We start from the raw sequence: 72,089 nt of genomic DNA, 5'->3' as shown, positions 1-72,089 counted from the left end.
CAAGTTTTCAGAACAGAGAACAGCAGGCTCATTGGTTTTAGGCCACCAAATCATTGTTGCATGCCAGTGCCAGTATTAAATTTGGTCTAGTATTTTAGATGTTCTCCAAAGCAATGTAGGTTTCCATCTCTTAAGAATTTTGCAGGCAGTTCAAACCTGTACTTATTTTTTTTTTACCCAAAGTTAATGGTTCAAAAAGTCATTTTGCACTGCTAATTGAATTTCATTTTGGCACAGTAAATTTAGAAATACACATACTTAACCAGCTATAATGCTACCAGAAACCACTTAATCAGCAGATGAATTTACCTTGAAACATAACCTGTGAGTACGTTTATCCACCTAGGTAAAAACATTGTCATAGTGACTCTAATAGAGGGTGGGAAAATGGGGCAGTAAGGCATAGAAATCACACAAAGAAACCAGTCCCATAAATGAAGGGAAAAAAATACAACAAACATGATATTTACTTCAAACTCATAATGTTCTATTGTAGATGTTAACTGACAGGTTTGCAGCAAAAGCAGGTGTCTCTTCTTTGAACTTGGGGAAAAATCTGTGCAGGCATACTGGGGTACACTGAGGCTATGCTTTCAGTTGGAGGGAGGCCTGGCTTTCAACACAGTATAATTCTATTTCCCTCCAGCTCAGATTAAGACCTGATCTGTCTCCACTACTACCACCGGTTTTCCATGCTACAGGAGGTTGATTTATTGCCGATACATCAATACATTTCAGTTTTGCTTAAGGGGAGGAAGACTGCATGCATGCTAACCATGGAATTGCTTCACAAACCCTTCCCAGTAGGTGACCTACTGGCCCCTGAGGTGGAAGATGCAGTAGGGAGAGGTCAGCCCAAACAAGGCTTGCTATGTTTCAACCCTAACACCACTACATCAACCAAAGTGCTGATGTTCCTGCGAAGGCAAGCTGTCAGGTGAAAAAGGGTACCTTTTTGTAAGAGTTTTCATGGCCTGTGCCAGGTCATAGAGGTTTTCCAATTTGCTCTCTGTTAAACCAATTCAGTAATACAAAAGACTGACAAAAAGGACTCGCAATGCAAAAAGTGAAGTAAAAAGCAAGAAGAAAAGGCAAAATAAAAGGAGGTCTATTCTCAATGGTAGTATCTTTACTTTTAAGGTTACTTTCTACTTCTTTAGGCTTGCATAAAACAAAACCTGAGAAACACAAATACTTCCAGCATGCTTCCTTGAAGGGAAAGTACTTTGGCTATCCAGGACTGTCCTAGCTCCTGGATCTCACCCTTCTGGCACATGAGACTTCCCGTCTTAGTCAGGAGTAAGAGCTGGGCAGCTCCAGGAGAAATTGCTTTGGGAAAAAGGAAAAAACAGCCTCTTGTTAGAAAGATTGACCTGTTTGTGTCCCCAGATTTGATGCAAGATATACAAACTCATGAATATGTACATATATGTATATATACATATACATATACATATGTATGTACATGCATATGCATATGCATATGTATGCATATGCAGAGCATATATTCATCTCCAGAAGATAGATAAGAGCTTAATACTACAGGGTACAAGCCTTCCTTGTTTCCTCTGCTCTGTGATCCTGACCCAGGAGCCTCAGTCCAGAGAATTCTCCTCTCTGTCTCCTTTCTTCAACAATCCCTCCAGATTTTGCTCATCAGCCTTCCACTGCATGGTTCTCTTCTTCTCTTTCTGCAGATGCTTGTTCTTGCTACCAAGACTCTGAATTAGGATGATTTTCTTGCTTGATTTTTATTGCCCTCAAGCCATGCAGCAGCATGGGGAAGGACTAGCCTGCTGTATTAGTCTCTGCTTTCCCTGAGGAGCACTATTCAAAGGAGTACTGAAGGATGGCAACAAGATGCCCAGCTGCTGTCTGAAAACTTGACAATTTCTGACATTTATCCTTCCTCAAGACATCAGGGAAGTCCTTTCTACATCCTCAGTTTTCATGTTCTGTAAACATAATCTCAAACCACAAGCCTTCAGAGTCCTGAAATTCATCATAACTTTTTCATCAAAGTCAAGAAGGGCAGCACATATGTGCAACAGCTGTGCAAAAGTGTACAAAAATGACAGAGAAAAAAAAATCTATTTTCCCTGATTTTCTAATGTGAGTAACTTTCTTCTTCATGTTCCCAGTGACTGATTCAAAAGCTAGTCTACATTTTTGTTTTGTTTTGTTTTCCTGGTGCACCACAGAGATTCCCATGATGCAACTTCTCCTTACTGTCATGGGAGTGGTTTGTGTTTCATAGATTTATACTCAACAGGGAGATGAGGAGACACTGAGCAAACAAAAATTATACTTAGCGTTACTCATTTCCCCCTCTCAAGCTGACAAATAAAAATCATGAATTTTCTAGAAATTGGAGACACGCTGAAATAGTCATATTTTCTTGTATGAAGGAAATCCACCTTCAAGTCACTTGTAAGTAAGATAGTATAGCATAATTCCCCCAGATTTGTTAAACTTGAGGACACACAAAACTGTGAAAAGGTAGTAATTTTCAGCAAGTGACAAGTTTTCTGGACCCACAGTCACACATCTTCTTGAATGTTGTTTCCAGCCACTCTGTGTACCAACAACCTGTTTACTACAGGTATGACTGTTATTTCTATATAATAGTAAGTTTGTCCAATACTTTCTATGCCACTGTCTGCCTCAAGTAGAGTGCAGAATATAAATATAACATCATGCTCACACAGATTTGCACAAATTAGAAGTTGTAATGAAAAAAGAGAAAAAGTGATGCCTTGCAAAAATTCCAGTTATGTGTCATGCTTTGATGAGGAGATCTGAAATATAACAGGATGTAATGTTCATGTTAAACGCTGTTGTTGCAAAAATCTGTACCAACTTGACCATCTTAAAAGCTTTTGTACTTTTTTTTTTTTTTTTTTTTTTTTACCCCCATCCTCTGTGCTTGCTCTTAGGAAAAGCTGCTTACAATTTTGCTCCTCAAGGCCCAGCAATGGGCTACTGTGACTTGGAGGGTTGGATCTCATCTATTGCTCTGCTTAGATTTTGGCTGGACTAGGGCAATGGAGAGGAGGACAACAGGGAGATTGTCAGCAGTAACAAAACAGATGGGTGGGGCTGATATAGAGGACATGGGAATCAGTTTGGGAAATGAAGCCTGAGGTTGACAGCTGGGAAGAGAAAGAAACAAGGAGAGTGAAGGAGAAGGGGTGAGACGAGTTATTAAGTGACCACCAAGGAGACAGAGACTGGGAAAGAGATAGAAAACAGGAATAAACAAGATTGCTGGAAGCAAATTAGTGGTATTGTTTCCATAAACAGAAATGAAGGAAAGAGGGAGCCCAGGAGAGAGCAGAGAGAGCTCATTTCAGTAGGACTCTGAAAAAAAGGCACTTGTGCTCTTGCAGCAAGTCTTGCTTGGGTCTCCACAGCACAAAGATTCACTAATGAGCAGCATGCAAGTTATGAATTGGTAGACAACAAACTAGAAAAGAAATAGAACCAAATTCTGTCTTGAAATTATACTACAGCTGCTAGTTACACAGATAAGGTGGCAGAAGCAGCAGGCTGGAGTTTCTGTGCAATGCACAGAGCTCCATGGTGTTGGCTGCTTCCTGATCCCAGTGTCTGGGCTGGAAGGCAGAAACTTACTTCTCCCTCCTAACTCTCCCCACATCTTCCCTCTCTGGCCAGCTGCTTTTGTTGGATGGTTTCTTATGGAAGTCACTTGCATTATGGAAACTTCAGTGTTGCTCAAATACTGGAGGTGGATCACAAAGAAGGAAGGACTGGTGAGAATGTTTTGAGGTGTGGGAAGAAGAAAGTTGCTAAGAGAAGAGACTAATCTGAGCTCCTAAATGTCTCAGTACTTGCTCATGCATATTCCTAAAACAGGGATGCGACAGAAATCACTGCATATCCAGCCCTGACAGCAGCTTAAAACCTGGATGCTGTGTTATTTTTCCTTCTCCGTGACGAGGCAGAAGAACATACAAGATTTTTAGGTTGGGACTCTACTACTTCAGTTAGGATTGAGCTATGCATGCCTGCACTGAGAAGGATGCTCCTTCATGTGCTCACATTTTTGGTTATGGATACATAGGAATAAGCAGGTTCTTAAGTTCTATATAATCTCAGAACAAATGAGCACAGCTGAAACTGTCAGAGCCTTGAGCACAATCATTTATTAGCTAGACAACATAGAATCACAGAATCACTTATGTTGGAAAAGACCTCCAAGATCATTGCGTCCAACTGTTAACCTACCATTGCCAAGTATACCACTGAACCACGTCCCTAAGCACCACATCTACACATCTTTTGAATACCTCCAGGGCTGGTGATTCGGCTACTTCCCTGGGCAGCCTGGTCCAATGCATCACAACCATTCGGTGAAGAATTTTTTCCTAATATCCAACCTAAACCTCACCAGCACAATTTGAGGACATTTCCTCTGGTCCTACCACTTGTTCCTTGGGAGAAGAGACTGACGCCACCCTGCTACAACCTCTTTTGAGGTAGCTGTACAGTGTGATAAGGCCTCCCCTGAGCTTCCTTTTCTCTAGACTAAACAACCCCAGTTCCCTCAGCTGCTCCTCATAAAACTTGTTCTCTAGATCCTCCACCAGCTTCATTACTTTTCTTTGGACATGCTCTAGTCTGCCTGTAGTAAACATATCTGAGAAAACATGGTAAACAAGGAAAGAGAAGACACAACTTGCTCCAACAAAATAATATTCTTTACCTCCCCCATCTACTCCTCAGCCATCCACTTCACGAAGCAACTGAATAAAAAAGTCATGATCCAGAGGGTAATGACTGACTAAGAGCATCTCCTAGGTCCACTGCATGCATGCTATGGTTCAAACCATAGCTTTTGCTCAGTGCTGACAGCCAAAACCTCATCTTTGTAATCTATGTTTTGGGTGTAGAGTTCTTTGCTCTAATTATCCTGCAAGTGTCTCTCCTCACAGCCTGGAACAGACTTTCTAAGGGCTGAGACCACTGGCATAGGGAAGATTTATGGAGACAGTCAACCCTAGTTTCTTCTAACAGAACCTTGATTAAGAACCAAAAGACTCTTCCAAATCTTAGGAGGGAAGTTTCCTTCTGCTTTGAGGATTACTCATTCTTCCTGGTGCACTGAAGTTGAAGGATTAAGTAACTTTTCCCAAATATAGAATATATCACCCCTAGTCACACACACATACTCTGCTGCCTTCTTAAGTGAAGCATCTGAGGAGGAAAATGAGATTAAAAATTTAGGAGTATAATGAGATCAAGTTAAATTCACGCTATTTCCCTGCCTATGCACAATCTATGTCATTAGAAAGGATTATTTTTTTTTGTTGCAATTTCTAATCTCATTATACCTTTTGTCACAAGAGTGATTTATCAGAATTTCAATACTTAATGCTACACTTTCTATGAAATATTGTATTATGTTCTAACATAGTACCTTCACTTCATTTTTCCAGTATTCTGTATTTTCATTAGCTGGTATCCACTCACTCATGCCACCCCACTCAGCATGGCCATAAATAGAAAGACCAGCCAACCAAATCACACAATATTGAAAAGGTCAAAGTAGTATACTACATTACTGTAATTTAGAGAACACAGTTCACAAAGTATTAAAATTTTGACACCTTATTTATGTGACAACTAAAGTAATGAAAATAGAAGGCATTGCAAAATGATCACATTACTACCAGCAATCATTGGGTGATTGAGGGACTACAAACCCCTCAATGTTATTATCTTTATAGCCTAATATAAATTCAAGTTATTCTTTAGGTATGGTACCTTTTACGCTGAAAACAATAGTCTGTTCACTACTACTTCTGATGTTTTATTTATTTTTTTAATATAAATGTATAAGAAGCTCTTATGGAATACGCATAAGTATTTTTGAATCACAGCCCTTCCTTTTCAGCTAACCTCTGAGAAACATATACAGAGGGGAAAAAATAAAATAAAAAGGAAAGTCAAGTCAAGCTAAAGAATGTTATTACTGACTCCCTCTCACCAAGAGAATAGGAGAACTGTGGTCTTGCTCTCAAAGACTATGAAGGAACCTTTGAAGAAAGTTGCTGTACCCCCACACCTGACAATGCAGAAGTACTTTTAGATAGGCTGTGAGCACAGACTGTTCTGCTACACATCCATCATCCTGCTGCCCGTATACAGACTTAATAGTTCAGTTGGAAGGGATATTAACAGACTATCTAGACTAACTGCCTCATCACTTTGGGGCTAACTGAAAGTTAAAGAATATGGGATATAGTGTAGGGTGCTGAAGGAGCTGGCAGAAGTGCTAACCAAGCCACTTTCAATAATTTACCAGTAGTCTTGGCTAGCTGCAAAGGTCCTAGTTGACCAGAGGTTGGTGAATATGACACCCATCTACAAGAAGGGCAGGAAGGAGGATGTGGAGAATTACAGGCCTATCAGTCTGACCTTGGGGTCAGGAAAGGTCCTGGAACAGATCATCTTGAGTGCCATCACACAGCATGTACAGAAGAACCAGGTGATCAGACCCAGGCAACATGGCTTTGTGAAAAGCATAGTCCTGCCTGACTAACTTGATCCCTTTCTATGATAAGATGATCTGCTTTGTGGATGAGGGAAAGGCTACAGATGTTATTTAGTTGTATTTTAGCAAGGCATTCAATACTGTTTCCCACAGCCTCCTGGAGAAACTGGTTGTTCGTGGCTTGGATAGATGTACTGTTCTCTGGATAAAAAAATGACCCAAAGGGTCATTGTGAATGCAGTTAAATCCAGCTGGTGGCCAGCCACAAGTGGCATTCCCCAGGGCTCAGTACTGGGGCCATTTCTCTTTAATATCTTTATCAACAATCTGGATGAAGGGATTTAGCGTACCCTCAGTAAGTTTATAGCCAACATCACATTGGGTGGGAGTGTTGATCTGCTTGATGGTAGGAAGGCTTTGCAGACCCATCTGGCTAGTCTAGCACATGCAATCATGACATAGAACAAGGCTAAATGCTGGGTACTGCACTTAGGTCACAACAACCCCATGCAATGACACAAGCTTGGGAAAGAGCGGCTGGAAAGTTGTCTGGCAGAAAAGGCCCCAGAGGTATTGGTCGGCTGGCTCAACATGATAAAGCAGTATGCTCAGGTGGCCAAGAAGGCCTTCTCCATGGCTGTCGTTGCTAATTACTCAGATACAGAAACCCACTCCTAATATAAGAAATTAGCCACCTGTAATTGCTTACACACTACTATTTTCACAAATGCTAAAGGCGTATGGTAGACCTCAGGGACTCCTCCTGTCACCCCAGCACAGCAACCTGAAGGATGCTGGGTCCTCTCTTGTGCTCTTCCTTGAGGCTCTGTGCAGAAGGACTGCCACCTCTCACACAAGGGCTGGGGGACAGGAAAGAAGCACTCACACAACCCCTGAGAAACAGCAGAGTTCTTTATTGCTGGGACATCCCGCAGGCAAGGGAGATGTCCATGGCATTTGGCGGCTCCAACCTAATGCTTGGGATGGAGCCTGCACGATGAGTAGGGAGCTCACCAGGCACTGCTGCGATGCTGTTTGCGTGCTCTGATGGCAGATAGCAAAGACATGATGGAGTAATTGCAGTTCTCATCTGGCCAAGGTAGATGCATTTCCATTGGTTCCTCCACGTCTGGTGGATCCAGCTCCATGGGCTCTATAGTGTTTGGCAGGAGAATAAGCCACTCCTTTCCGGGACTGCCCACATGGGATGCCTTCCATCCAGAATCTTTTCAGGCCAGGGTGCAGAACCAGGGGGTCATCCACTTCCACCTCTAGGTCCCATGCCACTGTCCAATTGATTTCCATGCATGGGTTTGACTTTGTCATCTGTTTTATGGCCTGGGTCCCACACTGTGTTCTGGACTACAGGCATACCTTTGCTCCACATGGCTGTCTACCTAACCCTTCTGCCTTTGCCTCACGTCACCACTGTGCCAATAGAAAGGCCCAGACCCCCTGTTGCTGTATGGCCGGCCTGTTCCCTGTGTTGTCGCAGTGCCAATGATATTGCTTATATGTGTCTGTGGGCTGTGCACCAGAGGTCCCTCAAGCACTGGTGTCTCTTGTGCTGCAGGCACTTTCCCTCTGCACATGACACTTCTGCTCATCAGGTGCATTCCTTCTCTGGAATGCATCACTGTCCTCACACTGAGGAGGCCTGCCACTCGCCTTGCTGCTTCTGCTCTTCTTCCTGCCACACAAGGTGGCTGTCAGAGGGCCTCAAAGCTTGGCGAAAGGTGAGCCACCTGCATGGGTCCTGTTTTATAGGGTGCAGAGCGAAGGTGGGGCAGTGGTGACCACTGTGACCTCAGCAAGCCTTTGTGATGGAGTGGCTTATGCGTGGCTAAAGACAGCTGTTTTGGGAGTGTCAAGGAAGATGCTCTCACATGGAGGAAGGAGGAGGGTTGGGAAGGCTGAAGGCCCCTTTTCTGGGGCTGGCTCTGCTGGGCCATTTGGCTTGTCAGAAAGAAAGGCTGCCCCCCAGCCACAGAGACTGCCCTCCACCTCCCCTCCTGTGCCCTAGGCTTATTTTTAACACTGTTTTTTAGGTAATTTCATTCTATTCTTTATGGAAAACAGAAGCAATGTGCATCTTCAGCTCTAATTCCCATGTGCACTGTTGCCTTCAGGGGGCAGTGGCGACCTGGTTCAGGAACGGCATGGCGACCAACCCCAGGCTGCTCGGTCCATCGGCTCACAGACACCAATGTGGTGGATGGCAAATGGCATTTATTGTCGAGTCACATGGCATTATATACCCGAGGCCCATAGCGTCACTTCCGCTTGCTTACATCACAGACCACACGCTGCTGTCCATCAAGGGACGGGCTCCACCTTTCCATACAGCGCGACATCTTCCGGCCACCAGACCCTAACTACCCACAGTGCACTTTGAGTGAATTTCTTCCTCACATCACATCTAATCTAAATCTCCCCTCCATTTGTTTAAAGCCATTATTCTTTGTTCCATTACTACACTCCCTGACAGAGTCTCTCTCCAGCTTTTTTTTTAGGCTGCTTTTATCAGTTAGGTGGCAAAACTGCAAGATCATGCAAACTGCAGCCTTATCTACCCCATTCCACGTGACCTTTTACAGCTCAGGCTCTGGCCTCTGATCAGTGTAACATAGAATCTTAGAGCCATTAAGGTCAGAAAAGACCTCCAGGATCATCTGGTCCAACCATCACCCTACTACCAATGTCACCCACAAAACCATGTCCCTATGCACCAGGTCCAACCTTTCCTTGGCTACTAAGATGGTGAAGGGCCTAGAGGGGAAGATATATGAGGAGCAGCTGAGGTCACTTGGCCTGTTCTGCCTGGAAAAGAGAAGGCTGGGGGAGACCTCATTGTGCTCTACAGCTTCCTCATGAGGGGGAGTGGAGGGACAGGCACCAACCTATTCTCTTCAGTGACCAGTGATAGGACCAGAGGGAATGGTGTCAAGCTATGATGGGGGAGGTTCAGGCTGGGTATCAGGAAGAAGTTCTTCACTGAGAGGATTGTCACACACTGGAACAGGCTCCCTAGGGATGTAGTCATGGCACCAAGCCTATCAGAGTTTAAGAAGTATTTGGACTGTGCTCTCAGTCATATGGTCTGAATTTTTGTATAGACCTGTGTGGAGCCAGGAGTTGGACTCAATGATCCTTATGGGTCCCTTCCAACTCAGCATATTCTATGGTTCTGTGATCCTCTCAGTGGTTGCCAAGGGGAAAAACCTGGCACATCTCTTTCACTTCCTCTCCTTAGGAAGCTGTAGGGAGCAATGATGTCACCTCTTAGCCTCCTCTTCTCCAGACTAGACAATCCAAATGTCCTCAGCCTCTCCTCATAGGAGATCCCTTCCAGCCCTTTTACCAGCTTTATTGACCTAACTCCTGTTGAGCCTGCTGTTGACCAGCACCCCCAGATCCCTTTCTGTGGAGCTGCTCTCTAGCCAATTGTCTCCCTGTTTGTACTTGTGTCCAGCATCATTCCTTCCCAGGTGCAGAACTTGGCATTTACCTTTGAGGAACTTCATGCCATTACTGGTGTCACTGCTGGTTGTCCAATGCCCCAGTCTATCTAGATACCTCTGTAAGGGCTCTCAACCCTCCAGGGAGTCAACAGCAATCCCAAGTTTAGTGTCAGCAGGAAACTTGCTGAGGATGCATTCTACTCCTTTATCATTGATAAAAAAACATTGAACAGGACTTCCATGTACCCATGGAAAAGGTTACATGTCCTGATGACTGTATGGTCCCCCACGTCTTTTATCACACCCCAGGGATACAGCAGGGATGTAAGATCCCTAAGACACCAGGGATACACCGCAGAAACACCTGCAAAGCAACATTTACTTCCCCAGGCTTGGACACCCTGTATCATTGATTCTGGTACCCAGTGCTCCAAAAGACTCCAAACAATGTCACAAAAGCCTCCAAATGATGCTCCAAAAGTCTCTGGCTAATCTGTGCCAAGTCATCTCCAGACATGTAATTTTACCCAAGGAGCCTGAAAGTACAGCTGTGACTCTGGAGACTAGAAGAGTCTTCTCACAGAAAGCACATCAGTTAATAATCATAATTTTACAGGTTCACAGAGCAGAAGTGGATGTTTTTATGGTTGTCTGCAGGAATAAAAAAAAAAAAAAGGAACAACATACAAGATGTTCCAGGCAAAGTGAGAAAGTGTCAGCTAAGCTTTTTGAGATAGCTGAAGAACTGGGCTTAGTGCACACTCCAGTGTACTTGAAACCCTGCTGAATGCCTGGGCAAGTTCAGGCATTCACAACCCAACAAGATGGGGAAGATGTCATGCTGAGAGCTGCCCTACTTGCTCATAGTAGGAATAGTAGGCTAATCTAAGGCAATCTGTACCTAGTCAACATGTTTGATTAGATCCTGGCATAACAGTGTTCTGAGGGTTTGGGCAGTCAATTAAGTTTCAGATAACTTAATTTAAGGAATTAATTAGTCTAATAGATAACTGAGAAGTAAGTTCAGCTATATTAAAAAAAAAAAAAAAAAAAGAAATCAGTGACCTAGTTTATATCTTATCGCTTTCATTGTCTTCTATGGTGGGATACCCATTTGCTAGGGAGCAAGGCAGGAAGACCAGAATTAGACATTTATTCTGGGGACTATTAATTAACCTCAGTTTAAAAAAAATCCTGTTGCAATAACACATTGCAAAATTTCCTAGCACAGGGCTAAGAAACGGATCTGTCATCTCTCTACCACTGAGTCCCTGTTAAGAGAATAGCTGCAGTGTCTGCAGGCATTATAGCTAATAGCCACATGGAACCCACTAATTCTACTAAAATGCGTATATGGAAGAGACTGTAGCTTCCATTTTTCATAAATGAGACTTGGAAGTTTTTATTTGTTGTTTTGGGGTTGGGGGAGGAGGGGTGAGGACTGCCAGACAATACCCTATTTAAGGTCTTTTCTACATTAAAAAAAGTGTCCTACTAGAAGCAATGAAGCCTCCTCCCCAAATGGTTACATTTCCAATATAAGTGTTATTCCAAAACTGTGGTTGTGCACACTGCTAACTGGTTTAACTGAGAAAGTGTTCGTACCCTACCTATGTTAGGTTAGGTTATATTATCAGCCTACCTAGGAAACCAAGACTGTATGCTTGCAATTGACTAAAAGTCAATAGGCAAGACAAAAAAGTATTTTTTTTTTCGGGAAGATGACTTTAAAAAATAAATAAATAAAAATGGGGCTTTAACTTTGTCAGCAAAGGTTACCCAGGAGCAAGGGAAAAGTTAAGTAGTGCATATCCCAGTTGATCCATGCCTCCTGCAGACTCCCACCCTGAGCCAGTGCCTTGGCACCATGCTGGCAAGGCTCTGGGCCCTCTGGCAGAGCAGGTGGCTGTGGGCGGCATGCTCCACTGTCCTCCTACACTGAACAGATTTACTGGCGCTGGGGGTGTAGAAAGCGAGCTCCACCTGAACAAACTGAACCCCTTCACTTTTGGGATGATGGCTGGAGGGATGGGGAGAGTGCCTTATGGAATTTTGATTTGAATTTTGTAACATATGGAAATTTGTCTGCAAGAAGTGTGAGAAATATTTAGAAACAGTTGGAAAGGCTGTCATTGAAATTTATCCTGGCTATGTCTAAACATGGAAAAGGACAACAGAAACCAATGTTAACTTAAGAAAAATGTAAAGAGAACTGACTATGCAACAAGCAGAAGGCTTATTTCTTTTTAAGTATAAACAATCTGGTGAGGAGGAAGAAAGGCAGAACTATAAAAATAAGCCAAGGCAAGTAAAAAATAATGAGGGTAAAAAAACATATCATAATACTGTGCATCAGCTCGCAGAGATCTTTTTTTCCTGTTCAGCAGTCTCCAAATATAACTTTCTTAAGGGAGAAACCAGACAAAATATTTCTGTTCCAAAATGTCATAGTGGAGAAAAGTATAAAAGGAAGGTGTGCTGGGGGAAGGGGATAACCTTTAGCTTTGGACAATCTTTTTAGACTCCTTCCTTGGGAGGGTAATCTTTCTAGCTGTCTTACAGTCAATGGAGAGAGACACTAGCCTCCACAGAGCAATTCAGAACCTGTGTGTGCAGGTGTCTTACTTGCAGCAATGATAAAAACTATGACAAATCATAAAACATGGGCCATTTTCTTGTTTTAACTGAAAACATTTAATTGTCTGGAGGGTGTGAGGACACAGCACCCTTGTTTGATCTCATTTTTTTCCTGTTCATTAAGGGCACTACTAAAAATTAAAACACCTTCTCATGAATTTGTTTTTTTTTTCCCCTTCTCCTCAGTTCTGCAATATTTGTCATCTCACCAATGGCATGAGCAGTAACAGGCAGTGAGAACTAGCAAGCTCCTAGCTTTGCCTATGGGTGTCCTTCCCCATTGCTGCTGTCTTCTACTGGTGGAGAGGTCCTAACAACCAGGAGCAACCCTTTATCCAGAAAAAGATCTCATTTACATTTGCAACTAGAGTGTCCTTTGCTCAGCAAGGCAGAATTTGTTCTATGTAACTTGTGAAAAGGCCATATTACAGAGACAGTGGAAACAGTGTGGAGGCAGCCTAACAAAATATTTGAAATCCCAAGACTGGCAATGACTATAATCAAGGGTAAGGACAGAAATAGAGAATGTAATTGCTTCTAATTTGAACGTAGCATTTACTCACTTCTCATAGATGCCAAACAGACAAGATTATCCATATTTCTTTTGAAATAAGTTTATCTTTGAACAACTGGCTTAGTGGATTGACAGAACAAGTAATATAAGTAATAGACAGAACAAGCAATATAATGCTTGGATGTGTAGCATACAACTGAAATACAATTACAGGGAAAGTTGTTATTCCTGCATAAAATTTCTGAATCTAACACAGCATAAATCCAGTGCAAAGCCTAAGTTACTTTCCACAATAGTACTTTGGAGAGGCAGAACAACCCAAATTGCCCTATATTCCCTTTTAAAACAAGTTCTATTAAAAAAGTGTGAGTACACATATATTCCAGAAAAATCATATGATTCTTCCATTTTCCTTTGTTTCCACTTTATGTCTGAGAAAACCGATTTCTCCTCCTTTTGCTTCATTTACCTGTAGGACTCTGATGAAGATGTGGTTTAGCTTAGTAGACCAACTCATTGCACTTACTCATGTTCATCTTATTACTTAAACTTTCATTGTGCAATTGCTTAGAAAAAAACACTTTGAAGAACCATTATGTTAAAACTCATATTATCAAACATAAGTAATCCTTTACCTAACTTATACCTATGAATTTCAGATTATAACTTTAATTTACAAATCTAAACTTTCAAATTTGCTGGCTACTCATAATCCATTCTGAGAGAAGATGAGAACCATATCACATGTTGTGTTTTGCCACCTGCTGCAATACAAACTTTCAGTAAATGATCACAAGCAGTGTGCATACCACAGTTTATTTCTGGTTGAAATTTCCTCAATAAAGTTTCAGTGTTGCTTAGAAATTTCTGCAAATATAAGTTGAAGAAATTGAATCAATAACATTGATTCACTGATAATTTTGGACAGATTTTATGGATCTCTGAAAAAGCACAAACATGAAAAGCAGAAATATTGGCTGAATAATACATGCTGTGTAGTATATTACCTCAATTTCTCAAATATCCATGATTTCTAATAAAATAAGTATATTCAATATTGAAGAAGTGTGGTATTCCCTGGATGTCATTGCACATATGCTGAAGGGCCATCCTGAGTTGGGCAACCATGATGAACAAGCAAAACGTACCTGACAGGGGTCCTAGTAGGAAGGCACCAAATTTGGACTGATAACTTTGTACATTTGGATAGCAGAGTATATACCATGAGTAAAACTATGCCAGACTAAAGCTGGAAGGAGAAAGGGAAAAAAGGAAAGTGATAGTAAACCAGGTTAGATGAGGCTCTGAGCAACCTGATCTAGCGGGTGCCATCCCTGTGTCTGGCAGGGGGGTTGGAATCAGATGTCTCTGAGGTCTCTTCTAATACAAGCCATTCTTTGCTTCTATGATATGGAACAGAGTTAAAATATGAGTGCAGCCCCTCATGGCTGAAGCAAATGCATGCTGTGATCACTACGGTCACATTTCATTTTTTTCATACAAGAGATATTTGAACAGTCTCATGCCGTTTCTCTCTCATCCTTCCTATATCCTCTTTCTATCTCTCTCTCTCCCTCATTGTACCTCTTTGCCTTTTTTTTTTTTTTTTTTTTTTTTGGTAAGGTCAGTTGTGAGACATCTTCCCACATGCATGAATATGGCCACAGTGCATAATGCACAGTAAAACATGAAACAATCTCTTTCCTATAAAGAAGTGAGCCATCTGGCACAGGATAGAGAAGGGCAACAGTTCTACTTTGCAAGTAAGGGTTCCTTGTGAGGTGACTTTTTTTTTTTTGCCCATTTCCTTAGGTCATATATACTTTTTATTTACATGAAATCAACCACCTACAACATCCAACATGCTCAATAGCACCACACAGCTGAAACACATTAAAACCACATTAATGTATCTTTCCATACTGTGACATGATAATAGTGCAAAAAGCTATTAGGACTGGGCTGTCAGGCACACACAATAGATGAATAGCTGGGTCAGCATGAACATACATTGCAGCATAATTCATAAGAGAATACCATTAATATATGGCAATGCAAGTAGACAAAAGTGAGATCGACGTTTAACCCTAATTTTCAGCCCTTTCTCCAACTTTTTTTTGCCCTTTCAACTACTACATTCATCATAACTAGCAATAGCAAGCTAGGCTGAAAACATGGCTGTGAATTAGTGGCCCATTTTTCAAGTGCCTGGAAGGGGGAGAGATCTACTTGTAAGAGCAGACACATGTAATGCACAACTAAAAATGGTTTTGCCTATAAAAATTAGGCAGTTGTCTAATTAGCAAGAACATCTATTTGAGCACATGCATGTAAAGTTTGAGTGCAAGACTGGTATGCACTCTCAGGGAGATACATATTATTATATTGATATTACACATTATGATGATACATTATATTGAATCCCTGTTACTTCATGTTTAACTGCACTTCTATCCATTATCACTTACACACTCTCCAAATTACAGGATGGTGCAGGATATCAGGCTTGCTGACATACTTTTCGCAAAAGAAAATCCTTACAATCAGCTGCCCAATGTGTGACATTACATTTGACCAAAGGGCATAAAATGAGGGAGCTGTTGAGATCTCTTTTGTCATAAGAACATGTCCTCAACTCAGCTCCTTGGAGAGAGGGGGACAAAAAAAAGAAAAACAAAACAAAGAAGGCCCCTAAGAAAATCCACATCACTATTGAAACTTAACAGAAAGAAAAACAAATATTTCCTAAAGACCTGTGATTAAAAGCTGCTGAGTTGAAATGTCACAGAGGTCAATGGAAGCTGAAGGCCTTTACAACCCAACAGGACCAGTTCTATCACTTCAATACACTAATAAAAAACATCACTCTTACTATTTTCAGCATATACTTTTTTAAACCCAGAGGAAATCAATGCAGTTAACAGCAATAATAGTATTTGTGAATGGCAGTAATAACTTCTATTAATTGCTGAACTCAGTTCAGAGACAACCTCTAGAGTCCATTCAATGCATTCTTTCCATGTGCAGCATGATAAAGATGGGAAAGAAACCATGCTGTTGCAACTTAACACCAGAAGAAGTACAGAAGTGAATCAGACAATAACAGATAAACAGATGATCTAGGAAACGCTCTACTTGTAACATGTAATATTGAGGTCAATGTTCAGACCCTCTCTGTTCAGTTTTCTCAGTTCAGGATCTGGCACTGTAAACTACCAGGCTTTGTCTTCCACTGTGAAAGGTGAACATCTCTAAAGTCAATAGAGATATCATCTAAAACTGCTAAGATCCTTATCCAAAGAAAAAGTCAGAGTTACAAACCCACATTCCAAAATATTTGTGTATTTCAGAGCTATGTTGGGGTCCTTTTACATATATATATGTATATACACACACACACGTAAAATAGAGCTAAAACATTTGCCTCCTCTACAGAAAGGATCAACAATACTTGCTACAGAAATGGCGGTGATTCACAAATAAATTGTGTGTATATTGTAATCAAGTATTACCAACAGAAAAGAATATATCTGATGTTAAAAGTATATTAGCACCTATTAAAAAAAAAAAAACATCCTTTCAGAAAACAGAAGTGATCTACTAGCACAGGCTCAGATTATGGTTTTCTGAAGCAGCCCATTCAGACCATACCCAACCACCTCTTTCCAAAACACTCTGCTATGTACCCTACCCTTAAGCTTTGTGGAAACATGTCCAGAACTCTCCAGGCTTTTCTTAGGCACCACCTTACTCTTCAACGGGTAGGATTGATACATCTTCTCATAACAATATCCCACCATCTTTTGTAGTACGTCCATTCTGAAGACCATTTCCTGAAGGTCCCTGTCTGTTATACTATCAATAGTTTTCTTACACGTTTCTCAAAGAGAATAGTAATGAATGAATTTAATGAACAAGACTGTGCACCTATTTCTCATTATATAACATTTTTACCAATGTATCCTCAGTACTGTAATGAAGAGGCTGAGGACTAAAGTCATGAATGTTGGGCAGCGGAAAGACTAATCTGGGATCTTCAGAGGGGGAGGAAGAACCTTCCACACCACACATGGTGGCTCTGTGTGCAGTCATATGGAATGAGTTCTGGGAGAAAAGAAGAGGCTATTTTTTTTCCATGGTCTTTCCACCTAAGCTAGAGAAAAAGCATGTTAAAATAGATAGACACTTCAGTCCTAAGATCAGGGAACATGGTGCTATGAAGTCCCCAAACTGCTATCTGGGGCAAGTTGTGGCTACAGCTGGAGACAGAAACAGGGAAGGAGATTTGTTATTGTTATGTACAGCCATAATAATGCAAAAGGTGTTAAATCTCTGTGCAAACCTATCCTATCCATTACTGCAAGCATGTTTTTACATATAGTTCAGCAAAATAAAACCAGACACCCACTTCTGAGCACAGTCAATAAAAATCAAGAAGCTGGACCACTGCACTGGTACACCACCACAGAGCATAGTTAAGAAATGAAAAGATACTGTGTTGCTCCAGGAAAAAAGAGTACATCTCTCCTACTCTTTACAGAAGAATTGTAGCTCACAAAGAAACCAGCTTATGTGGAAGAAGCATCTCCCATTGACTGAGCCATTTCTGGTTTGAGCAGGCAACCAGACAGTGGCTATAGGGCCTGAAAAAATCCAGGATGCTTCTATTCCAAGCATTACTACTAGTGCAAGGATTTAAACCCTTCCCTACTTATGCACTTTGTGCTTTTAACTGACACTTTAAACTGAGCTATGACACTGCTGAAGAGTTCCCCTGACATCCCAGCCCCACTCGTGCTTGCCATGGCAGCTCTTATCTCGTTATTGCTGACTACAGAATTGTTCTCCGAGCACTGCCACTCCTCACAGATGTCTTTGTTTAACTTGAATATTCCTTCACATCTGCCAGCATTTTCTCCCAGCTAAATTCCCACTAAATACAGTTCACTTCTCTAAGCCTCATCAGCTATTGCTCTAAATGTATCCCTTTGGAAGAAAAAAGAAAAAAAAAAAAGAAGTCTCTACCTGCTTTTAATAAAATGTATATCAATAAAAGGAGGATTAGAAAACAGTACTCCTATACTGCCAAACAAATTTATTTCTGCCTCAGTTTATTCAACCATAAAATGGCAGTAATATTTACTACAAAATCTCAAAGAACAGTTAAGAGGCTTAATGTTATTAATTCAATAGTAACCAATTCTGACTCACTACAGGGAATATATAATCATTCCAAGTCGATATATATTTCTAAGATTTATAGTTCATGTTTTTTAGTCATTAGAATAACATTATTTGCTGGGTTGATATCTCAGTCCCACAGAGCAGAAAGCATTACCTGTGTTTTAGTCAAGATTACATTTTTCATAAGAAAAAGTTTCCTTGCATATCTGTAGCCTTTATTTTTCCTATAGGGCTGTATTATTAATAAATTCTTGCTGCCAGTAGGCTTACATAAAGGTATTTAGAAACACATCATTTTACAGAATTTATTTGGAGCAAAATTAAAACATACTAACAAAAATACCATTAAAAAAAGGAGGATTAAATATACACATAGGGCAGAATCTTCCTTCTTCAGCCAGGTTTTTCCCCTAAGTCTATAAAGTACAAAAATATTTTCAAAAGAGTAAAAATACAAGGGAAAGGCTCCAGAAATAAGTAACCTCTGTTAGAACAAAGTGTCATTGTAATTTAAAGCAGAGATACTATTTCTAAAATTACAAACCTGAAGTTTTTCTTTTAGAAAATTGTAACTAACTCCAAGGTTTGATTCTGTAGGCTTTATTTACTCAAACATTAAGAAGCAAGCATTTTTTTCTGTCTCTCTAAAGAAAAGAGGGCTGCATTCAGCCGTACATTAAAGCCTCTGTAAGAATTATTCTGATCTGTACAAAGGATGCTTGTCAGCCATTTCCAGGGCTAATTGGACTAAAGTATGGTATGACCTAATTTTTCAGCACATGCCACAGTTTTCACATTCCTAAATGCTTCAGTCTTGAGAGTTTTGTTGTTTTCCACTAGTTACAACTTCATTGTATCCAGTTGCCAGCAGAGGGAGAAAACGTGATGTGAAGTCTAGAAATGTAATACAAAACACCATCTCTCATCTGCACTACTGAAATAAATATGATGCGGCTTCAACCATTTCTTTTCTAGGACAGGGTACACTCAATGTCAGTTCCCCAGCCCACGTGTAATCATATTAATTCTCTTCTCCCCCCAGTGTTTCCTCCACCCTCCTCTTTTGTCTTTTGTTCCATGTATGCTGAATCTTTATGAGATGTATAAATAGTGGAAGAATTATGCAAAGGGATTTATTACGAAACTGGAAATCATTTCATTGACATTAATGGGAAAGTCTGTCTTTTGGAGAGTTCCACATTTCTAGATGCCATTTCCTCTTCTCAAGGTCCCCTAATGCAATGAACCAGGGCAAGATGGGAATTGCTTTACCTCTCTTATGCTTCAGAGACACGTGTATGAGATGGGCTGCCTAAGGGCTACGCTTTTTTTTTTTTTTTTAGTACAAGCAGTGAGTGTTCTACACAGACTTGCTTCTATTTTACTTAATTTGCTAAGCTTGTTGGCACACATGCAGTTATTTTAATCAGAGATGACCATGTTCCCTGTAAAAGCCCAAGATGCCTGCCCTCTCCACATATGTACAAGCACACACAAAGCCATATAATGCTCTATTTAAATAAAGTGTGTTCTCATTCCTTCCTTACTCATAAAACCTGACAGGTGTAACAGAGACAAAGGGTAGGTAGTTCCTGCTGCTGCCTCATTGTGTCACAGCTTTCAGCACCAGGAGGCTTGGCTGGTTGGGTCAGGTGCATAGTCCCCTTCATGGCCATCCTCATGCTCCAGGGGACGTTACAATTGAGACTGACAAGTTAAATGCTCTCTGTGCAGGATCCCCATCACCATCAGCAGCCTCAAGCATGATATCATGCACCACCTGCTTTAACTAAGGGACTGGGGATGCATTAGCAAAGCCAAAGGGCAGAGCTCCCAGGCATAAATTACTTTTTTATTGCTCTCATCTTCCTTAAGCTCTCTGCCCCTTCAGGTCACTCTACTTTGTTCCAGGTGTTGCATGTTACACACAGATGATCATGGGTATAATAGCAAGTTATGGCACTGTTAAATCATCCAACACTTTTAGCTGTCTACAAGTGCCCATGAATCATCTGGAGTTTTGAGAATTTTTGTTCCAAGGCTAAATTAAACCAAGCTGGGGGTGGTGGTGAGGGAATGGCAATCCAGAAACACTGCATCAAGCTCCCTGATCATTAAAATACTCAGCAGAAATGGGAAAATCCTGAATGAGGCCCTTGCAATAACAGGTTCAGATCTGAGTCTCCTGTACAACAGATGAGAGTTCCTGCTGCTGCAGCATCGACTCCTCCGAAATAGAAATTGGGACAACCCCCCCACTTAGGCCTTCCTAGGTAAGAAGGGGCTTCAGACACCTCAAGGAGAGCAGTTTCAGAAAGACAGGGGTGATCTTGAATAGGGCTGAGAGAAGGAACAAGGTGCACCAGTTCAAATAATAGAAACAGTACAGTGCAGAAAAGATCAACAGCGGTATGCAGAGACACAGAGGAGTCCAAGGTTTAATATTTATATCACTTGAGGGATATTACAATAGCTAACCTCTGCTGCCTACAAAAGCAGCAAGTGCCACTTCCACCAGGGAGGCACCAGGGACGTGGGACGAGGGAAAGTTAACTGTATATAACAATGTGCTGAGGTTTCTGTCCATTCTAGCCTGGCAGCACTGGACACTATGAGGCTGTTCTGCGCCTCCATTTGTGAAGTCACAATACATCTCTCATGGCTGGTGAACTGAGGGCTAAAGCATGGTGTGCTGTTCTGAGCAAGGTCCAGTGTGTTTGCTGTAGGGCACCTGCAGAGCCAGGTGCCTGCCCACGAAGAGGGGTACCAACTAAGGGTACAGGCTGTGTGTTCCACCAGACTGCTGCCTGCAGTCTTCCATGGCAGGAGGTAACAGTCAAAATACCATCATCCATATGGCAAAGCACCTAGGACTGACCTCAGGAGCATACTTAAGTGAGCACTTGGTCTAGTACCAGTCTGTGCTTTGCTCCTCGCTGTGTTGCTGAGCTTACACAACCCTATACAGGAATATAAGGTGATATACAAACAGTGCAAAGGACCAATAAAAGTTAATCGGTATGTACATATATCGCTCCTTCAGAAAACAGCAGCGGAAGCAAAAACACCACCTTTCTTTGTAGGAAGAATACAGGAGCTCCTGTATCAAAACTGCATTAACCTAGCAATTACAACTCAGTGCAGAGCAACAGGCAATAAACTTTAAGGACCAGGTGGATGTTATGAGAAGAATGGTGCAGCTGGCTAAGCCACTTTTTCCTGCGTGTAGATTCTGCCAATTTAACCACAACTTTCTCCATGGATTCCCCTAGAAATTAGAACTCTCCCACAGACCTTCAGTGAGAATTCTCTCATTGAAATCCTCACAGGAGGATTACTCCAAAAACTCTTTTCACGCACAGTGAAGAAGCGATGTCTACGCAGCTTCTGCGCTTCAAACACCTGCCATGCAGATGTGTCTGTAGAATATTGATCGTCTCCTAAAAGGTTGTTCTTTACTGTGAGGGTGACAGAGTACTAGAAGAGGTTGCCCAGAGAAATTGTGGAGTCTCCTTCTCTCCAGATATTCAAAACCCGCCTGGATTTCATCCTGTGCAATGTGCTCTAGGCAATCCTGCTTGGCAGCGGGTGGACTGGATGATCCTCAGAGGTTCCTTCCAACCTCAACCATTCTGTGGCTCATTTTCCCTGAAAAAATCATGTTTCTTACACTCATTTGTAACCTGCCAGGGACAAGTAAAGCATAGCAAATACAATGAAAGAAAAGGCCTAGCAGGATAGTTCATTTTAGACTTATACTGCTAGTGGCATTTGCTGCTGTTAACTTCTACAAGCAGGGCAGATATAGATTTTTTTCCCCCCCTTCAAGTAGTGAATCAGTCATATGGACTATTTAGAAAGTACTGATTCACTTCCAGAGAATCTTGTGGACAGTGCTATTTTGTAGCATTAGCATGCTGCACAGAAGGCTAGACAGTGCTAATACACTTATTGTCACCCATCCCCAGGAAGAAAACACAAGAATCAGAGACTGATCTCCTAGAAACAATAATAATAACAACATAATTCCATATTTTCAAACATCCTTCTCCAGTTAATTTTGCCCAAGTTGTTTGTAAGCATAGACATTTTCATGAAGCGTATTAGTACAGCATGAGCACAGCTATCTTTGGTAGGGACTATACTTGCTTTAGTTAATGCTAAGAATTGAAAAGACCACCCCTTTATGCAGTCTGATCTCCTGGACAGCACAGTCAGTCCATTCACTGAATGAAAAACTCTTAATTAAAACAGATTGGAATTTGACCCTGAGCATTCACAAGTGCCAGCCAGGTAGCTAAGAATGATGAAGTGAAGAATGGATTGAGAACAGCATCCATACATAACTGTCCAGACTTGAGTTCTGGTCTCCTTTTGGCTCTTACTGCATCTCTCCTTTTGTGGTTTAAGAAGAGGTGAAATAAATAAAAAAAAGTATTAAGGAACTTTAAGGCCTGCAGGCAATTGACTGAAGCACAGGATTCAGTAGCTAACTGAATTTACTATAGACCTGAATTTAAAACTAAAATGTTATGAATACACCAAGATTGAAGGAGAAAAAAATCGTTTTGGTTATTACTGATCCACAGAAACAGCACAGACTAAAATATTCTGTGTAATGGTTCTGAAAGATTTCTAGTACTCACTCATCAGGCAAACTACCTCAGCTTTTAATTATCCTAGTTCTAAGGACTTTCCTTTTTGTTCTTTCGCCATCCTTGTGGCTGGAAAGCTTCCTTTTATTCAGAAATTGAATTATTCAACTTCATCTTCCAGCTACTGAACTGTAATATACCTCGTAACAGTTGCTACTGTATCACTTCCCAGGTTTCAGGACTGATTTGCAGCAGTGAATTCTCCTTTGAATATTTTCACTGAACAGACATGTGCATGCAAAAGGTCTGTGACAAACCCTCTTATTTAGCTAGTGGTTCAGTTCCAGTTTCTCTGTCTCATATTACACAGACCTCTTAAAAGACTGAGAAATAGTTAAATCTCTCTACATGCTAAACTAGTATGTATGGAACATTTCCTTCTATCATTGTGTCCTTCCACTGATTTCTCTCCAGAAGTTTCACATCCTCTTTCAATCTTTCTTGGACATAACTTGCTTTATTACCAGTCCTCTTTTCTGATAGTCTGCAGGTCACAAGATTAAATCACTGTCTAGCATGCCAATAGAAACACTGAATAGCATCAGGCTCCACTTTTTAGGGAAAGCTACTAGTGTCTCTTGCACTGCTAGATCTCCATTTGCTGTGTTATCTGTTGACAAGGTAGACTTTAACTCAATTTACCTAATAAATATCAGAAGGCAAGTTTGCTTGTTTGTTTGTTTGTTTTTTTAAACCATAGTACATTTTTTGTACTAAATCAGTGTAATTTCAAGGATGGTATGTCAACCAGACTCCTAAGATTAAAAAACAAAAACAAAAAACAAACAAACAAAAAAAAACACTGTCAAACCATCCCTGAGAAACAGACCAGCCTCCCACCACCACTTGTCTCCATTATGCAATGCCAGCCTAGGATGTAATTCCTGCTCATTTAGAAATCTTAACTCCCAACAGCCCATAGTGCTGGCTCAAGTTTTTGAGGGAACCACGAAGGAAAGAAGGGAGCAAACTGTCATTTGACTGTGCAGATCACCTTGACCATCCTCTCTGCAGAGATCACCTAAGCTTCCCACATAGGACTGAACTTCCTCATCCTCCATTGCATGAACTGGATTTACCCTCAGGATGTGCTCTAGTACCAAACATCTCCTGGCTACAATTTTTTTTATTATTATTATTTTATTTATTTATTTTTTTAATAATTTTACCTCTTGTATCTACCAGTCACCCAAATGCCCCTTCACCGGTTTCTTTCCTATAAGGGATCAGCACTTGAATTGCATGCTTTTGGGCACTGAAGTTGCTTAGAGACACATCACACCCAGTGCAAACAGCCATTTTCACATCATCTAAACCAGGTTCTTCAAAATGGGTAAATAACTGTTTGCTTCACTCTTCACCAGAAGTGTATCATTTATAGCTGGAAAAATAGAATGATATGGTCTAAAAATTTTCTCTCTTCCACTTGAAGACTGCCAGTTCTCTCTGATGGTAGCTTTGGCTGGAAAAAGCTCTCAGCAAAGGAGGAGCATTAAATATAAATGCAAGATGTTTCATGCACTTTCTAACATACTGAACCTTCAGAATAAATTATTTATAACCAAGGTTGGATGTGCCATAACAGCATCTATCCAGCAGCTAAAAAAACATATAGGAAATGGGATGGCAAGCCACAGAGACTAACAGAAAGAAGCCTGACAGCTACAGCTGCAAGACTGATAGAAAAAATAAAAATAACATAATCCTTAAATAAAATTATTCGAGGAAGGAAGCAAAGGGATGACCAATCCATTCTGATTTTCCCCCGCACGCATTTGATAATTAACCTCCAACAAGAATACAAGGACCAGAAAACTTAACAAAAAGACTTAATGGAATTACAAATACAGTATATTTGTTCATGTTATGCATCTATTTCTATGCATATAAAAAAGTCACAGTTCCCAAGCCTTCATTTAAAAAATAAATAGTAACAAAGTAAGACCTGAGATTTCCCATGAAATAGTAATATACAAACTTTTAGTTTAGCATCTTAGTTCTTACATTGCTTTAAACATTGTATTAACCAGCAGTACCTTATTAACAAGTGCAAGATTAATTTTGGCCAGGATACTTTCTGGAGGTAGTTGCAGGTAGAGCAAGAAATACACATCTTATTTTACACAGACCATATTTTATCTCCATCTCCCTGTTGTTAGGGTGTGAGGTGGAAGTGTTGGAGCAAAAATTCGTGATGGTGATCTGGGGATGCAAGTCCTCTCACACCATGGCATAGAAGCAGTATATAGAGTCCAGTCAGGTAAAAATACTAGGGAGAACTTAATACAAACCTCTTTAATAAATCCATACTTCTCGTTCCTTAATCTGTTTTACACCACTGGAGATCAGTTATCTCCATATTCAGTGTTTTGAATCAGAGTTCAAAAAGATGATGCAAAATAATCAATGCTTCAATATGATTTCTAATATTACCTTTATATTCTGAAAAGGTTACTTTTATATTCTGAAAGCTCCCCTCTACCATCAGGTAGCTCTCAGGTAAGAATATAAATACACTCTGACAAGCAAAAACCTTTTACTCTGAATTTTTTCCTACAAGAAGGCTGTCAGAACATTACATTAAGTATATTGCAATTCTGTGAAATATTTTCAGCTGGTACCATGCTGGCAGTGTAAAGGGTTTGGACTGAGGCTTGCTAAACAAGGGAAGTCTACTAGCTATGCACAGTAGTTTGCAACAACTTTTGGGGTACAATATCGAAGTCTGTAAAGCAAGGCAACATGACGTAAATACACTAAGTGAAATTTCACATACAAAAATGCTTATTGGATCCTGAAATCTGGTAACCCCTTTGCTTTGGAGAGGACTATGTCAAGGTTATTGAGGGCCCACACTGGACTGCATTGATGTCCCTAGTCCATGCTGCATCTACAAACATCATGTTTCCCATAACAGCTAACAGTACTGCACCACAGCTCTACATTACACAGGAACAACGAGCTGGACCAGGTACACTCTTACATTTGGATTTCAGTCTAAGCAGAATGATGTTGTCTATGCACCATCTTCAGGGACATATTTGGGCTATTCATCACGCTTGGTGAAAGCCCCTAAACCCAGTAACACCCTGCTTATTGTATGAGACTGTCACCTAAGTATAGCAGAGCACAAACTAATCATTTTTTACTGCTGCCATGAGGCTGAGCATGGGAGGTGAGGATGAAGCTGAACGCATACTAACTTTCCATAAAGAACACAAGCTGCTACTTCTGAGTTTTTCAGCATGGGCAACAAAAGAGACTGCTCCTGCACCGTGGGTGGCTTTTCAGGCTTCAAAGGCACACGTGGTTATTTTGGACATTTCATGGACCACTTTGGAAATGTGCATACACCCCAGACAGAGGGACTGATATCCGCATTTTAGAATTTTGCTGAGGATAACGCTGTCTGTTCTCACTGTAAATGAGTAGAAAGCCCAATGGTATGGGAGAAGTTATGCATATAGCAACTGTTAATAGTTTCAGCTGAAATCAGAAGCAAATTTAACAAAGCATGAAGCATAGAAACAGATTTATGAAAATAGTTTGCAGGCAAGCAAACTATTCAAACCTACATCGCACTTATCATATACATTTGCATACCGCAGTCAGGGGGTGAAGTTGTCTTAAATTTGTCATTGGAAAGAAAATCCCATCATAGTATTTTTAGATGCAATTCTCTTATTAGCCCCACTGAGAATTCTGAGTAATTCCACTGACGTCAGGGCTATAATAGCGTAAAAAGCATGAAAAATATAAGGACAATTGCATCCAATATCACAACCAGAATAACAGAATGAATAATGGACAAATTGACGCAGAACTTCACTGCCAGTTATGCATTCCAGTGTTGCAAGGCTATTTTATACCTGCTGTGGATGTTGGTCCATTGTCAACAATATTTTCTCACATTTACATTAACACACCTGTTAGGAACAATGTTAAAATTTTTAAAAGTGCCATTAAAATCACAGGGACTGTTGAGTAAATTAAGGACTTGAACAGCGATTCATCATTTCATTATAATTAAAAGGTAATTGTATGCCTAAAGAAACAATATCAGACTTATTCATGATAGTGGGAAAGTAGGGTTGGATAGCTTAAGTTAGAGGAAAAACTTTTGTCCGTTCACTAATGGAGAGGATTAAATTCCACAATAATTTTTAACCAACACCACCATTTATAAAGCGGCATTAAATGCAAAGTTTAAAGTGATCAGCTGCAGCAAAGAAATTGGAACAATGACATTAATAAAAGCACAGAGGCCAGCCATCTTGTGCACAACAGGGAAATCCAGTTTTGCACAGTTGGTGTTTTGAGACACGTGACAATTAGTATAGCAGAATAAATTCCTCCTTGCCGAAGCATTTACTGCAAATTGATTCATTAATCTTATTTATAAAACATGCACAATAGCTAGCACACCTTGATTGGCTGAGGCAATTTCTTCTCATTAGTGTGTGAATAGCTCACTCACTTTAAATGTGGGTCATTTAAGCTAACTATAAATACCACAGCCTTGAGACCCTGCAACAACTGTTACTATATTTATATGAGCAATTTAAAATTCCAACATGTTGGTGATGCCCTGGGCTAGTACCTGCCCAGACCATGCTACAGCCATGGTAGAATGAATATTGCAATAATTGTTTTGAAGATGAAGGCTCAAAGCTCCAAGGGACTTGATTAAAGCTCCTAAATTCAAATGGCAAGTTAGAAAATCCCTGCTGAGTTACTGTCAAAGTCTGAAACTGCCTGTCCTCAAAAAACATCTGCCTACTTGACCATTTCCAGTGTTTCTACCTACCCATGACTGCCCTGACTGAGCCACTTGCTGTGTTCCTCCTACCTTGTTCTGGTAACAGGTCTTTATTTATTTTTTTTTTTGGCATAAATTCTCTGTGGTATTGGATATACACTCTTTTGCCACATACGTAATCTCGTAGATGTTTTGCAAGCTCAAGAGCAGCCCATCACAAGTAGAGGACTGCTGCCAATAAAGCCAGTCCCTGAAGGAATAGCCTGTGATTTCGACAGCAACAGCAACTCCATCACTTTTTGTGTTGGCAGGCCAGAGCCTCTGGCTTCACTAAGTAATCCAGCCTGACTCTCCATTCAGGGCTTGTCTTTCCAGCATTAAGGCATTTTCTTATTTTCGTAGAACAAATATTAGGTGAATAGAATCATAATTCTGTAATCCCAAAGCACCTAAGGGCAATATTTCCATCCCCCCTGCCATGGGGCAGATGTCTCCCACCAGACCAGGTTGCTTAAAGCCTCACGCAACCTGGCCTTGAACACTCCCAGGGATAGGGCATCCACAGCTTATCTCGGCAACCTATTCCAGTGCCTCAACACACTCCTAGTAAAGAATTTCTTCCTTATATCTAATCTAAGTCTGCCCTCTTTAATTTTAAAGCCATTAAGTCTTTTTACTACACTCCCTAATAAGGAGTCCCTTTCCCAACTTCTTGTGGGTCCCCTTTAGGTACTGGAAAGCCTCTAAAAGGTCTCTCTCTTCTCCAGGGTGAACAACCCTAGCTTCTTCAGCCCATCTTCATAGAAGAGATGTTGATCTATGTCCTTCTTATGCTGAACCCAAAGAACAAAGAGGGACTGAAGCTGTGACTTGCCCAGGATTTCTAGCAGGATTTCAAGGATTTCTAGCAAAACCTGCCTTTCGCTGGGGAAGTTTCTCACACACACAGCTCTGTATGTACAAATGCAACATAAGGAGTCACCTCCATTCCTCATGTATCTTTTCATTCAAGTAGTTAATGTTAAAGCCTTACTCCTCTGCCTATGTAACCAGTTGGATGTGCTATGCTTATTTTCATTATATCACCAAATGCAATAAAATGCCACTAATGATATCAGACACAGAAAACAGCCAACTAAATCAGCAATATACACTATATATGTAATATATTATATATGTTACATATATATATATATATATACACACACACACACATAAAACAAACAAACCTACCTGTGTCCCACAAAGAGAACCCATACAGATAGAAGACAACATGCTGCTACACCCACATACTACCCACTTCCTCCCCAGCACAGGCTGTTCTGAGTGCTTTTAACTTAAAGCACATCTCCCTGCCACCTGTTAGGAGTTTCAGGCCCCACCAAAGAATCGCTGTAGGTTCAGTTGTGGTGCAGTGCAGTGCATTGCAGACATTGCAGACGCGCTTCACCTGGAACACATAGCAACCTCCAACATGTAATGGCTCCGAGGTTTCCTTCTTCTTTCTTTCCAATGACAGCATCATTTAAACCAAGTAACAAAATGCTAAGCAGTAAATGGATTAAAATTTGCTCCTTGCTAGTTATCACAGGCAACTCGTCTTTTGTTTTCAAAGGAACTTCTAAGGCCAACCACCAAATCATATCAGTCAACAGGATCATCAGGCCCCCAGTCCTCACAAAGAACCTGGTTTGCAGGGAGGCTTGAAAAGCTCCTGCAACGAAAATGCATGAGGAGACACTTCAAAGTATTAGGAGGAACTTTTGCATGTATTAAAACAAAACAAAACAAACCCTTCCTCTCTATTCAAAGGTCCAGCTACTCAAGAAACATGTTTAAGGAGAGGGGCAGCAGTGTGGGTAGAGGAGTTTCTGGTAAATTGGGAAGTTGCCGTTTGGGCAGTGTAAGAGGGTGGACTATAGATACCTACTGTCTGTAGGCTCTGCTGAGAGAGAACCTTTTGCACTACTGTGCTGAATGATCTTTATACAACGTATAGGTGTATAAAAATTCATATATAGACTTATGTTGTCTTGTTCTATATTGACTTATTTATATTCATAAATGAAAATAAAAATTCAGGACTTTTTGCCACATCAAATATTTGCTCTCTGACCTGAAACAGATTCATGGTAGCAGACCAACGTGAGGGAGCCTGCTTCTTACACAGAAGTCACTTTGGCTAAGCTGTGAGACTTCGGGGCTAGATATGGTCGGATATAAGGTGTTTCCAAAGTCACAGTATAATGAGATCATCTGACTTTATGAAACTCCTAGACATTTCTTCATTTAGCCAGTCATAATAAACAATTAATAAAATAGTGCATGTTCTTTCTGAGAGTTTAAAAACATAAACATTTTAAACACTGTTATGAATTTTGTTTCTCACTGCACTTCCTCGATCCCACTGAAACTGATATATCACAAGTGCCACTATATCACAAGTTGTTTTCCACTTCCACCCTAGAAGGAAGCAAAAAAGGTGAATGAATCTCAGGGAAAACAATCATTTTTCACCAACTTTCTCAGCCTAGTAAACCTCAGAAGACTTGGCTAAAGCTCTGAATTCAGAACTTTTGAAAATATTCCTATGATACTATAAGCAATTGTGGCATCTGAAAGCAGGATTACATTTCTTTACAATGTTCTTAATTTATTTTTTTTCCATGCTACTGAAATTAGGGATTTCTCATCTGCTCCATTCACCTGGCACTGCTTAACCCTCTTCTGACAATCCTCTCCCAGTCATAAAAAAAGGTGTGAGTAACAACATTAATCCACTGCTAAATGTACCAGCAGGGGTTAAGGTATGACACTCACTGGATGCCATGAATATTTATAATTGTAACCCGCTCTGACTTGTGTTTTCTGCTTGTGCTTTCATCACGTTTCTAAGTGATATACTTTTTTTTTTTTTTTTTTTTTTTTTTTACTGAGAGTAAATACAGGAACTCTGAACTATTAACAATTGGAGAGCTTGCTGCTGTTCACAAAATATCAGCTGACCTACTTTATCACAATTTTAATTAGGTATTACTCCCATGCTGATCTTGCCCCTGTGGGTATTATATAGTTGGCACTGATATAAGTGTTTCTAAGGCAGAGCAATTCACCGGGAAAGAGGTTGTTTAGAACTGCATCACTCAAAATTAAGGAGCACCACTGCACACTGACATCTGGTCCCCATGAGCTTCCCTGCTCCAGTATTGGGACCAAAAAGGGAGAGACGATCCATGTATCCACCTGGGATCAATCCTGAATCCCCAAGAATATTGTCTAGCCCCAGAAAATCCCTGCTGCACTGAAATTGCTGAAAACCTGGGACTGTGTCCAGGGATTTGTCACCTGCAAACTCAGGTGTAGCAGCATATTGATGACCTACAAGACTCCTGCAAGTCATTTATTTAAACTGCCATCAAAGCTGTTCTTTAATTTCCCAAAATAGGTCTTACTGCTTCATGCCTCAATAACTGAAATCATTCCAAATGAATTATTTTTAGTTTAAAAGAAGTCTTCTGAGGAGCAATGAGGAGCAGATCTTCGATTATCTTCTTATATCCATTAGTAGAACCATGATAGTAGAGTTATTTTGTTGTTTCATGATGGTAATTCAGCTCTATGCTTCTAACTGCAAAAATGTATTCCCCAGGAATTTTTACATTTTTTTTTTTCAAGATGAATATCTCTGTATGCAACATTTCAGTGCTCTATGTCCAAAAATAAGCAGCAATATATTGAGAAAGAATGACTCCATGACACATTAAGCAGATAAAGTTGTACACATCAAAGTAATTTCAGAAGCAATTAAGGATGAAACAGAAATCAGGGGAGCCTTTTCGCCCATTGAAGTCCTAGAAGACAAAAAAAAAAAAAAAAAAACAACCCTTAACGGCCACTCTCCTCTAATTATGCCTGATGCCACCATACAGGATGCAAAGAAATTGATTCCTATGGCTGCCTGGATAGGCATTTGGAAACAAAAGAAAAAGTTAAAAGCTTCCACAGTGGTGAGATTTTGAGCCTCACATAACAGGTGTGGTTTTATTTTATTTTTTTCCCCTCACAGGGACAGTTTTTAGGGTTGTTTTCCTTGCAGCTGTGCCTCAGGCTGAATTCCAATTTTTGGAAATTCTCACAGATTTTCACTGACCTATAGCAGGAACCATTTCCTCTCTGTTTATGAGTTTTAGAGTGATTAAAATCCTCTAAATCTTCCTTTCCTATTACAAATGAAAGTCAAAGTGGCCACAACCAAATCCAATTAAACTGATGCCACAGTCTGACCTTTCATCTTTAAAATCAAGTCATTTTTCATTAAAGCAATTCAGAAACCTTGAAATGAAAGGTGAGTGGCTGAAACCCTACTGCTTCCAAATTCAGGCACAGACAAAATGAAACACCATCAAGTCCTGTTAGGAGGCCTCACACACAGTGTGCTTCTCCACTTGTTGCAAAAGGAGATATATGGTAAAGTTTCAATATATGGTAACGTTTCCCTTCTACCTTTTAAACAAGATATGAGGCAAAAGAAAATGATAGTTTGAGGAAATAATGTATGATCTGTGAACTATCTCTTATAAATGAGCAGACAACAAATTTTGACTGAGTTGCTGGATGACTAAACACGGTCCTGGGCAATATGAAGGTGTTTATCTAGCCACCTCTTTGTATGGTTTTCCAGACTCCTCAGCTCTCTAAAGGCAAAACTTTCCCTCACATCTGCACCACACATTGGATGTGTGGTACTCAAACATGTACAACCCTCTGCCTGGCTCTGCACATCTCACCTCTCTTGCCAACAAGCACATCCTTTTCTCTCTCCTCCCTGTTGCCTGCTTGCCTCAAGCAAAGTTAGATTGCCTCTGTATATGATTACTTCGAGAAAACTGTAGCTCAGCTCCCAACACAACTGTCATGCCTCTTGCACAATGGCATGGTCTTGATAGAAATGGCAGAAGTGAAGGAAAGGAAGACTACAATGGTACACAAATCATATTTACATCCAGGTCAGGATGGCTCTCTTGAGGCTCACTCACACTGCAATTCATTCTGTGTGGGGGCAGCTCTCACAGCCTGACCTCTGCAGCCATCTGGGGAGGGAAAGCCATCAGAGGACAAGTTCACCTTACTGTCTGTGCCGTCTGGGTAAAGCACTCATAACAAAGCCCATGCTGCCCACAGGTTAGGTATTAATGTCACTGTTCAAGTGCTGTGCTATCTAAAAGGAAATGGAAAAAATGACATTTGAACCACAGCTATGGAAAAGAGGGGCAGAGCACACCTAACTACTGTATGAGCTGGACAGCTGTAGTAATGAATTACCCTAGTTTGGGACACACCTGTAATACTTTAGTTCACTCATTAGGCTTTGATTTTTCACAGCAAGCTTGTGACTGCTCTGCTTATGCTATGACAGTTCAGAAAGGTTGGGTGACTTAATGAACCAGTCTTTCTCCCATCATCTATAAACACCCTGTTAAACCACAGCTGGCTTCATTAAGATGAGATAAAACGAGTAAGTTTTCAAGGCTCTGCAGGAGGATTTAGTCACAAAACTTCATGATGAGTTTTACAGGACTCTTGTGACAGCAATCTTGCATGAAACATAGCACTGAAACACCCTGCTTACCCAACAGCAGTCCTTAGCTTTCCTTCCCTGTCCTGGAAGGGGGCATTGGGCAGTGTTATTTTGTCATGATCCAGGAGACTTACGGGGCCATACCTGAAAGACGAAATGGGGCTCAGAGTTCACTGAAGGTTTCTGGGCTGAGCCCAAACACACAGATGTGGAGTAGAAGTGCTTCTAAATCCTTTGGTATGGCAGGATGCACCACTTGGGCTATGGATCCACTTCAGAGGACTCAAAGGTGCTGCCAACTCTGCCATTACTTCTCCCCATTCCATTTTAAATTTTGCAGGGTCATGGGACTGACCTCTGGAACCACACAGACAAGTCTGAGGAAAAGGAAATACAGGAATGGAGGCACTATCTTAAGTGAGCAAAACAAGGTGTTTATTTTGTATCTGTACAGGCTATGACTTGAACAAAGGCCCTCAAATTCTCTTCTGTATATCTGTGAGAAACAAAGTTGTGTTTTTGCAGTAGAAAGTGTTTTTTGCAGTGGAAAATTCCACTAACCTTGCACATTCAAAAGTGATTGTGCAGGCATGACAGTGGCACAGCAGTGGGGAGTATGTTAAGCAGATAAAGGGAAGGTCCCACTGTCCCAAAATGAGGAGGATAGCTAAGAAAAACAGGACAAGCAGTGCAAAATCTGTAAAAAAGATATCACGGGTCCTCTAGTTATAAGTGAAGAAAGAAAAAAATGGATAAGCAGAACTTAATGGTTGGTCAAATAAAATTGTACATGTATGTTATAGCAATTAGAGTCAAATAGTTTGTGAACATGTAGTACTCAGCCAATGAGGAAATGGAGGGGGGAATCAAGCATTGGGTAATAGGGAATATAAGGTTATGATATACTTTTGCTGGGTGCTTCTGCTTGCAGGATGCCTATCATTGAAATTGTGAATAAAATAGCTTCAAAGAAGACCCTGTCTGAGAAAATTTTTGAGGTATTTTGCATACATCTATGCTCAGAAAGTTTTACAGTGAACACTGGAGGATGTGGAATTTTCTTTCTATCATAAACATACACATTTCAGGAAAGCTCCTTTTTTACTATGTTGTTATTCACTTCTTTTTTGAAGTACTACTTGGGCATACCAGGAGGTGAAATACTAACTTGAGGGACATTATGTCAACAAATATTTTGCCTTGTCAAATAACAGGGCCAGGTTTAAGCCTAACCACCACAGTGTTTGAACAGGTGAGGTAGACCTCATAAAATTAAAGGTGGTACAGTTTGTTTTTGTTGCATAGGTTGGTATAAGCCCACTGCACATCCAGATAGTTTAAGCATCGTTATTCAGCAGTCAAGCCACAGTTCTCTCAGAAAGCAATGAATTTTATCTCTGCGACTCCTGATCATCTTGACATCTTAAACAAAATGACAACTGTGCGTATCTAATCTATCCATAATCCACCATGACACAGCATTCAGTCTTATTCTGATGAAATGGAAATGATTAGGAATAATAAATCTGAGTCACAATTACAAGAGCAGAAAAAAGACATTAGAAACTCTGTATTGTTTTTTTGTTTGTTTGTTTTTCCCTACAATTTAAAAATCACCATACATAAATTAAATTGTAGCTTGCTGTTCCTGAACTATACCCTAAGAGCCATGTCTTGGGGGAAATGGAGGAGAAAGAGAGCGGAGGTTCCCATTTATTTATTTATATTATTTATTTAAAATTTATTATAAATGTTATGCTTAGTCATTAATCTATGTGCAGGGCAATAACTGAGCTCTCTGTGGTTACTCCTGTTTTAATGGCTCGCAAAAATCAAACTGTATTCTCTCTGTGAGGTGGGTTATCCTTTTTGACTGGGCATGTAATAAAAAGTTCTCATGCACATCCTAAAGCCAGCACCTACCCCCTTCCATACAATGAAATTAATCCTCACATGTCATTTTTATTGGTCTTTATGACTCCATTGTTGCAAGTGCTGGAATTCTGACCTAGTTGAACATGTAACAAAAGACAGTTGTGCAACACTTTGGATAGGCTTCAAAAGAAATATTCATGAAAACACGTCTTCAGGGAGTCAGCAGCAAGCTACTGAGAGCATAATATGCTTATGCACTGGGCAAAATCTGAGTCTAAACAGGAATACTTTTATATGGGCAGAAAAAATATGCTCGTAATGAGCAAAAGGCAAATTTATTTTGGTTTTCTGAAAATATGTTTAGTGAATCATGCAAGTAGGCAGTTGATTTCATTTCTATGGCTGTAGTGTCTGGATTTATAAATTTCTAGGTAGCATTCAAAGAAGTCTTTAACAATTTATCTCATTTCTGTTTATATTAGAAATTGGTACTTATATTAATTTTCAAGCTACAAACAAATAACCAAAAATAACAGTCAGGAAACAGAATTTGGGCTTCTGTTGTATGGGGTGGGTAGCATAAGCAGCTGTATGTTTTCATATAGTGGAACTGTCCATATGAGGATACAGTATGAGGAGAGATACTCATGTGCATTAATATATCAGGAAGCTCCTGGAGTGTATCACACATTTTCTTAATGAAACATAGGATTATTTTACCTTCCATCCTATTCGAAGTACACTAAAATCAACGTATGCCTTCCTTTGAATGCACTGAGGTTTGAATCAAACTCACAACTGTAATTATGGAGGGCAAAGAGTGATCATAATGATTTGTGATCACTTTGGTGATTATAAACTGAAATGTTGATTTACCATGTTCACAGTCAATTTTCTTTTGCTTGTGTGAATTGGAATTAATTAATATACATCAGTAGAAAATAAATTTGATGCTTTTTTTTTTTTTTTTTTAATGCTATTTCGTTACTAGAGGCCACCAGCATCTGCTATTAACATTTGTGCCAGGTCAGGACACTGAACTGCCAGTGATGCTTTTTTTATGACTGCCACTAACAGTTGCCTACAACTTGAGGGCACACGTTGGTGGGAAATCCCATGATGTTGCAGCATATGCTACCTGGCACCATACAGAGCACTGGGCAAGAAGAGGGATGGACACACTCACAATCTTGCCAGCTGGTCAAGCTTACATATAGCTGTAACTTGAAGTGATGCTAACCACCACAGGTTTGACTATGCTGAGTACTCTGCCAAGTTTATTGTAGTTCTGGTTAATAGCTTTAATTACATTTTTAAACACAGGCAGTCCATAAAGTTCCCTTTTGTCTGGTTTCCTACCACCATCTTTTTAGTGCTGCTTCTAACATGTGCTCCTAGCTAATAGGGACAATTACAGATATGCTGAGAGTTAATTAGCCCAACACAAGGACAGGTTTTCTGGCAAGTTTCCCAGGTCCTTGACTGACATCTTGGCATGGGTTCATCATAAGTGCTTCATTGGTCTGTGAATATGCATACATATTGCAAGAAGGGCACGGGGGGGGAGAGGAGGGGTATGTTCCCCTAGTTGCTATGAGGAATAGAAACAGATAACCCAAAACTAGGTAACACACCTTTGCCGTTCTATATACGAGACATACTTAAGAATTTGGATTTTACCAGTATTCTTGTGAGCACAGGACACAGAAGGAATGGCCACCAGTTCGGCTGTGGAGAACATAGCGAACATCCCATAAACATGTTTCCTTGCAATGTTTCTTAAATAATTCTAAGTAATGGCCATGTCTATAGAAATACAATTTTCAGAACCATTAAGAAACAAAAATATGAAATGGAACAGTATCCTGCCATGAAAAGGTATGACAAACATCTCTGCTCTGTGTGTTGGTATGCACTCATCTCTATTCTGTTCGTGCTCATTTTCTAATATGATCTATCCACAGCTATTTAAATCCAGTGAATAGCTTTAGAAGATGTAGCTTGTTTCTTGCTTTTCTGATATTATTTTAATTTGTTTACATATATATCCTTTCATCTATGTGAGAGAGCAATCCAGACCTCTTGTTTATTTATTTGTAAATGATATAGATTAGAGACTTTGTTTTCAGAAAGCTCTTTGATAGTATCTGGCTATTCCAATGGATTAAATGCCACATTCTGTTCTCATTACAGGCAAAGGGAAGACTTGCACTAGTTTTAATGCCTAAAGCTCTGAACTTCTTCAGAGTTTTTTCATAGCATTATAAAATACCTGGTAGCAACTACTGTGAGAAAGATAATCTCAGGAAATAAAAAGAGATGGACCTGGCTTCTCTAAGTTCCTTCTCTTAAAAGAACAAGCTGACAAAACAAGTTAAATATTTGTCAGGACACCTGGTGTCAGAGAAGTTACTAACAATATGATAGTGTTTTTGGTTTGGTTTTCAGCAGTAATATCAGCATTCCCAGCAAACCCAGTTTCAGCTATTGTATTTTTAACGTGCTTTCTCCATAAGCAAAAAAGAACTTGAGAAACTTTGTAAACCACATGCTGAACAGTCAGACGTGTTGTACTGTTTCAAATACTGAGAGATGTTGCACTGGGATATATAAAGCTTATATACTTATATAACATAAGTTGGAGTTTAGAGTCCAATCTAGGGAGCAACATTTAAAGAAAGATAAACTAGAGTGAATTTGGAAGCAAACAAACAAACAAAAAAAAAAAAGAATACAAGTTTAAAGAAAGGAAAATTGCAAATAAATTTATGGGATTTGAACTGTGAAACCTAGAGAAGAGAAGGTGAACATAAACTTGAAATTCATCTGTTGCTGGTAAGAGAGAAAAAATACCGTGTTTCTATGTCATGGTGGGATGGATTGCAGCAAGAAGAGATCTTTCTGGATGTGAAGATAGCTTGAGTAACAAGCCTGGCAGATTGTGCAATGTGATACTGAAAAACAGATGAAGCAGACATCTGTTGGGAATGGCTTTAGACAGTCATTCCTTTGTTGAAAAGAAAAATGCCTCTTCCAGCCTTATGTAAAGATTTTGTGGTGTATAGCTGTTTAGGAGGAGTGAGTTTCTTTTCCTATATGCAAATTATAAGACTCAAGATTGAATTATGAGACCTACTATGAGATCTGTGCATTCCCTTTATTCAAACTGGGGTCTGCATTGTGAACATTATCTGTACAAATTCAAACCCCCCTCTTGCCCCTGGAAAAAACTTGTTCTAAGCTTATTTGAATTTGCAATAAATGTCCACCTTCTTTGCTGCTACAGCATTGTGGCAGTACTCTACTTTCTATTGTATTAAATTATTTAACTGTAAAGGGTGACAAGCACCTTATTAGAAAAAATATCAAGAAAAAATGAATTTGTTTCAAGATTTTCTCAGAGCACAAAATTTAAGAATTGCTGATCTGTATGTTAAATCCCACAAGTAATGAATACTCCAGTTGTAGTCAAGAAAAATCACAGGAAGGCTCTAAGGTCAGGAAGAGATGGTTTGTTGTTGCTGTTGTTTGTTTCTTGGTTTTGTTTGTTATTTTATTTCTAGTCTCTAGTAAAAATTACCTGCATACTTGAAGCTAAACATCTGCCTGAGCGCTCTGTTGGATCAAAACCAAAATGCTTCGCACTTCACCAGGCAGTGCTTCAACAGTCTCAAGGCCAACGATTTTTACAGCAGAAAGCCAAGTTATCAGAAGATTAAACAACAGTGAAATAATGTTGGAAATATAAACTTATTGCTTTTCTTTCTCCAAGGGATGAGAAGGTATACTCTTATCACAAATTATAATTAAAAAAAAAAAAAAGAAAAGGTTGTAACATTGTAATGGCAATGACCGTGAAAGTCAGGCATGCTAGACACAGGATTTAACATGTCTTCCCTTCATCACAGGCTGCGCTCATTTACAAAGAAACCTTATCATCAAGAACAAAAGAAAGCAAATTTCTTTGAATGCTCTGAGTCTGCTCACTGCCTAATGCTTTGAGGGCCACTTCACAAGCTAAGCTGACAGGAAATAATAATATAATTTGCCAATAACGACCTTCAGGTCAGGCATTTCTGGCAGTTAACCCAGTCTTTAACCCCATGGCTCCACTACTCCTGGAAAGTTCCCAGACCTGAGACTTTCATAGCAATGACAACTGTGGGAGTGCTAAAAACAAATAAATTAACATTTTTATGTGTTGGAAAGTTTAAAACTGAACTGCACATTGCCATGGAGACAGTGTGCTATTTAGAGCACAGAATAGTGAGAATACAGCTTAATATCCAGAAGGAAAGGAGGCTTCAGTCTTTACATTTTCTTAGGTTTGTGATCATAGTAGTTTGCAAGTAGGAAGTACAGATATCATATTAATTGATTCTCTAAAGTTATTTGTACATTCTGAAGACAAATCAGGAATATCATACTGCAACTGTCTCCCTCTGCTCTGGTCTGCTCCAGATCTTGTAGCACAGCTTTTCTGTAATATCTTAGCACATTACTTGAGCCATCAGAAGGAATAATATTAAGCATTGCTTAAACATCAGTCAAAACATATTGCAATACACTTCCTTGAGCTTGCAGGCTCTGTATAATACATTGAGTGCCATAAATTACAGCCATCACAATCTGGTTGAAGTTCTTTTTTCATTTTTATTTTTTAAAGTATTCTGGGGCAATAGAAAAGTTCTACAAGTTTGCTGGTAAACACAAGTGGAGTTACACTATTTGGATGTCAGACAAGTGCTTGGTATTTGTAAAAATAGCATGTGTCCCAAAGCATTAATGCATTTTACCAAGAAACATTATTGATTGAAAAAGTCATCCTGACACTTCACATTTCTTATCGTTCTATTTTAAATGCTTTTGCCATCTTGTCAAGGACTAGAAAACAGCATGAATGAGCTTTTATTGTAAATATTGATTCTAAAGCAAGTTATTAGAGATTCAATATATAACAAATGTATGAGAAGAAAATAAAAATGTGTTTACAGTTTGACCAGTGCTTCAGTTTTATAATATTGGATACACCCTCTGATTGGCAAAGCTGTTTTTTGTTTGTTTTTTAATAGCTTTTTAAAATAAATGATGACTTGTGATGTGACTTACAAATGATTCAGCGTACTGTGAAGCAGAGTGTGATTTCACCTGTTGCCAGCATACCTCAGAGTGACATATTTTTTCCTTGAAGACACTTGTGGAAAAGTCATAATAAAAAAGGTATCAGGCAGTCTGACTGAATATCTAAAAATGGGTCTAAAAGGTGGAAGGTATCTAGGATCAGAATATTCTGATTAATATACAAGTTATAAAGGAAAGCATATGTAATGTCGTGTGTAGCAACATATTGCAAAGTGCTATACAAGCTACAGCAACAGCAAATAAATAAGCATTCATCTTATTGAAAATGCACTAGACTAGACAGTGAATTTCATTTCTTGATGTGTGAAAATTCTAGCAAGGTCTTCCTTATCCTCCCTTGCTCCTCAAGTGTGGAACAATAAGGTGCTATCCAATAATATATTACAAGTCTCAGGTAAAGTTTGTCAAGTCTCAGGTAAAATTTATTTTTACCGGCGAGTGAGAAGTCACTACCTATTAGTTATTAAAGGTTATTCCCTAAAAAAAAATAAAATCTAATTCTATAAAATATGCACTGCAATACCTGATACACGAATGAAGATTAGTTTGCTCAGTTGTGCAATATAGTATTAAAAACAGCTACCCAAAGTTAATAAGACAAATCATTATAAACAATGAGTTGGTTTGAGAAAAAAAAATTATTCTCAGAGTGCCTCCATGACCTCCTGTATTTGAGAGTATTGGGCTGCATTCAAGAGCACCTCAGGCCAAGGATGTCCTCTAACTGATGGAGAATGGCACTGCCATTCGAGGACCCATAGCACACCAGGTTAGAGAGGGAACAAGACAAAGGTGGAGATGATCCACACACTTACTCCCTCACAAAATGACTCCATCATAACACATTAACTCTTCAGTAGAAATTATATGTGGTATTTAAATTTTGTTTTGAACTCAAGGGAATGGCAAGTGCATGCTCTAGGAATAGCATCAGATTATCTCAGGTGAAATCCTACAATGAGTTGTTTTGTGGAAGGGATAAGGGACAAACATTTTTCCTTTCCCCTCTTCTGAAAGGGAAGATGATGGCAAAATAAGTGAAGGGAAAAAAATCACCAATTTAAAAATAAATACATACATATGTAAATAATAAAAAATACTTTAAGACTTTCTTCAGCAAGATACAAGCGCAATCCTTCTCCAGGCATTATGGTGGAACACATTCCTTGAGGAACGAAACAAAGTTACCACCAGCAGAGACAATGGAGGTATCATGGGCCAGCTGTAAACTACTCTCTAATCCCATCTACCCACATGTTTGACTCATGTAGTGATGTTGCCACTGCTTCAGGTTGAAGCATCTGTCTGAGTAGAAGATGAGAGCTCTGACACAGCTTCTTAATAAAAGTTATTCTAGTTATAATTAATGACTTTTTTTGTCTTGCATTTTTCTAGGCTCACAGGTACCCTTCATAGGTTCATACAGTTCATAGATTCTATTAAAAGAAAGAATTTATTTTAGTTGAAGTTTGCTCAAACGTAAAGTTTCACTACTTCATTATTAAGTTTTCACAGTACAAAGAGTATCAGTGACTGAATCCTGGACCTTATAAGTGGTTCGTAACTTTACAGTAACCATTAAGTTTATTATTGCCTAAAACAAGTTAAACATTACTGATCCATTTTTTTCTGACTGAGGCACTGGAGAATCAGCAACTGTAAAGTCAATTGTTGTTTTGATTCACTGTACTTAAGACATGATTCATCGAAGTAATAAATTTATGCCTAACTTTAAGTATTTAAATAAATTGATCAATCTCGATAGGATAACTCAGATATAAGTAGACACAGAAACATTCATCTTGCAGAATCAGGTTATTAAAAGCTCACACATTGACAATAGTGTAAATCCCACCAATTTTAATGGGCAAGTTCCAGGTCATACCAGAGTGGAAGAACCACCTGTCCCACCAGAAACATCTGGCTCCTGGATGAGTGTCCATAGTAAGATGGAAGGAAGTCTATGAAATCCATGGTGAAATCTTCACTAGGAGGCCTCGAAAGCCAGTTTCTAGGCTCACTTTTTTTTTTTCTAGCCATTCCTAGCTCACTTTTTCAGTGTCTTCCTTTTCTCCCTCCCTGAGGCAGGGATCATCAAGGAATACAGGTTTTGTGTACTACCTCCATCATTCCCCAGTTCCTTTATTTACGCTATAAATTTTTGAGCTAAAACCATTACTGCATGACCTTATCCACCGGTAATAGCAGAATTCCACCCTGTGTCCTCAGGCAACTGTATGCAAAGTGACACCAGCTGTATGTCCCAGCATACTGGGACACACAGTAATCCAGAAACTAAAATCTAACAGCATGAAATTTAGTCTCCATGAGCATCAATAATTTTGGAGTCATCAAACCTCCATATATCAGCAACAACAACAAATCATATTCTTGGTTCACACAAGGTCATCCAATGGAGACAATTTTCAATATTTTCCAGCAAAAGAAAGAGTGGTTTGAAAATTGCATTTCAACGTTCAGCAAAAGAGAGAGACCAAGTGCATGAGAAGTTGTCCTAGGAAGATGTACCTTGTATTCACTTATGCCTGGTCCTGTCTGTCATACCATATGGTACTATGAAATACAAACTGATTTCTGAGAGTGAGGATCTGGCTTGCTAGTAGCATATAACCCATTTGAGACATCACAGAGAAAACTTCATATGTAGCCTGGAAAGAGCCAGAATTCAGCTGGACCACAAGACCCTTTCTCTCCCCCCACCCCACCCCCCTTTAATTTTTTCTTCTAATAAAAATCTACTTTGTAAGAAAAACTATTGCATTCACATTCTGACATTTTCAGGATTTTAAAAGTAGGTGTGATAAATAAAAAAATCCAAAGCCAAAAGGGTGATAAATTCTCAATTCTCAGTAAAGTCAGTGGGTGCAAGATGTTGATCTGTTCAGGATTTGTGTCTCAGTTCAGCTCTTTCACACCCTCATCCAGCAGTGCATGACCAGTTGAGGCAAAAAATAAGTTCATATTTTAGCAGTTGTTACCTGCAGAATTGAGCAGTGATTCTACAAAAGTGCCATCCATTCCCTCACCTAGGACTTATATCAATTTATGTCTAGCAATATCCTTTCTACTGTCATGTCTACTGTTTCTAGTAGCCTGGTAGACCACAGAAATAACATGCTAACTCCAGAGAACACATGGAAAAAAAAAGTTAAAGCTAACGGGGTGATTCTTGTCCACTGAAAAACAAAGAAGCCTTTTCATGTATGTCCTTAGGCTATGTAAATGATATTCAGTATTACTTCTTAATTTTCCGCACTGAAAATCTATTGCACGTATCCTAGGGCTACAACAAGTCAATCAGAAGTGTAAAATATTGACAGTAATGAACTCAACCTGTAAAGAATCAAGAAACATTATTTTTCTTTTATGATTTTTAAGTTATTTTCCATGAAGTGAAAAATTCTTAGTCTTGAGAGTATGCTGGGTCTATAAAGCCCAGCCTAATAACACTGAGTCCTATTCACCCAAGACACTGGTTCACAAAGGAAGGGCCCAACTGACTGCATCCTGCAAGTTTCCACTGACTGCACAACCTGTTCCCAAGCCTAAATCTATTCCCTTTTCCCCTTAATAAAATAATAATAAAAAAGAAATTAAAAACAAAACATAAAAAAGCCTAACAGCATCAAAGATTGTAGAGCATTTTAGAAAATCTTAACTTATTAACAGATGACTCCTACTAGTTTACAGGAAAAATTAGATAGTATGACCACTAATGTTCAGGCATATGTTCATACTTCCAGAATACTGATAGAGTATTCTCACCATTTTGCTTGACCTCTTCATTTGTTCATTCCGTAATGTTTTCTCATGTGATATTGCAGTCAGTAATTTTTTCTCTCTGTATTTGGCAAGGCTCCAAATGTTTTTTAAAGTCACTTACTCAGAAAGAAGAATGGGACATTTGGGATAGAAATTGTCACAGAGGGCATTGTTGCAATTAGGGTGATGAATTGCCATCAGCTTTAATTAGAACAGTAGGTATACATTTCATACCCTTATTTGGATCCAGCTCACTCAGCTAGGTAGCGTGGGGCTACTAAGTCAATACCTGTAGAAATGCAAAAACTACTATTAAATGAAAGGCCATTTCAACTCCGTGTTTACTTACAAACAAAATACAACTCAGTGGGAAAAAACATCCTGATTGTCAGGAACACTTTTAAATTCATAATAGAATAGTGTGCTAGAGAAGGTCATACGGGGATGAAAAGTGAGATTAGGACATTCGTATTACAGTTGTAAGTGTACCTATGCCAGATAACATACAACTACATAAGAGATCTCATTCTAATAGTGGAATTGTTTTTGTGCTCCTTGAAGAGGAAATCTGTTCTTCAAAACATACTTCTTTCCTACGCTTTTCATGAGATAACATTTTGTGCTACATAGCTACACAAACAAACAAAAGCACTAAGAGAACATTATTAAGGTCATAAAGAAAAACTCTCTTAGGGTTAGGAAAGAATTAAGATTACAAGTGCCACCTCATCTCAGATTCCCTTTTCTATGTGACTTATGATATAAACTTTGATGTTACATCCATATTTTTCTGCCTCCTTTAGTGTAGAGAATGGAGTGTGCTCACTTAATGAGCAGCAATTCAATATTTTGTTTTCTGCTTGTTGTTCAACGTATTGCCCCAGGCCTTATTTACTGCACATTTACAAATGCAGTTCTGAAGACAGAACTATTAATTTCCTCCTGGGTGTTTCTGCAGTACTCATCATTAGTGTATGTGAGTGCTTCACAGACATTTTGCCATTTATCTTCCCAACACATTTATGAGGTTAGGGGTTAGAACCTTCCCCAGTTTACAAAAGGGAAACTGATACAAAGAAATTAGAATAAGGAAAAAATACACTAATTCTGGATGTCCTATTTGTGACAACCAAAATCAGTGACTTAACATATGACAGGACTTTTATTAGCCCATTTTTTTTCCCTCATTCATTGTTTATGCCATTTCTCAAATTGCTTTGGTTTCTACTTAGTTAGGGAAACACACTAGGTGACGAGCTTTCTCAAACTTCACCTTCCCTTACCACACCTCTTCCCAGTCTCAAATGGTCATGCTCTGTGTGTTTCAGTACCACCTCTGTCTTCCTCTTTCAGATATTGCTATGAACACCACCCTTAACTGCTTTCCAACTTTTTCCTTATCCCTCCTTCATTAAATTATTTTTCAAGTCCAGACAGTCTTGCTATCCCTTCTATTTCATCACAAACTTTATCCCTTTCCTCATCTATTCTCCTGTTGTTTATCTTACCCAGCACTTCGAACCCCCTTTCCTCACAGCTTTCAGGCTTCTTTTTCCCCCTCCTCCTCCACAACATCTTAATTTCTAGCTTTTCTCTTTTACCTCATATCATATCGGCACCAGCATACACCCATCTCTTCAGTGAATTCCAGCTCTCACTCTTGTGAAAGGGTCATATTTCTGGTATCTATACCCAGCCAAAGCTTCTCTTCCGGGGAGGAGAAACAAAATTATTATTATTTTTTGTTGTTGATGGTGCTCAGGCCTAACATTATGTGTAGTTACCAGACAAGCTGTTTTCAATCCTATAGAAATCATGCCCCAGGCAAGAAGCAACTTCAGAAGAATTAGTTGTCAAACTTATGAACTTTGATGAACTCCAACAAATCAGATATTTTCAAAGGCTAACAGTTTGACTGACAGGAGTTGTTTGTTTTTCTTCTTAATAGATACGATAATGGGAGCATTTCTGACAAACTACCTGGTACATTCAACATTCAGATTAATGTTTTAGAAAGCTATTACACCCTATTTTCAGTTTCTTGTAATGAAAAGCATTTGGCAACTTTAATTACAGAAAATGTCATCAGCCTTACCTGTAATACATGACCGCACAGACATGAGATGTTTATCTTTATAAAAGATAAAAAAAAAAACTACATATCTACACTCATAGAAATATGAACGTAAGCAAATGCCAATAAGTTCTCATTTATTTAAATTAAAACACCATCAGGAATGTTTTAAGGGAGAATATTTAAAGCTGAAATAAAATTATTGGCAATTTATCACATTTCTTGCCAAATGTATAATCCAACCATACAGTTCCCTCACAGTTCTTGCAAAAAATTAACTAGCTCTTGTTAGAAATGGATGAAATATTACTACCATAATAGAGCTGTGTTTCTAAATGCATCCATTATCAAAAGCATTAGGTGCTAGTACTCTTGTGCTAGTTACAAACTACACCTTGAAATCTGTCTGCACCCTGTTGTCACTGCAACTTCAAATTCCTCTGCCCAGCCTATTAAAAGTACAAGTATTGCAATGCTTAATGTCATGACGCTTGACTTTGTATCAGTATTGTAAAAGACCCAAATGGTAGCGACAACACCACAAGCTGGAGGACACTGTCACTTACACTTTTTTTTTTGGGGGGGAGGAGGGGAGGACGGGGACAAACAGTACCCCAAAGATACTAAAGATTTTCCTCTGACAGAAATGCCCCAGATTTTCCACTGACAGAAATGGGATACCTCTATGTTAACAAACTTGAAACTCTTCATAACTCAATCCAGGTCAAAGAAACTTCAAATGCAAGTACTAACTTATAAAAGCATAAAGCAAACAAACAATTCAATTTCTATTTACAAAAGATTTTCTTATGCTTTCAGTTCCAGGTGACAGGTTAGCATATAGTCTCAGATTTCTGGCAGAGGATCCACTTCTTTAGTGACCCTCTACCTCTGAGGTACATTCATGGAACAGACTCGTGGCCTGGAGAAATAGACTGGATTTTCCCCCTTCCCCCCCCCCCCCCAATGAGGAGGCTTGCTTGGGGATTCAATTTCTGGGGTGTTTTAACACTGATAGGCAACTAAGAGCTGCATTACACCCCACCCCACTATCCAAACCTTGCCACGTGAGCCAAATACACTCTCTTATTCCCCTATACATAAAAGTATTTGATATTTTCAATTAGACTATTAATTATCCCCAGAACAGAACAGCTGTCAATCAATGAGAAAAAAGGTACCACCTTTTTTACATCTTTTCCATCTGTGAAGCAGAAAGAATGTCATTATCTGATGCGTTTTTCTCTAGCAAGGATCAGGCTCCTGATGCCTTTGAAGGCAACAAAGTACACCTGTTGCTGCAACCACAAACTGGTCAGAAGCAAATAACTGAAAACATGGTTTGTTCTGCATATTTCTTCAGCACAAGCAGCTGGCTGTAGTATTTTATTGACTGTATTGTTGGTTTCTACGGAAACAGATGTAGAGGAGTTAATTAAGATCAAGGGTTAGAGCTGATAAAAATTGGAGTTTTCAATGTAGTTCATCTATCATGCACATTCCAATTAGTTTCCACAACAAAATATCTATTGTGGAAAAGCAGCAATGGCTGAATCATTTTAAATGAAGTAAATTAAAGTTGTTAAGAAGAGCTTAAAGCTGAAAAAAAGTGTTGTTTATCCTGCAGAAAATATTTTTTGCTTTGATAAATAAAAACAAATTTTAAAAATTTCATATTTTGGACTTCACCACCAAAAAATCTTTGTGCTCTAAACTAATTCTCAATACAATCTGTTTGGCAATGTTCATTTGTATTAATTCATTCATCCAAGTACCCTAAGCATTTTGCACAGCTGTTAAAACATTTGTCTAGGTGAAAAGGAACTGGTTCTTTGCCTCATACCTTGTTGCTCCTGTCCATTCAGTCTCCTTCATGCAACAATGAGCTGGCTACCCTCAGGTGTTTTCTGTGAGGTGGTGTGCATGTGCCCTATCTCCAGGTAACTGGGGCTCTTAGTGGAAGCCAAGTGTGCCCTTTGCTTGTAAGGTTAGTACCAGTAAGAGGCAATTCCAAAGCCCAGGTTATAACAAATCACTTATGTTTTTTCAAAGCTGTCCCCCAATTGTGATTAACACATTGATGATTCTGAATTTCACTAGCAGCTCCACATCCAAATACTAGTGCATCTACCCACTTGTATCTCACATGCACCTGATCTGGATGGATTCTTAGTGCCTCATAAGTGGAAAGATGAGCCCTCTCTTCAGCTCTATCAAAAAGCAGAAGTGGGAAAGGACTCCCTGACATGAGTGCTGTACGCTAGTTACCACTTAGTCAGCATACAAAGTATTATCTGGAATGGTGCAAAAAAAAAAAAAAAAAAAAAAAAAAAAAAAAAGAGGAAAATTCTTGGTGATTGCAGGACATTACCCTTGTCTCATGCTTTCATATTTCAGCTCTGCAGGGATGATCCTCTTCAAATGAGCTGACAATCAATAAAATGTATTAAATTACAGTGACCCTTCAACATGGCATTAAAGACACAGCAAGAGACTGCTTTGTATCAGATACAGTAGGAATTGTAAGCTAGATTTGAATTCAGTGTTTCACTGCCTTTCCCCAGAAGGGGTTTAGGAATGTGCCAGCATCAGCTGAATCTCCCAGAGGACTGGAGTAGCACACATGCTGCCAGGAAGGGATGTTTTGTGTCAAAGATGGTTTACCCATTCCCTCATCTCTTCCCTTCAGTTCCACCAGTGCATCTGTCTGTGAGGTTACTTTGTGAGCCAGGACTATGCACGGTCATGATTAAAAACACAGGCAGCCTCTACAAGCTGGCTTTGACACAAAGAAAAATGTTCAGCTTCAGCAGAGAAGTATGGGACATTAACACAGGAAGAGTGGGGAGGGAAGAAGAGTGCTAATCCAACTCATCTGTCTTGTCGATGTATTTCTAAATACTGCCTATGTTTATATTATGGCCATCGCTTTAACATGCTGGGCCTGGTGTCTGCTGCATCCACAAAGCCTACTAATGTGTCAAATGCAGCTAAACAGTCACCCCTTACTTCCACTCAGATGCAATCACCTCTGTGCTTCTTAACAGATAGAACATGCCAGATGCTGACATGGTACATCGCTGTTCATAACAAGCCCAACACATGCACACATGATATAAGCCATAATTTACCCAGCACAAACTGCAGAGGGAAAGCAGGTAGCCAGAATGTAATTACCTGAGCTGGAATTTAGCCAGAATAATGGGGCTAAAACCCCTATTTGTTTGGATTAATTTAATTGCTAAATATATTTTTCCACTAGTTGTTGCAGAAACAACCTTTTTGTATTAGCCAGCAGGTTAAATAGCATTTTTATTGCTGTACTTCTGCTCCTGCCAGTCACTTCTGTTTTTTTTATTTGACTTCCAGGTCTTCTGCATTATTTGTGTCAGCTCCCTGGAGCTGCATCTCCTAAGGATAGGTACAAGAAGCCACAACATTAGGGAAAAGAATGGGCAAGACAGACAGTGAAAATTCATCTGGCACACACTACTTCAGTCAAAGAAAGTTGGCAATAAATGTGAAAACATCTTTGTAGTGGCTGTACTCTCTTCTTTAATAACATCATGGAGAAAAATCCTTCAGCTGTTGAAATAAAATTAGCTTTTATTACAGTCTAAAAAAGTAAATATCAGAGTACAAACAGTATTGAAGCAGCATACCCAAAGGCATGTACTGGCTATCTGCTGTATTGTAATTTAACATTGCTACTATTTCTCATGGGATTAACCCTGCCAAAATCAAGTATTAACAGATTCCCACCACCACCATCTCACCCATGCACGGCACAGTGCATAATGCCACAACACACAGCACAAGCACTGCTCGAGAGTAGCCTCAAGTATTCCCACTGAGGTTTTCCATCCAGCCCTCTCGGGCTCCTTACACTTTGCCCAAGATGACACTGGAAACTAGAGCAAAACAAAGACAATGTTCCACAGATTAGGAAATATAGTGAGTTTCTTCTCCTCTTGATTCATAGGTCTGCTCTACGTTTGCAGGATGAAATAACCTGACGGGAACAGACCACACAGACACAGCAAGGGAGATATTTTAAGGTGTCATAGCCAAAGAAACACCACTCTCTCACTTATACTAGTCTCCAGCACTAGTACAACATGAGGAGGGCATATACAGAAAAGGCACCTCTTTCTGTAATAGCAAGTATGCACACAGTCCTGTAAATAAGACCTTATTCAAAACTACCCCCTCTGGCCAATAATTTCTCTCCACGGATATACCAAATCCAGCTATCTGCAAATGTTTCACCTTTCCCTAGGAGATGAGGAGCACAATGCCCTTCATGAATGCATGCAACCCTACAGCCTGAGAGAAAAAATGGGGATGTCTAGGGGTGGATTTTGTGGGTTACCTAAACAAAATGCCAGAAATATGTTCTTTCACATTCTTATTGACTGCAAACCAAGGCATGCAACTGCTAGTTACAGAGAGCTCAGAGGAAATCATTAAAAACACTTAAAGCTGACCAAAAATCTATTTTCTACAAAAAAAATTTAAAAAAAAAAAATTAAAAAAAAATACCACCACCAAAAACCACCACCCTCATCCCCCAAAACAACAGAAGTCATGAATTTAAAGTTATACCTAAAGTCCTTCCAGGGCTTGAAGAAAATGCCAGCTCATAGAGAAGCTAGATCCCAGCCTGGAAAGCACTTGCTTTTTTGGGAGAAGTCCCATTTCTCCCTGGCTGCGTGTGTATTTTGAACTACAGAAGCAATGAAAACCCTAGAACAGAACAGACAGCAGCTCCATCACAACTGGCTGACCTACATGGTGGGCAGCTTCCCTTCTGCTGGCGGAGAACACCCATAAAATGAAGAAAGAAAAAAAAAGTCAGAAGAGGAGGGTACTGGAAGTTTTGCAATAATGGGCTCAAAGAAATAGAAGGATCAAAAATCAGAAATGCCCAGTAAAGACACGCACCCTTCAGAGAAGCATTTCTCTAGAAAATCTCTCTAATAACAAGGATGATGAGATTTACAGAAACAGAACTGGAGGAAACCTCTTCAGATTCAGCCCCTCACTGTCACATCATCATATCATATGATCTTTTTTTAAAAAAAATAAATCTGTAAATCATCCCTTAGAACTAGGTATGTTTTGGAACAGATTGGTAGAGAACCTTATTCCTCTAAACATTACAAACTTCTAACGTCTATTCTAAATTCACCTGCAGCTGTAACATCCAGATATGTTTATGTATCTTGTGCACAAGAGAATGAAAAGGAGAGGGAAACACAGGTTTTGAAGTTTTTGAACTGCCTATGGCTTTCTGAAGTAGGTATCAAGAGTGTCTGCTCATTAATTCATGGTAGAAATGCAGCTTTACACACTGGCATAAAAAAGTCAAGGAGCAGGCTGTTCTGAGGATGACTGAGTTGGGAGCCATAGATACCCCAGCTCAGGGCAGAAACTTCACCACCCAGGGCACCATCCCACATCACCCAGACTGGCAACTGCTCAGCTTCCCAGGAATATTAGTTGTGTTGATAGTGTGGTGTGGAGATCAGGGCTGGGATCAGATGGTAGTCCTGACCTCTGGGTGATGGATAAGCGGGGTGGAGTTAGCCTGTGGGCAGGATGATTAAGGCCTACAGGTGTCCTTAGGGCTCTGTGTTGACCCTCTCTTAGTCTCTGGTAATGACCAGGTCTACCCCTTCCACAAGCACTGGTAGAAGTGCTGCCTCCAAACGTAGCACAGTGGGCAAAGCATCCTCCCTCAAACCAACTCACCCCAGCAGTTCCAAGAAAGCACTTGGCTTTCTGAGTCAGACCTTGTAAATCCCGTGTTTATGCCACTCCAAAGCTTGGGGGACTTTCAAAGTAGAATGTATAGTTAAATATGTTTTTTGTCTAGCTTAACTCCCAAGCAACAATGATCTCCCCTGGTTTGGATAATTCTCCACAAGTATCACACACAGCCATTCTGCATGCAGTGCCTATCACATTGCCCTACTGAAATTAGCAGTACAGATCCTGCCCATTTGTCCCAAGCAATACTTCTGTACTTTTCCCTTCATACTGCTGGTAAATCTTGCTAAAGTAGTTTAGGACACTCTTTCTCACATCCTCAGCACTGGACTTCAGGTTCCACAGTAGGATTAAAAAATATTTCTTTTTATTTCTCTTTTTATCACGCCAGGATTGACCCAGCTACAGCTGGGATGTCACGGTTTAGCTGCTGGCCATAGCTACCTGCTGTCTGAGATGCTTCTCTTATCATCATACCAGAAGATGGCAAAGTGTTAGGCAACAGGTGTCTATATTCTTTTGACTGGGTCTTCCTTTGTTCCTTGTTCCAGTTTTGTTCCTTCTGCAGCAACATGTCTAAGGGCATTCTTAAATACCATTTTGATCCAAAAATCTTTTAACCGTATCTTGCTAACCTTTTAGTTGTCAGAACTGTAATATGTGGGGCATAATCACTTCAAACTTTAAAAGTGCTTGCTATAGAATAGCTTAAAATAGCTATAGGATGGTTATTTTATGCAAAGTACTTTCACTCATTTCATGACCATTTTGTTTCAGAACTCAAAACTCCTTATGACACATAGCGAATCTGAAATATTCAATCACATTAAACTTCAGGTCAACATAAACTTGAAAAAATGAAGTACAATACAATCTAAAGAGAATGTAGGAAGGTTGTGCAAAGTTTTAGAATGCATTATTTTTATTTATTTTTTTCCCCCAAAGATTAAACTGTTTTACAATTAATACTTTCCCTGAGTCTGGGCTTGTTGCCTAAGTATCAACAGCTAAGAGAAGGCTTGTTGCCTGAGCTCAGCTAGGAGAAGATTGGCAGGATTAAGGAATCACAAAACCACAGTTTTTATCATCCTGAATTTCTGTGTATTTGCAGGGCAGCTCTGTAGCTAAACTGCATGTGGGTTTCATTTAAATTCAAGGGAGTCAAGTAGTAATTAAAATAAATTATAATTAATGATTGACCAAGTCCAGAACACCTTATGCATCTTAATAAAAACAGAGAATAGCTGATAATGTTAAAAATCAACAAAACAGTAGGCTTATTCAAACTAACTACGCAACAACATAAAAACAGTTACAACATTAAAAAAAAGTGTCTTTTTACAAACTATTGATATGAAGTATCTTGATCTGTGCTAGGAGAAAATTCCTTCAAGGTTTCTAATAAGTTGGCATCCCTGACTTGGTGGTTCTCTGTCTTTTGGCTCTCCCCAGTCCCTACTGAACAGATGTGATTTCTCTCTTCCCACAGCAAAGCAGGATTTGCGAAGTCTCTGCAGCAGAAGCGAGTATTTACAGCACAGAATACTTACAGCTCTGCAGTGGGGTGAGGTTATTGCTCTGGATTTAACAAGGAATATAATAAAGCTGGGAAGCCATACAGGTCTGATTAGCAAAACCACCTAAACTGAGCCTAGTGCAGCTATGCAATTCGTTAGCTCCCTGTGATCCAAGGAAGGCTTTGTTTTCCCCAAAGCCCCCAGAACTGCTAGGCTTATCAGCCCAACATATCTCCCCCAGCAAGATTCCCACCTTCAAAATTCATCAATGTGCTGGTAGCACCGAGCTGCACATGCACAGGCTACTTGCTCTCCCTGGGGCAGAAGGTCACAAGATCTGTATGCGTGTTTAGTCCCTCAAATATTGCTTGTTTCAAGAAAGTTTGTAAAAGTAAGGAAATACAAGAGCTGTATTTCCTTATGGGGTTTTCCTCCATTTGTTCACACTAGGATCTTTAAACTTTAGATTAAGCACAGAATAGACAAAGCAAACAGTAAATTGCTTATTTACTTACTGAAGAGAAAGAAAAACCCACAGACTGCATGCCATTTTAATTCCTCCCCCTCATGTCCACAGCTAAGTTTCTGTAGACTTCTACAGTCAAGATTCCCCATAGCAAACTCAACATAACATGTCTCTGCACATCAACCTGGCTATAGCATAGAAATCCTGGACAGAGGTGAAGGATAGAATATGAGGACAAACAAACCATGCAAAAAGCTAGCAGGATAGCCTGGAGTTCTCGCCACTAATCATCATCTATTACTTGCACGAGATAATTACACACCACTCTGCAGCAGCATAAGACAGGAGGTGAAAATCATGCCTCATGTAAGACTTCACCACCAGATCTCCAAGAAGAAATTTGACTCGCCGATCCAGAAGCAGAGACACAACTTAGCAAACTGGATAGCACCAGGGTCAAAGGATTTTCAACAGGAACACAGCTGCTACCCTGGAATTTGGAGCTCATTTCTTCCCTGATAAAGATGTGCATCAAAGCAATGCCAGAGCAACCAAGTTGTCACACAGGTGCAGACCCAATGTGGAAGTTGTATCAGTGGTTTCTTCATGTCTGATTCTAGAAATTCCTGAAGAATTATCAAAGCCCTGTATCCACTTTGTCACAGCTGACCACATCCACCTATCCAAAAGTCTCTTTCTCTGTAAATTGCCACCCAGATGTGCTTCAAAATCTGCCTTTGAGGTCACTGCTGTGGTCGCTCAGTGCAGACACAGCTGGAGCCTTCTGGAGGAAGGACCTGCTCTGCAGGTATCTTACCCAAATATCAAGCTGTTGGGACACCTAGCAAGGTGGTGGTGGTGAGGGAGACAAGGCTGCTTTTCTCTTAGTTCACACCAGCCCTGCAAGCATATGGCAATGCCAGCTTTTAACACGTTAGTGCCACAAGTTGGTGTAAAACAGGGCAGGGTAGAGCTTGTGCTGCCCCACAGCAATGAGTTTCCCCTGATTTACAGTCTTGGTAGAGGTGTTGCCTTCCAACTTCACATATATTATATTGTAAATTGATAGTTACATTAAATTAGTTTGCTCTCACTTGGAGAGAAGCAAAATGCACACAATTTACCTTCCCTTTAACGCTGATTATTTATTATTGCTAGAGCATGGCCTTGTGTCTCTACATTAGAAGGGGTATTAATCTGTCTTACAGAATTCTTTTCCATACCTGTAATCATTTTAGCTCCCCAGACACCTCTGTTTCTGCTGTATGCTTCAGATAAGAAAAAACTGTGATAATCTACATTTATGTACTCTACAGAGAGGCTATGTGCAGCAAAGAAAAAGCTGATAGGGAAGGACTACTGAAACATCACCTACTTAAAGCAATGCCATGCATAGCCAGTGAAGGCTTATAAAATAATGAGACTTGTAGCAATGACTCAAAGTGGGTATTATACACTAACTAGAGAGGTGTTGCAGCCTCCTGTCCAAGAAAAAGAGATTTAGCAGTTATTTCAGAAACAATCCTGAAGCATTCAGCCTGATACACAGCTACCTTAACAAAGGAGGCAAATAGAATGCTATGATGTCTTGCTAGAGGCATACAATGCACATCAAAAGACTGATGATTAAATTACTAAACAAAGCACTCCATGTGGACCAAAAATAGATTCTTCTTCCTTGCAATAAGTTGTAGATAGCAAGTAAATACCAGCAGGTTACTACCTTTATTCCTTCCTATTACATTAGTCTTTTTCTTCCCTGTAAAATATCTGTCCAGTGCACATATTCATAGCAACCCTTGTCTGTATTCACAGCAACTTTTATTGGCTGTAATTTGACAAACTACACTTCAAGCCAATTTTTTCTGGACAACGCTGGGTTTATTTCTAAGCTGTTCATTGGGAAAAACTACAGAGGGAATGAAGCAAGGGCTTGTCCTTTCTTCTTTCTGAATTTCTCAATTAGGCAGATCACTGATGTTAATAACCACAGACACATCCTGATAAGGGTGTAGCTAAGCGTGTCTTCTTCTGTACTGCTGCAAGCAGCCGTGACTTCTCTCCAAAAATGCCTTGGAAACAAGCCCAGGTTATTCCTTGGCTGAGAAAGAAATATGTATTGTTTTGTTCAAGGGAGCAATAAATAATATAAAGGGGTGGATGAAAATAAACACCTCAAATTGAACTGAATATAAAGCAAAGTGAGATGGTGGAGATCGCTTTTAAATTCTGCCAGGGTCTGAGAAAATGAAGTCCATTTGAAAGGAGAATTTTCCTCTCAGTTATATTGCTCTAGATCAAAAGCCAGTGTAACAGATTGCTGTGTATAGGACAGATGTAATTGGAAACAATACACAGCCTAAGTATTTCCAACCCTGAATGTTAACAAGGCATACAACTTAAAAAAAAAAAAAAATAATCATGATATACCTAAAATAAATCCTTCTGTTTGAAAAAGATAAATACAATTATGTTTTTTGCCTTCTCATTTCTAAAACTTTAGAAAGCAATCAAATTATTTTCATATTTTTCTCTACCAGTACGGAAAAGCAAGCAGACATATACATACACACACATTCAGAAAAAGTGTTTTAAAATCACCTGACTCTAGGAGCTGAAAATATAGAGAAAACTCTAATGTTGCAGGACTTACAATACAACACAATGGTTTTCACAATGAAAAAACAAGGGTTTTCAGCACAGCAGTTGATTTGTTCTCAACAGGCTTTCAGTTACATTGATGCAACTCAACAGCAGGAGTTTTAAATAAAGTAGACAACAAGTTTTGCAATGGTTCTTCAGTAATCATGCACCTTTTTTAGAACAGGACAATGCAAAAGTCATCAGTGGTTTCTTACAAGGATCTGATTTTAATCTATTATACTTACAAGACCTGCTACTGAGGTGGAGAGTGTTACATACACCATGAGAACAGGAGCAGATCCCAGCACGCAGGAAAGGTAGAAAAAAAGGATAAAAAATGTGAGTGAAATTTCTTCGTGGAATGTGGCATATCAGACTTATGTGTTGAGGCAAGATACTTGTTTCCCTGGTTTTCACAGAAGTATTTTACTGAACCACCTGGGAGGATGGAAATCATATAATTGCACTTACTGCCTCATCTTACAGCCTACATTTCTTCTATGCTGATGAAAGTCAATGCTAGCCAGCAAAGAAAGGATCTAGAACAATAAATAAATAAATCTGAGGGCTAAGAAATTCCTTTTTTGACCTCTCCCTGACATTGCCCATGGAAATACTTTGCCCTCTCTCCACCTTGAATGCCTCCAAACCTGCCTAAGTACCTAGTCTTTCTCTTCTGGATCTTCTAAAATGACAAGCTGATGAACCAGCAGATTGAAAAGCCACAGCCATTCAGTGGATTTATGAAGCACATTAAAGAATTGTATAGCACCTCAGGAAAAAAAAAAAAATCCTCTCTATAGGTATTCGCACTGTGGGTTGATAGCCTTGTATAAGATCCCCCAGAAAATAAGTCCAGGTAGTGGCCTACTGCTAAGATAGCAAAAAAAGATAGGAACTGAGGAGAGGGAGAATACTCAAAGTTTTGTAGAATATAAAATGATAGGACAAGTTTTAATTCCAGAAGTAGAATCTGTGCTATTATGGAAAAGAGACTGAAGTATTTATAAATGCAGCAAGACGCTTCCTAAGTGCAAATTGAATAGGAATATTTAGCTTTCTGCGGGGATTCACGAAATTAGGTTCAAATAGAAGAAAACTGACATGTGAGCACTGTTATTTCTTATAATAAATGAACAGTGAAACAAGCACATTTTTATAAGACAGGGTATATCTCACACAGCATGCAGATGAATGAGACACTTAGCTCTCCCAGGAACAGCAAGACCAAACAAACAAACAAACAAAACAGACAAGACTTCCCTATTTATTTTATGAATAAACTTGACAACTAGAAACGGTTTATCAGCTCAGGAGGCATGTTTCTTTCTGAACTGCAGAGTGAGCCCAGAAACCAGATGTGCAAGTAGCAGGAGTTGCACCAGTATAACTGAGAGCTGAATTTGCCCCACTTGCTAGGCTGGTTGTCACTATGGAAACCTGAAAGAGTAGTCCCTTTCCCTACATCTACACTAAATTATGCTGGTGCTGCAGAAGAAAGGCTAGTTGACAAGTCCCATAGAAAATTGTCAGGCAAAAAAGAGTTCCATTACAGTAGAGTTAAGTTTGCAAACAGCTGACTATCAGAGAAGGGGAAAAGTCTTAAGACAGTACTAGAGTCTTTTTAAAAAACAAACAAACAAACAACAGAAAAAACACATTTAAAAAGCCTGGAAACTGAAAATTCATATTACAGAAGAGAAAAAGAAAACAGAATGCCATACCACAACTATGTGCATGGAAACATACAGTTAATTCACACACCTTTCCTGTGCGAGCCATTCACGTGTTCACAACATCTGTGTCTTGTATGGACAAGACACAATTTTATGAAAGAGTTTTCACTAAAACCACGAAGCAGTTCACAGGCTGTGACTAGAGGAAACTTAACCCTCTTCCTTTGAATTAGTTTACACAAGATGAGGAGAAAAATCTGGTACACATAACATTACAAGTAGACAGAAGGAAGATAATGGACATTAAAACCAAAAGGCCATTACAATTGTTCAGTCTGATTTTCAGCATAACACAGTGTGAAGAGTTTCATGCATAGTCTTTGCCTAAACCTCTGCTTGAGCTGAGCCATACCTTTTTAAAAGATCACCTCTGATGCAAAGATTTAAAAGGGACAGATTTCCTCCATCCCCACACTGTTCTGTGTCTGTTTTGTAACATATTAAAAAAAAATGTGAATCTAATTTGTGAAAAAACATCATTTGCTTCAGCACTGCACTCTGTTCTTTGCAAACTGTGGTGCTTTGCATCTCATTCTGTCCTCAAGGTTTTTTGTTTTTTTTTTTTTTTTTTTTTTTTTTTTAAAAAAAACAACACCTTGATCCATCAGTATTTTTATCTTTATCTAAATGCTTCAGAAGGATGTTTTTCATCACAAACTGTTTATTTTCAGACCACCTCTAAAATATTTTTATCTTTCCGGCTTTCTTCCAGTTTCCTAGCTGAGAGCCTAGGCATAAAAAAATAAAAAAAAAATAAAAAAAAAAATGCTCAAATTGAATAAGTGACCTTTGTAGCTTTTACACACTCTTAAAAAAATCATATTTCTCCTTCAAGTCCGAAGTTGTAGCCTGATGATTTTACTGTTAGTCCCTCGCTACTTGATGGTTTTAAGCCCAAATCCTGGAATCAAACAAAAACTTCACCCTCCAGAAAAGCTCTAACCCTCAGGATAAGCAGTAAAACTTGAACACACGACCTAACCACCACAAAAATACAGCATCAGGTATAAAGTTGTCTCATGATTTTGGGCAGCTGACCCACGTATTTGAATGCACAAGAAGGGTCCCATTTATAACTGGAAGAGCAGGAATCTCTTCCAGCCATAGACTTGCCATCATCTCCTCATCTCCTGCAGCAGAGCAGCAGGAGCACCCAGCAGACCCTGAAAATGGGCACCCCGTAGCCTAGTTTTGAAGTGGAAAGTCTTCTTGACCTTATTCTATAAGGAGTACAATCACTAAAGGAGAACACATTTCAAGAGCCTGGCCTAAGGTATCTCTAGCTCTAACAATCTAGTTTTCCAAAAACAAGTATTTCCTCAGTGAGAAGAAAACACAAGGAAAAAAAAACAAAACAAAACAAAACAAAAAAAAAAAAAAAAAAAAAAAAAAAAAAAAACAAGGACAACAAAATTTAGATTTAAAAAACAAAAACAACAACAAAAAAAAAGATGAACGGTCTGGTTTTACCTTCCTAAGAGTCCTTCACCACCTGTAAGAGACAGAAGCAATTCTCAGGGAACAAAGCAGCTAACAAACTCCTCTGAACTGGCCTCCTACCCCAGAAACAAAGCAGGTACATTTGAAAACAATCAGGTGTTCACCGACACACGTTGCCCTGCTCAGAACTGGGTGGATTATAAACACCTGCCAGCTGCAGCTCAGAGCTGAGACTATTGAAACAATTACAGTGCTCTGCTCAGTGAAAGAAGGATATTGGCTGACAACATTATCAGGTAGACAGAGAGGCCTAAACACCAAGCCTATAGCAAAGCTTGGAACATGCTTCTGCTTTTTAAGTTGCCAACTAATGTCTTGTAACTCCCTGAAAAGGGGAGCACAAACCAATTCACTGGTGATTTTTCTTTCAAATGCTACCTGAAGGCTGACAGTTGAGTCAATATTTTATATATATATAAATATATATATATGAGAAAAATCCATACCATTTACACAGCAACAAATAATTGAAAGCAGACAATCAAACGTTGATTCTGTCCCCTCTACTTCACTCTCACAAAGCAAACTGTTACTCCTGGTAGTAGTAAAAAGCTGTGCCAGGCACGGGGGACTGCTGAGCAGTTGGACAAATAAGAGGTTTCGTTATTTCCCAATCTCACATAAGCTCAATATAACAGCACTATTAGGGTTATATGATGGATCAGTGAAGTACTTGTTACAGAGGCCCAGGTTTGAAACAGTTTCTCAGAATAACACCCCTACAGCTAGTTCGCAGAACGAGCATGCTTTACAGGGATATACATTGCCTACTAAACAGAAGCAAACACACACAGTTATTATCATTTAGAAAAGACAAAAGCTGCCAACATGGAGGAAATGCCATCAGTGCTCAGGATAGAGGCATTTATTGTTTGCTACTAATTGCAAGGAAAAAATTCACAGACGTTTCAAAGCAGCTGCTGTCTTCTCCTTAAAACTCCTTTCCACTTAGGAGGGAAGATTTTCATTTTAACAGCCTCAGAAAGCTTTTATGGCTTGCTACCATCCAAGGCCATTCAGATGTGTTTTTTCTGTATTGATTTTGTTGCGAGGTTCAGAAGAAAAAAAAAAAAAAAGTCCAAGTTACTAAGAGAAAAGCCTGTAACTAGAGAAATTGCTGGTTAAGTATCAGCAATTTCTGTTAAATTAAGTGTTACTCACCTCCCCCCAAATGAGCCTTGTTAATTTTACTGGTAAAAATCTATGTAGACTTGGTTGCGCAGGAGACTTCAGCTCAATCCTTTGAAGCTACAGGTTCCAGCTGCTGTATATCATCTGTGGAGTGAAGCTGATTTACATTATCTGAGAATCTGGCCTGCTGTGGCTAAATACTCCCCATCTGGCTCAATCAGTTTCCCTTCTAGAAAGCCCTAAGGATTGTCTTTTCAAGCTGTATTTGTCTCTAAGACCTTTGTAATGTTGATATTGTGCATATGGCCAGGAATATTCTACCCACTGCTAATGCTGGGCACTGTCTCGGTGATGGGTGAACTTGCTAGATGAGACTCCAGGTGTTCACCTGTTTAGCAACATCCCACAGAAAATTTTATTTTAGCTAAATGTCTTTGTTTTAAGGTGCTGATCCTGCTTTTATCATCCTGAAAAACTGGCAGCCACTATCCCGTGTGCCTGATTGTAGTATTTATGGCAATAGAAGAGAAAAACACCAACAAAAGCATCTAACTTCTTTTGCGGAAATATTTCACTTAAATCAGCTTTCCTTGTAGGGAATAGTGGCTGGTTTTCTGTCTCCAGATCTCCAATTAGTATATGGCCAGGAGTTTAAACATCAAGAGAAGCTTCACTCAAGCAAGAAGTGAGCAAAGCTAAGGAGAAATCAGCAGAAGGGAAAGACATCCAAAGATACATCAAGACTTGAGAGACCGGCTTCAGTTCTTTGTTCTGTCACAGGCTCTATTTGTGTACCTAAATAAACTGTACAAGGTCAGATTCAAAGTAGGATGTAAGCAACAATAAAGCAAGGGAGGCAGAACTGTAACCCTGAAAAAGATTACACACACACAGTGCTTTCAGCTCCTCGTAAGCAAACTTGGACAGGCACCAGGACACCCCAGTCCCTCTATTGGCCCTCTCCCCTTCCCTGGGGTTTTCCTGTTGGGCTTTCCAGAATAAAACCAAATGTTGGATCATATCTGTTCTAAAGAAGGTCTAAGTATCCTGAATTTTTAAAACATCAATGAAGTTAGTGGCCTATTTTTAGGCAGTCATTAAAGGACCCAGCTATTGACAGCCAGATTTAGTTCCTGCACCTATGAAAGGACGTCCAAACGTGCCTGTCATCCTGTAGGAGCAGCTAAACTATCACTGGGTGGTCTGAAGAGGGGGATCCCCACAGCTCTGTTACTATTGTGTCACTGTGCAGGAGCAATTTCAGAAATTGTGTGCAAGGAGACCGTGTCCATATCGCTGCAGTTAAGAAGCACTGAAGTGGGTCCCTGTTCATACCCAGCATGCATTGATATTCCCCTCACATTACTGCCAGGCAGCACGTTGCAGGACTGAAGTCCTTCCTACTGATTTTCCTGCTTTCAAGTTATTTCTGATGCAGGGGAACAGCTTCAGTGTGGGAAGGAAGGGGAAGGGAGATTAAACTGGTATCTTCCTGAATATGTAGTCAGGCCACTAAAGTGTTATGAAGAGGGAACAAAGGCCTTCTCTGCCTCTGATATTTCAAAAGATCTGGGGGGCCCAACCAGGAAGTGGGAATGTGGTGGGATACCCAGGTAGAGAAGTGCATGGCTGAATATCCTCTGACAGCCTGAGTCAGATGGCCAAGGTGTACAGTCTCGCATGTGTCCTTGCTCATAGTGTTAGCCAGATAGATCAAATCAGAGACATCCAAATGCACAGATTTCAGGCAGTTTCTCTCTCAGGAAGTTGGCTATTTTGGCTCCTGTTTTGAGAAGATCAGCCTGTCCCATATACGTAGGCTCCTCTAAATGGTGACTAGGTGTCTAACAGTGTTCTGAATCCCATATGGGCACCAGATGACTGCAAGGTAGGTGTTGCAGCACTGTAATTCTTTATTAGATTTGGCCTTTAGTATTTCATCTCCCCCTCTACATTTTCAAACTCATTTGTAATTACTACAGAAAGATATTCAACACTGCATTGCTTTCCCAGAGCAGTTACTGACATACTTAAGCAGGAACAAAGCACAATATGGATGCTTTTAATCTGATTTTATAAACTTGACACATTAACTTTTGGCATAATTCTGTAAGAAATTGGTTAGAACTTAAATAGCTTTTCCATTTCACATCTATGTGGTTTTGACATTTCTCACAGCAATGGCCAGGTATGCATGCGTGCAGCCCTGTGCTGGCAGTGACAGGCTCACAGTTTGCTGTCACTAGTGCCCAAGACAGCCAGCTTAAGGGAATTAGTCTGTGATTAACCTCACTGGATTCTGTTTAGCTCTTCTAGCCAGGTTATCTATCAGAAACCATCAGTGACTTTGATTTTCTTGAAACGTCATTGTGACCTGTGGTGGCTCAGGAGTTATTACTTAGGTGTTTAAACATCTCTCTGTCTCAGGGGACAAAACCACATGTAGTAATCAACTTATCGTCTGTCCCTCCAGGATTCACTTCTGTTGGTCCATCTGAGTCACCATATTGTGTGGCAGATGAGGATCAGACACCTGAAATGGTTCTTGCTCTCACCTCTCCCTCCTAGAAGGCTTGTCCTACAAGGCAGGGACAGCTGCATAAGATGCTGCTCCTCTTAAGCCATCCACATTAAATTTAGACAACACAGCTTTAGTCAGTGCAGTGCAGATTCAGAAAATGACTTTCATTTGGATGCACAGGTGCACCCAAGAGGTCTTGCCAGCTTCTAAACAGCACCACAGAGAGGCTGACTTCAAAGAAATGGACATGGACACACATTGCCTGGGTTGGACAGCAAATGGTGGTTGTCTGCAGTGAATCATGGACATGACGCCTGAGGTACCTGAGCCATCCAAGCCTGTTTTGAAAATGAAAGTGGCGTTTCTGACTGTGGAGGAAATTATTGAAATATTATCCATTGAGCTTATCAAGGATTCATGAGATCTCTAAGCTCTGCTATTTTTAAAGGCTCTCTTGACACATAGCAAAGCAGGGGGTTAAAAGTAATAATAATTAAAACAACCCAATAGTCCCATCGGTGTCCTTGCTGTTCTGACTAAGCAGCAATTTATGTGTACACCCCAGGGTGGAAGAGCCCCTTCCCTTTCCTTTGACTCAGAGCGCTGTGGCAGAGTCAGGGTGTGCTCATGGCACAACTCCACCCCGCTTCTCTCCCCCAGCCCTGCACATCACCTTCATTGGTAGCATAAGGTAATATGTCAAACTCTGAGCAGCACCAGCTGAGGTTCAGGAACCTCTTTTATTCAGCTACAAGGATGACAAGTCTCACAGACAGAAGGAGCACGTGGCAGGAGGCTGTAAGGGCTGAAACTACCTCTGCGAGATTCACCGGAGCTCCTTCTGTCAGGGAGCCTTGTGTGCTTCGAATGAAAATTTCATGAAATGTTGAGGAAGCCTCAAGAACATCTCCCTAGGAAAATGACAGTGCTGGGTAGTGAACAGAGCCTCCATTCAGCTTCTCCCACTGGCCCAAGCGCTGTTCATCCCTCTGTATGCTCATGCCACAGAACAATCTGTTAAGAGTGAGCACAGGGCATATCCCACCTGGTGGACTGACACATCATGAATGATTTGTAATTGTTAGAGAAACATTAGTTCTGACCAAAAATACAAAATGCAGAGATATTTCAAGGGTCTGGAGTAAGTTATTTGGACACTAAGATGGCATGTGCAAACAGTAAGGCTGTCTTTATCCTATAGGGATGTGTAACAAACTAGGCAATACTAACAACTGACATTAAATATTCACTGCTAGAAGAAGAAAAGAAAAAAGAAAAAAGTGTTCACAGGTGTAAAATTCTTTCATTCTTTTTTTTTTTTTTTTTTTTTTTTCTTTCCTTGTTCTCACTTCAGAAACGAAGGATAGCTTTTACAGCTGGAAGATGGTTTTGCACGTTAATAGCTGCAGTGAAGGTCACTAAGTATGACTTGCTCAGGTAACAGCTGAGTACATTGGATCTCATTTCATTTTATTACAATGGCAGAAGCAATGCTGATCAACAGTGTTACATTTCCTTTTCTTCAGCATAAAAGATGAAGGGGTTGTTCCGTGAGACAGAAGTGGGGGAAGGAAACTAGGAGAGGAGTAATATACACACCAATGCACTCACTACACCTGTACCCGTGTTCTGTCCTTCCTTAGTTCTTCCTTTCTTGGTGCTGACACTGGGGGCTCTGCCTCACTCCTCTGGGGTTTCACAGTGCTGCCCCAGGCTATTTCAGGGTACTTTTTATATTCAGAAAATGCGGACACCTGATCATGTGTGCCTTATGCATGAGAATACTGGGGAAATAGAATGGTACTTAATATTTTTGTCCTGAGTGCACTTGCAGAAGGTCTCCACAATTCACCAAAATGATGCTGTGTCTTGTCTGTCCTGTACAAAAGGTCTATCTTGTGAAACACAGCATTGGACATGTTGTAGACTGACTCTCCGGGGACAAAGCAGGAGGAATTCTTCTTCGTAGAGGCCACAGCATCTTTCTAAACCTCCCATACTAAAATCAGGTGAGGGAGCCTCTGTGTGAGCAAGGCCAAAGGAACTGAGATGGTGGAGAGAGAAACAACACCCATCAACAAGCTCTCTTGGCTTGTAGCCCTTAACATCTGAGTATCTCACAGCATTTCTGTGTTGTTGAGGACTAGTATCCACACTTAACAGCATGGAAGCAGAAGTGAAATGGTTGGACCAAGAGACTCAGAGGAAGCTTGCAATGCAGAAAGTTTAAAAAGATTTCTGAAATGTGAGTTTAATTCTCTTCACGCTGGGACCTTTTTCTTCATTGATTTTCTAATAATTCTCTTAAAGACCTTCAGTTCTTTACTTCTGCATTGCAATGCTGCTCCTGAGATAAACATTGCATGGCCCATGCTGCTGAAGCATTGGCATTTTGCCTACAAATAATTACAGAAGAGGCAAAGAGCTTAGGCAGTGACACTTATTGGCTCGGTCTTGGTGAGGCCAAACAAAGAGCTGGGATCCCTGGAGGAGAGCAATTATTATTGAGAAAGTCTGGATGGGCCTCAAAGCATAGTTCACTGACTTCTATCTGCATGCTCCTTCACTTTTCCTAGCATTGATTTCCTGCGTGTTAACAAGACTATTAGAAACATGATAGGGATGCCACTAATAACACCCTGCTGATGTTCACTCAAAAGCAATCGGACAGAAGCAAACCTCCCCCTGAACACCAGTGTAGAGCAGTGCTCCACAGCAGCAGGCACTACTCCTGCCCAGGAGCTGCTTTTTCTCTTACTGCTTCAAGAGGGTTCATATCAGTGGAAAAAGTAGCTATATAAAATCTGCATTTCCTCCCCTCAGTTTACTGAAGAATTAGACGTATACACATCCCGCCCTGTCTCACCCTCCCTGACACATACTCACCTTAATGCTACAGGAGAGTGATGAAAGCCAAAGGTTGGATTCCCTACTGGTATAAATCAGCCTACATGATAAAGATTTTAACCAAATATTCCGCTTGCCTCTGAGTCCTAAGCAGCACTACGTGCCTTCCAGCGCTGCTTCTTGGAGCTTTCTGCTCTGAGCTCCAATTCACAATTTTTCACCTCCTGTTTTATCAAAGGCTTTAGAACAGTTCCTCAGGGAGCATCTGCATGGTTCAATGAAGTGTTTTTCAAGGATAACATAGTTAGCCCTGGACTAATGGAGTTATCAGGAACAAAACAGCTACATCGAAAAGCCACTCTGCCAGTGCAGCTGTGCTGGCTGCAGAGCAGGGTGTATGGACCCACCTGGTGTGTTATGGCACTACAGCCTGGCACCAGCTTTTTCAGAGCTAGCTCTCACCCTCCTTTGCTGCCCTGCCCTGTCCCATCAAAGCCCCTTAGCAGCTGAACGCTTTCAGGCTGTTGGGGTCTTTCACCTGGTTGCCCTCTATTTGCCTTTCCAGGTGAGGGGTGGGTCTGTTGCAGGACAGCCAGGGGTGACACAGGCAGGTCAGGGTGCCACGGACATTTAAAATGGTGTTAGACAGCCATGTTCAAGCACCTACCTGCTGCCCACAGATGGAGTTTTTCAGACGTATGGTGTACTCAACAGTGGGAACCCAAAATTTAAGTTCTACCCATCTCTGCCAACTTGCTTAGGAGTCTTATGGCAAAAGATCGTAACTTAAAAGGAAAAACAAACAAACAAACAAACAAACAACAAAAAAAAAAAACCATAAATATCACTTCCTTAGCTATAAGGAAGCTCAAGGGGAAGGCAAAGAGGAAACTATTTAGCTTATTTATAAGTGAGGCTTAAAAAAGATGCAGATGGCAAGCACCGGAAGAAGTGTGCACATTGCTGCGAATCAGCAGTAATTCTTCCTTGGAGTGAGCATCCCCTGAGAAGTGAGCACTCTTACCTCCCTCTCTCCATGGCTGAGGCAGGGGTCAGTTGGTGACCTGTTTTGATGACTTTGTTCATCAGGAACAGCAGAGGGACACAGCTGTTTGGTATACATTACTAACCCCTGCACCGTAATTAGCACTTTTAAGTTATTAGTCACCTGGAAAGGAATTGAACTGTGATCTGGAAAAAGAATATTTCTATTCAAAATACCAGAGTCTGCAGGCTTCCATTCACCTTCCCTGCTTCTGAAAAGAGTTTTGCTGCAGAGCATGCATACCAGGGCAGCTGTAACGGCAGGAAAGTGAGGTTTTATATCACCAGTGGGAATTATTCTGTTGTATCACCCCCTTCACAATGTGCTTCTCCTTTCTTTAAAAGCGTGAGAAACATTGATTATACATTTATGCTGAGTTTTGCCACAGCTAAAATGCTAACCGCAATTTTGTCACAAAATGCAGTATTTCTAAATTATTGCTCTGCGAAGCCCCAAAGGAGCCCCAGAGGAGTATTTCTGAGGATTCTTTCTAGTTTAGATTGTTTGCATTTTTCCCCAAGACTAGTCAGATAGATCTAATACATTCCTGATGTAGCAAATTGATGCTTTTTATTTTTTTCTCAAATGACCCATACACCCCCAGCAAACACCTTTCAAATTTCTCATCAGCTTTTAACCTATTCCTAATTCAAAGAATAACTAATTCTGTTTTTTGTTTGTTTGTTTGCTTTTTTTTGTTGTTGTTGTTATCATTGCTTGTTGTTGTTTGTTTGTTTTGTTTTGTTTTACCAGAAAGTTAGATGAGCAGACCAGACTCCAGCTAGCTATGTGTATCTACAGCACGGAAAAGAGAAGTTTCACTGCCAAGGTATTCAGCAACAGCAAGTGCTGCTGAGAGCAGCCCTAGGCAGCAGCTGCAGTCAAAGTGGGGAGGCAGGAAGCAGTAGTTCCTCCCTGGTTATTTTCCCTGAGTTTCCTTCCTACCCCAGTGAGGACAGTGACAGAGCCAGGGAAGAAATGCTAGAAGAGGTCCTGTCCTGCCTCCGGGAAGCCACGGATACTCCCCATTTACTGGCAGATCGTCCCTGCTCCGTGTGAGCCAGGGATTTCCCCACAGCTGTGCTGCACTGCTGGGCTTCTGTTCACACTGACCCTGATCCAAAGCTCTCACTAAAGCCAAGAGCATTTTTTCCAGTGACTTCACAGGGTTTTGGATGTGGCCCATTACAGGCAGTAGCACTGGCTGCAGGCAAGCTCTTGGCTTGTGTTTTGCAGGCAATGGGAATAGACTATCATAGTTATTTTTTCTGCCCATAAAATCAATGCAATATCTTTTCCTGATATTCCTTGCCTCACTCTAACATAGAGTTCTTGTTGTGTTTTAATCCTGACCAAGTTTCCTGGGAAATATTAGATTTCATATCAGTTTTTCTCGCTGAAATGTTCTCTCTGGGATGCTTAGACATCAACACATTTATATCCAAGGGATCCTGAAGAGGTTAGCCAGAGGTGATTACGTCTCAAATGATGTTGTACTATAATTGCTCAGGATATCAGCTTAAATGAAATAATCTGTGCAGGAGAGAAGAAACAGTAAAGCGAAGGAAGGAAATTGCTGCTATAATTACTAGAGTATTTCTCTTTGAGGTATTAAAAAGAAATGTTTATAACATAAAAAGCTTGGAGAGGATGGCATGTGGCAACTGCAGACTGGATGGCAGAGCCTCACTTACCTTACATCAGCTGTAAGAAGCTTCCTGAACACTATTTATATATAAATGGAGGATAAGAGTGGAAGGTAGGACGGTAGATAGAAAATGGACCACAGTGATTGTCCAGGTCAACCACATTATAATTAGTTATAAAAATATATGAGACAGGTACCCTTTTAGGGGCTTTTCTCACTGAAGTCATTCAAGCTTTGCCATCAACTTCAATACCAGCACAATCTGACCCGCAGCCAACAAGGGCAAATCATTTGTGGATGTTGTCTACCTAGACTTTAGTAAAGCATTTGACACCATTTCCTACATTATTCCCCTGGAGTAACTAACTGTTCATGGCTTTGACAGGCATACGCTTTGCTGGGTAAAAAAATGGCTGGGTGGCAGAGCCCAAGGAGTTGTGGTGAATGGTAAATCCAGTTGGCAGCTGGTCACAAGCCATGTCTCCCAGGGATCAGTATATCATTTAATACCTTTCTCAGTGATTTGGATGAGAGGATTGAGTGCCTCCTCAGTAAGTTTGCAGATGACACCAAGTTGGGTGGAAGTGTTGATCTTCTTGGGGGTAGCTCTCAAGGGTCTACAGAGGGATCTGGATATGCTGGACCCATGGGCTGAGGCCAACTGTGTGAGGTTCAACAAAGCCAAGTGCTGACTCTAGCACTTGGGGCACCACAACCCCATGCAACACTTACAGGCTGGGGGAAGAGTAGCTGGGAAGCTGCCTGGTGGAAAAGGACCTGGGGGTATTGGTTGATAGTCGACTGAACATGAGCTGGCAGTGTGCTCAGGTGGCCAAAAAGCCAACAGCATCCTGGCTTGTATCAGAAATAGCATGGTCAGCAGGACCAGGGAAGTGATTGTCCCTTTGGCGCTTAAGCATGTCCAGAGAAAGGTCTAGGGAACAAGCCTTATGGGGAGGGGTTGAGGGAACTGGGGTTATTTAGCCTAGAGAAAACTAGGCTCAGGGGAAATCTTACTGCTCTGTACAACTACCTGAAAGGAGGTTATACTGGGCTAGGGGTTGGTCTCAAGACATGCATGATAACAATAAGAGAAATCTAATGACACAAAGGAACATGTCCTGTACTAAACCCACTGGACTCTGTTAGTGGCCAGATACTGGATTATTTCAAGCATTAAGAAGATTTTCTGTTTCATAGTCCCCCTTGTTACAGTGGGTTACAGGATTGCATTTTAATCCTGGGGCATGTCAGCATGGCAGGATCCTGAAGAGGGATGGGATACAGGATACTTTCTAATGAAAATTTTGGTGCCATTGATGCTCTTAAGAGTTGAGCTTCTCGGGGACCTGCCAGAGAATTGCAAGGAGGCTTCAAGACAAACCCATTTTAACCTATTGGCTTAGATTTTGTACAGCTTCTGGCAAGGTGACCAGTGACAGCAAACAGACTGGAAATTCATCCATTTCAACATTACTCAATATTTTTGCTCAAGCTACCCTAGCTACGAAACATCATATTCCTGTGGAAAAGTGCGGTTTACGATGCAGAACAAGAGAAAAGACACTAGAAATTGATGAGTGGCCCAGGTGAGCACCATTTGCCTCTTAAGAGCAGACTGACTAATGATTGCTTCCCAGCAGGGAGGTCACTCAGCCCTAATAGATGGTGTCAGGACTAGACAGGGATGCAGGTGTATCTAACATGGCAATCACAGCTAATGAACCAGGGACACTATCACAAACACAGCTCCCCATTGTACCCTCTGCTGTCCTCTCTGTGGACACAGAGAAGCAGTATAAACTTGTTATTGCAGTACGCATTAAAACAGCCTAGCTTTTGTTTTCCCTCTTTGTGAATGACCCCCATGTATGTCTGTGATTCCTGAAGGACTTCTGAGATAGCAGCAGCATCTCTGGAAATGACAAGCGTAGACTGCCTTGAACTGAAGAAGCTGGGTACTCACACCAGGTGAGGAACAGAAGTGCTTTGTTAGCAGCCCCCAATGTCCTGGGTCTGATAGGTGCTGGTGATTCATGATTTAAAATCCTATTTCATTATAGTAATTTGATTTGGCCAGGGTGAGGGCCAGTGTTTGGTTTCTTTCAGATACTTCCCTTTCATTTCAGCAGAAATACCAGGCACAGTTTAGCAGGAAGGAAGGAGAAATCCTTACAGCCATTCCCATGCAAAGCCATATGTTTAGGTTCAGTGCAGGAAGCATTGCAGACACTGCCTTGCAGGAGGACAGGTACCCTCCTGAAAAACAGAGCCACATAAGCCTGCAGTCCTTTACAAGTACGTGATCAACTACAGCTTCTCCCCCCAGTAGGTTTCCACTGCATGTGTTCCTCTATGTCCTCTGTCGCTATACATCTAGAATTTCTCCTCTCTCTCTTGCAGTGCTTCCAAAGCCTGCACAGAGCCTAGAACAGACACAAAAGCTGGATTAATTCCTCTGTGCCAGCTGTATTTAATGCACAGACCCCATCCTCTCAACATGGAATCTTGCTTTTCTGCCCAACAGAACAGGAGCTTTCTCTATAAATACACATTCTCCAACATATTTGTTTAAAGTTATTACCTTGCATTGGAGCACCACAGATATAAATTCATAAGTATTTTCCTTTCTAGTACTTGATTTATATTAAAAAATAGATAAATCTTTGAATATGTTCAAAATCATGGTATGGCTAGGCACTATATAAGCACACTCAAAGAGAACCTGTACCTGAGAGCTTACAGCCAAATAGATGAGACAAAGGAAGAAGAAAAGAGGAAACAGTTACCCTGCATTACAGAGACTCAGAAAGATTGATGTGACTTGCTTAAACTTGTATAAAGGCTCTGGGGAATTGAACTGAGACCACTGGAGTCCCAACACAAAATCTTAATTACCAAATCCAATTTTCCACTCTTCTTTTCATATGGCTTTTTCATACATTAAAACACTTCACATAAGCTTCACTTCTTTTTTCCCAGGAGGAATAGCAAAGGCTGCAAGTTGCCCTTGTTAAACTAGGTTGCACAGCCAAACAAATTTAAAACGATATCTCAGCAAGATTTTGCAACCTGCCTGTGACA

The 72,089-nt window shown here is 40.2% G+C and overlaps 1 long non-coding RNA gene across 1 annotated transcript; it reads right to left on the bottom strand.

Annotated features, from left to right (window-relative positions):
• Positions 1–30,634: 30,634 nt before the first annotated feature.
• LOC311433681 lies at positions 30,635–61,095 on the bottom strand. Its single transcript, XR_014690905.1, has 3 exons — positions 60,975–61,095; positions 33,450–33,682; positions 30,635–31,578 (listed from the first exon to the last, which is right to left on the bottom strand). It is a non-coding gene; the product is annotated as an uncharacterized lncRNA (long non-coding RNA).
• Between the last annotated feature and the right edge of the window lie 10,994 nt (positions 61,096–72,089).

Source organism: Aythya ferina, assembly GCF_964211825.1.
Source record: "Aythya ferina genome assembly, chromosome: 3".
NCBI lineage: Eukaryota > Metazoa > Chordata > Aves > Anseriformes > Anatidae > Aythya > Aythya ferina.
The sequence above is the reverse complement of the archived record's forward strand: the minus strand, read 5'-3'. Positions and strand labels throughout refer to the sequence as shown.